Here is a 70,732-nt window from a genome sequence, read left to right as displayed (position 1 = left end):
CCCTTATACACTGTCTTTCTCCGGAGAGGGGACCGGCCCTCTTACCCCGCCCCGCCCATGGACTCATCTACCACTTTCCCCTCGAGCTTTGCTCCTGGGAAGGGCGTGCCGATCCTCGAACTGGACAGGCAGGTCGAAGCAGAGGTTTGAGTGACCTCTGGGGATGGGCGTCGATATTCACCCGGGACTCAGTGACCCCATAATCCTGCAGTAGGAGAGCAGGATGGGGGCGGTGCGAAGAGAACCTTCGAGAGCCGGGAAAAGATATGCTCACATCAACTGACCCTTTCCTGGGCACTCGTTCTGGGACCTCGAGGTTTTTCCGTGGGTTCAAGCTGAATGCTCGGTCTCTCCTAGGCTCATCGGGGCTGAGAGAGAACACCTCCCTACAGGACCCGAGGGACACTCGCTAGAGCGCTCGGCAGGGCATAGGCGTCGGAACCCGATCCCCAGGCTCGCACCACCAAGCTGAGCTCCCGGAGGGGTTCACACGCTCTCCGTCTCCTCCGGTCCTGAGGCAGGAGAGGTGAGGTCGCTGGGGAGCCAGCCCTGGCACCCTGGAAGTCATGACTAAAACCAGAGCATCATTTTCCCAGTAGGTTGGGAGAAGAGTTGTCACGCTGAGACCAGCCTTTGAGGGCAACATGGGGCTCACGCTGGGCACAGGACGGGGATGGCGCGCCCTTCTGTGCTTCTCCCCGAAAACTGGACCGCCTTTTTTCACGCCCTTAACTCAGGAAAGGCTTGATCCAACTGGAAGCTGGGGGTCTGGGCCCCGAGGAAAGAGGGGAAGGGGAAATTCAGGCTTCAGGAGTGCAGCGGGGAGGGTGGGGAAGTCGAGGAGGTGCGCTGCTGGCTTCCCTTCCCCCATTCCTGAGGCCGCGGCTACTGCCTCCTCAAAAGCTGCACAGCCGGCAAACAACAGGGTTCGGGCAAGCCCCCGGGTGAGATCGTGCAGGCTGGGAGAGAGTCGGCGAGAATTATACTAGGCCTGTACCCGTGCTCATTCCCTCCAGACCGGGCGAGACCCAGATAACCCCGTGCGGACTCCGCCGCGGCCTCCAAAAAGGGCAGCTGAGAGCGGGAGTGGAGAGGACGGGAGGGGGCCGCCAGGGCCCGGGTTTGGCGGGCGCGTCAATGGGCGGCAGGGGCCGGAGCAGCGGCCTAATGGATTCAGGCCTGCCCGGCTGAGGCACACCCGCCCGCCCGCCCGCCCTGAGCTCTCAATAGCGGACAATGGAGTCCCGGGGTGACCTGAACAAAGAATTTGGAAGTAGTTAAACTGCAGAACACGTTCTGGGCCTGGGTGCCTCCTTTCAAAAAGAGCACAGGGAGAAGAAAAGAAAGCACTGGGGGGTGGAGGGGGTGAGAAAATGCCCAGGGGAAAAGTTGGTAGGTCGCCCTAGTTGCCGCCAGCCACCAGACGCCAGGAATTCAATGGGAAATGGGGGGAGGGGGGGAGAGTGGCCCAAGTCGGCCGGACCGCAGGGAGAGGCTGAGAAAGTTCTCCCAGAGATGGCTAGGGTTCCCCAGCAGGGCCGAGTCTTTGCTCAGGGCAGGAATCCGGACCCCAGGCTTCCACTCTGGGCCAGGCTCAGGAGCTGGGCTGCCCAGGGAGTCTAGAAGAAGCTTCTCTTGGGCTTTGGATGCTAGAATGGAGGCCAAAGGGGGGGAGGGGGGAGGGGGAGGGAGTGACTGGGCCTTGCCCTTGTTCTCCGGTGGAGATTCTAAATGCACTCTCTCTCTCTCTCTTCTGGGTCCCCGTGTCTAGCCCTCCACCTCACTGGGTCTCTCCGAAACTCCTCTAGCAGGATCTCTCTGGACAGGTCTCCCTCTCTGATCCTTTCCTCAGGGCTTGTTTTTGTTTTTCTTTCTCCATCCATTTCAGGAAGGCTAGGTGCCCTCCCCACCTTGGCTCACGCCACACAACCAGCAATCGAGATTCTTCCAATGAGAATATTCTCTCTCTCTTTTTCTTTTAAAGTCAGGCCTCTGGGTGTAGAAATTAAGGCCAATTATTATTTTTATCTCATATTTTTCTGATCTTTCTCAATTTTTCCACAATGAACTGTCACAAAGCAGAAGAAGGGGAAGTCAATTAGAAAAGCAGTCAGTTTCACTGTTGTCAAAGTAATTTAGAAGAGGAGAAACAGGAAAGGTTACAGAGAACAAATAAAATGACAGGAAAAAAATGGTCAAGAAATGCGTTGGGGGTGGTGGGGTGAAGAGACAAATCATCTTTCCCTCTTCTAGACCTTTCCTCAAGTTGTTCAGGAAAGAGAGAAGTAGGAAAGAAGAAAGGCGCTGTGGCGGCCACAGCTTTTAGGAGGCAATGCCTCTAGAATCGGAGAGAGCGCGCCCCAGCCAGGCGGCTCCCTCCTATGGGAGGCGCTCAGTTTGCAAGGGGTTAACAGCATTGCTCGTGAACTTGGCCTGTCTGTCTGGCTCGTGATGGATGGTGAAACCCGCTGACAAGTTCAGCCGGAGGGACCTCCCCTGCTGTGGCTGTGGGAGAAACACACAAGCAGAGGGGACCCGGGACGAGCGGCCAGGGCGCGCGGGGGAAGACGGTGGTTAGGCGACAAGGCAGGGCGACCGACAAGGCGCGCTGCTCTTCCTGCCCTCTCGGCTCCCGCCTCTCCTTGACCACTCGCCTCCCTCCCCGAAGCTTTCCGACATCACCGTGGAGCACCAAAGTTTCCCGGGGTTCCGCGCTGGGTGTCCCAGAACCCCCTGCCGGCCCCTGTGAGCAAGGCTGGGAGAAGGGAGCGGGGCGTCGGGAGCCAGCCACTCAGGAGGCCGAGTTCAGCATTTGGACAGCGGCTCCGGGGCGCCGTCGGCCAAGAGCGTGCAGTTTGCAGGTACACAGCTCAGGACAGGGCGGGGAGAGAGGAGGCGGAGGCATTGGGCTTTGGAGAGGCAGGACCCAGACTGGAGGGCACCCTCCGCTCCGCACGGGACACGTTTCCCCGAGCTAAAATATCCCTTCTGAGCACACACTGGGGCTCCGGGACCAGCCAATCCAGCGTGGATACCCTCAGCCTAACCAACGCTTGCGTAGGGGAAAAGGTCAAACGTCCCCTTTCAGCCCAGAGAGTAGACGCCCCCATCCTCCCAGCTCTCCATTCTCCCCAAAGCATTCTCCCCGGATCCCTTAGCTCAGAGCTGCCAGCGAGGCTTCCAACCCGCTGCTCCCAGGTTGTTGTTAGCTCTGGACGAGTCTGGCGACGCAAGGGGAATGGAGGGCTCGAATGGCGCCGCGACTCCCCGGGAAAAGCTGGGAGGCAAGCGGGGCGAGGGAAGGAAGCGCCGGGGCGCGGGGATGGGAGCCCCTAGCAGCTTGCCTCCGCCCCCTCCATTCCGCACTGGTCGGGGTGAGGGGAGGGGGGGCGGGGGGAGCCGCGCTGACGTCACTGCGGGCCGTGCCCGCCCGAGAAGGCGGCGCTGAGAGCTGCTCAGAGCCCGGAGAAGCCGCGTACCGCCAAGAGCCCCCGAACCACCGCTGCCTTGCTCGCCTCCCGCGGCTCTCGGCCGTGCGTCCGCCGGGGCAGGGGCGCCTGGAGAGCGGTCGGAGCCGGGCCTGAGCCCGGGAACGCGCCAGATCAGTGGCCGCGGAGCCGCTGTCCCCGCAGCCGCCCCACCCCCGCCGCTGCCTCGCTGGCCCCCGGCCCCCTTCCCGGTCCGTAAGTGCCGCTGTCTGCTGTGTCTCAGTGAGGCTGGGGAGAAGGGGCTAGGGTAACAGGGCGGTAGTCTCTCCTAGGGCAGCATCAGGGAGCTGGTCTGGACTGGGAGAGGGGGCTGGGGCATCCCTGCTCAGCCCCCTTGGGCAGCACGGGCGGCTCTGGGCTTCCCGTTGCCGCCGGGCAGGGTGCGGGGTGCGCTCTGACTGCGGGTGGAAGGTGGGATCAGCTTCTGGATCCTGACCCATCATCCCCAACAAATCATCAAGGCCAAGGTCAAGGGTCGTGGGGCAGTGGGAAGCGCCCAGCGGTGAGGACTTTGGGTGTGCAGAGAGGGGAGGGCGCAGGGCCGATGGAAGTTGTGGGATGGCAGACAGGTTTAGTAGAAAGGAGGGAATGTTTCCGAAGTGAGGTTTCCTGGGGTCCTCCGATCTCCCCCTTCCTCCCCTCTGCCCCTAACTCTCCTCTTCCTTCGTATCCCCTCCCCCACAAAAACAACCCTGAAAGTGACTGCCTGAAAAAATATTTTAAGAAATAATGCAACACATAGTACCCCACTCTAGACAAGATTTATGGCACGCTTTCCCCTTCTGTATTGGGAAGTTGTTGGAAAATGCTTTCTGCTCTACTCCCCTCTCCATGCCCCAGAACAGGCCTCTTGGATCTGTCTGAGGGTGTCTCTTCTGCCTCCTCCATCCCAGGCTCCAGTGAGCTTGGAAAGAATGAGGGTGGCAGTGGAGGTTGAGGCTTTGGTGAGGGGCTTCTCTGGAAGAAGTCTGAGGTGGGGGGTGTCCAGGCTGGCCCACAGCAAGGCAGGGAGGTAGCAGAAGCTGGGAGTGGCTCCAGGTCAGATCGTGGTGGCTGTGCATGCACCCAGAAATACACAGTCTGATTCTTTGTAACTGAAGAGAAATAGAGATGCTGGGGCTGAAAGGGAGCCCCTTTTTGAGCCCCTCATACCCTGAAAAAGGTGGTTTCTCCAGCTATATATATATAGAGAATGGAGTTTGATGGTCTGGCTTTCAATCAAGGAAAAGAGGCCAGAAGGTAGGATAGGTGGGCATGGAGGTAGGGGTATCATGCAAAGCTCCACCGCAGGAGCCTCTATCAGCAATGCTAGCTGCTGGGGACCCCAGCGGGGGGAGTGCTGCTCTGCCCATGCCTTTTCAGGAGAGGTGTTTCCCAGTTCCTGCCCAGCCTGGGTCTCCCCAGAGCCCACACCCTGAATGCCTAAGCCTTAGCTTCTGAGGAAAGGGAGGCTAGATGTGGGAGCCATAGAGGGCACCACAGCCCAGCTGACCAGGTGTACATGAAGGTGGATGTGGAGGCCCCTGGGGCCCTGGGTGCAGGAAGCTGGGTCCATCTGAGTTAGTCCAGTGCTGGACTTTCAGACTCCAGACAATAGGAAGATCAGCTTTATCAAAGCTTGAGCCTGACGAAGGAGCAAGGGAGGGAGGGAGCAGTGCGGAAATGGCACTGTGGACTTGGCCTAGGTTGTGACCTGAGATACTGTCTCCTAATTAAGGCCCAGAGGGGCCCAGGAAAGGAAGGCTAGATACAGGCTGAATGTCAGGTCCCATGGCTGATGGAGCTTGGGGAGCTCCATCGGTCTCAGGCTCTCAGTCTCTGGATAAAGGCAAGTCTGGTAGCAGGATAATGGGTCCCTGCACAGGGCTGTTGGCTAGGGTCAGAACTGCCTACTCTCCTTCCATTTAACCTGTTAACTCACTGTGTCCTAAAATAGGCGGGGGGCGGGGGAAGTGCACCCTCCTGCGGGTAGTTAGGGCCCTCGCACTGAGTTGTGTAACCACCAAGAGGAAACAGGAACTTGGGCCAAAGCCATCTCAGAGCCCAAGCAGCTGAGGTTGCCAATGGGTATGAGAGCACTTGTGTACACGTGTGCCTGCACGGGCAAGGTATCTGCCACCTGCCTTAGGCAGGCTGCTAGATGGGTGTTTGGGCCAAGTGTGGGAGGAGGGATTTTCAGGTTGTGTGAAGCTGAAGGGGTACAGGGCACATAAGTGACTGCAGGAAGAATGGGCATTTCTGTAGATACAGGAGTGGGGGGCCCAGGAGCCCCTCTGTCCTTTGGTGGAGATTCAAGGATGAAAAATGAAGTCTCTGGCCCTCGGTGGAGGTGCCTAGGAGGGAAGCCTCCTCATGAGGGGCCACCTGCCAACGGGACTCTCTCTTTAGCTGTCATTCTTTTCTTCTGGTAGCTGCTGGCACCCCTGGAGCTTGGTTTGGGACTGTGGGGAGGAAGCCAAGGATGATCGGGGCAAAGGGAGTGGTGGCAAGAGAGGTCCAGCGGGCAGCTCTCAGCACCATGGCCAGGGCTCAGCCACCACCGCTGGTGCTTTAGTGTCAACACCCAGCACTCAGGCAGCCCCAGTGCCTGCTTTCCCATCACCTTAGGGCCTGTGCTGGGCCCACGGGCCAAGGCCAGGGGATTGGCGTGGGACAAAGCGCACAGATCCCAGACCCAGTCCAGTGTGCAGACAAGAGAGTGATCGGGGCCAGGGATGATCAGGTTCTCCCCACTCAGGCTTGGAATCAGCCTGCTCGACAGCCTGACACCTCAGCTGGCGGTGCCAGGCCCACACAATGCACCTCCACTTGGCATCAACCTGGGCCATTTCCTGGGCCCCTGTCTAATCTGTGCATGGAGGCCAGCCACCAGACCAAGGAGACTACGGTCAGCCCTGACCCACCAGAGCAGCCTCCTCCCCGATGCCTATGCCCTCAAGGTCGGATTTTTCTGTGGCCTCCTTCCTGGGAGTAGTGCTACAATGGCCAGGTGCTGGAGGGGGAGAGGGAGGGGGAGAGGGAGGGGGAGAGGGAGAGGGAGGGGTTGCTCATCTGGGACAGTCCCACTCAAGCAGGGCATGGGTGGGCCCTTTGCTGGCTGGCCTCACCTGCTCCCCGCCAAGGGACTCAGTTTCCCATAAAGGGTAGCAGAAATGTGGCCCTGATAACAATGGCCTCTCGCATCTGGACTCAGTCCAAATCAGGCTTTTAATTCTTCCTCCCAGAGCCCCCACCCGCCCTCAGCTTGCCAGTCGGGCCTCCGGCGCCGTTGTGTTACCGTGAGCCTCGCTGAGGAGCCATTTTGTGCAGCATCCTGCTTAAATCACACTCCGAGGGGCTTCTTCCTCGCTTTCCCTTCCCCCACGCTCCCTCTCTCCCCTTCCTCTCTCGCAGGTGAGCAGTGCTTCTCCGCCTCTTCCAGCCTCCGCAGCCCCACCCTTCCCACCCGGGGTGGCCCAGAAGGACTAGGGCTCTGGAGGCCACCCACACACACACCAAGAAGGGGAGACAGTGCAGGTTCCTAGAGCTGCAGGAGGAGGGGAAGTAAGGGGCGCCTCCCAATTATGGTAATCCTTTGGAATTAACTGTCTCGGGCCCAAATTCGGGTGGTTCCTTCCCCAGGGCTGCTGTCAGCCTCTCTCTGTTCCTCCACTGTTGTGGCTCTCCCTAGTTCTTGTTCGCCTTCTGGAAAAAGGGATGTGTGTGCAAAATGGGATTTGGAGGGAGATATGTAAATGCTAGGTCTGGTCTGGCATAAGCTGACTAGGGTGGGAGTGGGATGCAGGCTGCCTTGGATTTAGGGTCAGGATGAAAATAGAACAAACCTGAGACAAGCAGTAGGGCTACAGGCACTTGACAAAATTGAGACCTTGGCAAAATGGAGATGTGTCATTTTTAGGGGAGAATAGGAGAGAAAAGCGTATTTAGAAAAATCATGAAATCCTTTCCAAGCCACCTTCTTTTGCCCACTTGTTTGGAACACATCCTGCGGAGATTTGCCTGGCTGTGAGTGGCTCAGTGCCCCAGGGCCCAATAAAATGGATCCTCAAGGGTACCTCTGCCCAACCTCTCAGGTGCTCTGTGCAGCAGAGTCTCTGATCTGAAAAAACTGGTGTGTTGACTGCTGGAAGTTGAGAATCCACCTGCCTGTCCCGCTGCCGATTCTCTCCCTAGCTCTTGGACTAAATTTTTTTTCCCCTGGGGGCATCTGGGAGCAAAGAGATCACATTTTTCATATTTAATCTTTTGCCTCCCAGGGATGGCTGGCGTGAGAAGGTGAATCTCAGCACCTAAGGCTGGAGGGTAGCCACACATCAAGGAGGAAAGGGGTAATGGTTGGGGTGAGCAAGAAGGGGCGCCCATGGACCATTCACCTCTGGGAGGCTGCAATGGGGCCTCCAGGTCTGTGTCAGGCTTACTTGGGGGTGATTCTGGTAGGTCCTGGGTGGCAGCCCCTTCCCCTTGTTGAGCTACTTGCAGTGAGTAGGCCAGGTGTGTGCTAAGAGCCCTAGAAGGAGGGCCAAGGCAAGGGTTTGTGCTTTCATTTTCCGGTGGAACACGAATTTAACCAGCATCGCAGTTAGGGCCTAGGACATCTCCAAGGGGCCGGCCACAGTCGGCTGTACCCTCCTTGACTTGCAGAGAGAGGAGGGACCCAGCAGGCTGGTACTGAGCGCCAGGGCCTGGACCGAGTGTAGCATGGCTTGGGAGCTTCTGCGTGCCAGGCACGCACTAATGGGTGGGAAATCGACCCACGCGCACCAGGACATTTAATTCCTCCTTCTCTTCTCACTCAGTCTCGGCGCGTGGGTTGGGTCGACTGCAAGGTGCTGGGCGTGAGAGAGGGAAAGGGAAGTTAAAGGTTAAACAGCTCCTACTCTTCTGCTCTCGGCCTCCCAAGTGCGCATTTGGCCGCTCTAGAGAGACCTTCACCACGCCCCACCAGCGCGTCCCCAAACCTTGTCACCGTAGCTCCCTAACTCTGATGGTCCGCGGTGGCTGCCAGGTTCCCAGGGTCTTGGGGGAAGGCAAAGGAGTTGGGGGAAAGGCCAGACGGTGCGCACCCTGGCGCGCAGCCCTAATGCTTTCGAGAGCAGCGGGGGCGCTCCCTGCCCTCCCAGAGGGGAAGCTGTGAATGCCGAGGCCATTGTAAGGCTGGGTGGTGCGGAGCGCGGGAAGGGGGCTGGGATTTGAATGAGAGCCTGTGATTGGCCGATCCCTAGACTGACGTCACTTCCCCGCGGGGCGATTAGCCTGAGAGAGAAGGGCTGGCAGTCCAGTGCGCTGGGGGCGGCCGGGGCGCCCTAGGCTGCCGAAGCGCACCGCGCGGGTGTCCTCAGTGCGCCCCGGGACGCCGTCGGAGCGGGCAGCCGGCGCCGGTGTCCGGACGCACAGAACGGGTAGCCGGGGAGGAACGCGATAGGAGGGCGGAGGATGGAGGGATGGAGGGAACTGGGCGGGGGCTGCCGGCCTTGGTTGTGGAAGTCTGTGTATCTGTGTGTCTGTCGGACCCCTTTGGCTCTCCGCGTGCGCCCGGGGTTCCGAGAGCGGCGCCCGCTCCGGTTTCCGCGCCCGGTGGGCAGCGGCACGTGGGGCCAACGGCGCGGCAGAGGCGGTGGCGAAGGGAGGCCCGTTTCTCTCTTTGGTTATCTAGCTGTATGAGTGCCACAGAGCCGTCATAAAGCTAGATAACCGAAAGTAGAAATGACTCTCACAACTTCTGCGTGCGAGCGCCCGTCCCGCCGGCCGCCCTGGCCCACAGGAGCCTGAGGAACCCAGAGGAGCCCAGTGCCGGCCCAGCGGACTCCAGCCCGGCGGAGCGGCCGCGCCCGGACCAGGTACCTGACCTCGTTTCTCTCTCCGGGGACACTTTCCGAACCCTGGAAGAACTTACCAGCTTTCCCCCTACTCCTCTTTCCCCGCCCCCACCCATCCTCCGGCGCCGAAGTAGGAACCCCGAAGTGGAGGGGCCCGGGGGAAGGGAGGGGGATGGGGTTGCAGAGGGGTCGCTGGCGGGGAAGGCGCCAGCCTTCGCCTTCACCCCATAAATCAGGCTGGAACAATCCTCTCCCGGAGCTGCGGACGGGGATTTTGGGATGCAAATGTGGTCGGAGTGAGACAGCGGCCGGTAGGGGGGTGGGAGTGGGGGTAACTGAAAGGGTGGGCAGGGGTCTGCCCTGCCGCTAACAATGCACCCTTTATCGAATTATTCGACGAGTCAGCCCCTGAGCGTCATTAGCATACGGCTTGGGGGTTGCCGGAGCCTCGCCCCTCGGTGAGGTCAAGTTCTTGATAATTTGATCACTTTTCACGGGCTCTGGCAGCTGCCTTTGTGTGCAGTTGGGGGGTCTGTGTGCAGCGTGAAGCGGAGCAGAACTGGCGAGGAGTGCGCTCAATGGCTAGGGGCCGGGGCGGGAGGCCTCCCTCCCCGACGGGCCGGCCCTGCCCTGCATACAAACCGAGCGCCAGCGAGCGATTGGGCGGGCGGGACCGAGCTCAACCCCGCCAACCTCTGCACCAGCCTTGGCTCGGCCATTCCCGCCCGCGCCTCCCCAACTTCCCGGAGTGGTTAGGGTGCAAGCAGGCTCCCGGCGCCTTCCCACTACTCTCCTGCACCCCGCCTCTCTGCTTGCAACATAAGATGTATTACAATGTCTAGCAAATAAAAAAGCAATTGGGGGAAATCTGCATTCCGTTCCCATGGCAACCCAATGCAGCACACCCGGCCACTCAAGCTCCCAGCCCCTCTTAGCTGGGCGTCGGGCTATGGGACGCGCCCCTGCTCACTGCATGGGCATCAGGATCCCACAGCGCACACAGCGTTGGGGTCCCTCTTGAGGTCCTTGTCTGCCTCCAGGTCACTTTCCTCCCTGATACCTTGACTCGTCCTGAAGCTCAGGGCTCCCTGGAAGCTTGGGGAACCTCCTGGGCTCCCAGGGATGAGTGGCTGTAGACCCAGCCCTGGACCCCGCCATGCCTCAGGGAAGAAAGGAGCCAATGTAGGTTCAGACCCCCTGATGGTTTGGGGGGCTTTATAGGAATGTAGGTGTATGAGTGCTATGACAGGCAGGCTGGAATGAACTTGAGCCACCATTCAGACACGAACCTCCATCCCATTTCCCTTTTATACACGAGGAAACAAATCAGGAGGCCTAAAGTGATTCCTCCGGGCTCTCACAGCTCAGAAGTGCAGAGCTGGGCCCAGGTCTTATTCCCATCTCTGCCCACTTCATTCTCCAGAGCCTCTCCCTCACTTTTTTATATGGCCCATCATTCGCATCCTCTTACCCAGAACCTGCCCACTCCCCTTTTAATAATGGAAATCTTTTCCCATTTTTCATTCCTCCGAGGCTTTTTTTTTTTGCCTTTGCTTAACAAAAATTTTTTTGAAAATAGGTTTTATGTGTAAGAAGCAAAAACTGAAACAGTACAAAAGGGAAATCCATTGGCCCTAGGGAGGGGAACTGTGAGGCTGAGGTGGATGGTGGAGGGAGACTTTTTACTGTATCACCTTTTGAATTTTGAACCACTTGAATGTGTTAGCTATTCAAAATAAAATTAAAATAAGAAGAAAACAAAAGTCCAGGCAGGGAAATTCAGCTGTCCTCCCTCTGTCCCCAGTTATCCCTACAGATAATCCCCAGGTAGAGAATTTTCATGCATCCTGTGTGACACCCCCTTCCCCATTTTTAAAGGCCAGTCTCCCTTTTTCCTGGCAAGAGGCGGGCACAGGGTGGCTATCTTGTTTCAGGATCCTGGAGGCCACAGGTAGCATCCCCTGGGCCGCCCCTCCCTTCTCAGCACACCTGGGAGCCTGTGCACTGATCGTGACCCCATTTCGGAAGAAACCAGAGCAGCTCTTCCTGCCTCCTCACCTTGTGCTCCCTGCTTTCTTTCCCAGCCAGCTGGCCCTGGGTCCTGGGCTTCCATCTTCCCTTCCCACCATCTCTATCCTTTGCTATTTTGCAAGAACTAGTCCTTCTAGTAACCTGGTGGCTTTGCACCCTCACAGCTGTGTCTATATAATTCCAATGTTTTTTTTTTAATTAACAAAAGAATTTTTTAGAACCAGGGTTCCAACCCATCTCGTCAGTCCTGAAATCTGGGTTGGGGGAGGAGGAGTCTGAGCAGGGGAGCATGCGGTTTTCTTTCTGCTTTTTACGAAAATTCGTTGATGCAAACCTCCGGGTCAGGGAAAGGATCGCGGTGGGGCTTCGAGGGACAGAGAGCGCCTGAACCCTAACCTCCCGGACCCCACCCCACACCCACCAGCAGTGGCCCTCGGAGAGAGGTCAACCCGCCGGATTTGGGCCTCCGGGTATGAACGCCCACCCCTGACATAGCCATGTTCGAATCCCCTCTGGACACTTGAAGCCTGAGGCACAGACTTAAAACCGGTGCCTCACCCCATCAAATCTCATCTGGCTTGCCCAGGCCTGGGGGAGCCGCCTGGGCCTTGGCCCTTCTCGCCTCTTCTTCTCATGCCCCACGGAGGTCTTCTTCCAAGTCTCCTCTGGCCACTAGGCTCCCCATGGTTGGGCTACATTTTTGCCGCACGTTTCCGCTACCCCCACCCCACTCAAAAAGGCTTTAGGGAGCCTGAGAACGCAATTGAAGCTGCAGCTTGGAAGCCTGGATTGGTTGGGATCTCAAAGATGCTCTTCACCTAACCCCTTTCATTTAACATCTAGAAATAGCGAGCTTAGTAAGGCCCGGTGGCTCGCCAAAGGTCGTAGACCAAGCCCCTCATGGGGCACGAATCAGGGCAGCCACCGTGGTGAGTGAGGCATCAAGGGCTTCCTTCTCACTCGTCCACTAACTCCCAACCGTGAACGACCGTAGGACGACGAGGCGGGCCTCTGCTCGGCGAATGAAAAGCTGGCATCACTGTGGGCGCCGCCGAAAATCAGGCTTCGGCGCGGCCAGAGGCCTGATCTAGGCCGGTCAGGGAGCTCTCCACGGCCGCCGGCCGACCTCCCGGGAAATGGGACCAGAGCGCGGAGGGAGCGAGGCCAGAAGGCCTCTCAGGGCCCAGCCGCGACGCTGAAAAGCATGAAGGGTCGGAATTAGGCGCTCATTTAGCGAGCGTTACTAATCCGAAGTTACAGCGCTAATTCCCTGATCCGGCCGCTCCCACACGCAGCGCTGGGATTAGAGGCGCGGTCGCCTAGTCGCCCCGCCCTCACACCCCCAAATGCGCCCGCCCCGCGCCCTCGGGTCTGCGGGCTCAGGGCTAATCCGCCGCGCTCGCCCGGCCCGACCGTGCCGCGCGCAGGGCGGGTCCAGCCAGCTGGGGTGTGCAGTCCTGTACGCCTAGGTCGGGGAAAAGCAGGGAGGGGTCGGCCCTGGGCCCCGCGGCAGCCCCAGCGGGATTTATGCGCCCTCCAGGACCCAAGCGACGCGGCGCGGTCAAGAAAACGGCCCGGATTTTTCCAACCCGTGTATATGCGCACCCACAGCAGAGGCCCCGTGGAGGCCGCGGCGCCATTTTAATAGTCTTCATTTCCCCCTTGGCATCTCTTTCTCGCGTGTGTGTCGGGGTGTCTCGGTCCCCCATCCCACCTGTACTTTAGACCCCCTCCATCAGCCTGGATAGAGTGACCAATCGGCTCTGGCCTAGGGTGGGATGTGCGTCACCATGGTGACAGCCAGGGCGCCCTGGCAGTGCCGCCCATCACAGAGGGCGAATCTTCACTCCGCCTGGACAGGAAGGTGGTGACTGGTGGGGGGCTGGAGGAAGGCTGTGGCAACTCATCCCGCCTCCAACCCTATTCTCCCTGGGGTCAGTTCAACTTGGGTCAGGCAGGGGAGAATGGATGATGTGGGCACGGCCTTGGTAGAGACCTGAGCTTGTGCTGGGAGTTGTGTTCAGGAATCTTCCCTTCCCCCAGGTGGTGTTCCCCTCTTCTTCCTCATCTTGGTCCAAAGCTCCATCTTGGTCAATCTCTCACCGTCTTCTGTGTCTCTCTTCCTACGAGAGTGGTGTTCAGGGGCTCTCAGAGGTCCCCCAATATTGCCTTGCTCTTAAGGGTTGTTATTTTGGGCAAGTCACTTCCCCTGAGCCTTAGTTTTATCATCCACAAGACGGGCTGGTGTGCATGCTGCTGATGGAAAGCATTGAGTGCACAGTGGGTGCTCTATCAATGTCAGGGCGCCTTCTCCCTTAGCAGGGAGGGCAAGATAATTGGGGACGGAACCACAACGTAGGGATTTCCTTTCTGTCTGGGGAAGCCAAGTTTGGGTGTCTCATGGCTTCCTAGAGCCAGCTTTTCATTGCTCCTCCAGACAGCTGGGAATCGGAGAGGAAGAGAGGGTTTTTCAAAATAGAGGCAGGGCGGGGGCTGTGGCTGGAACAAAACCTTGGTCAGTGGCTCTGAGAATGGGCCGCTGCAGCTCCTATGCTGGCTCGTCCCTTCCAGGCCGGTCCGGCTTAAGCACCACTTTAAGTGGTCCCGGCATTCACTGGCCAGCCCCCTCACCGCAATTGAGCCGCAGGGGTTTGAAAAGAGGGCCAGGGCCTCAATGACAGGACCTTGGGCCAGGCTAATTGGTTTTGGTTCAAGGGGATACTGGAGTTGTGAAAAGCTCCAAACTGCCTTTCCCACGCCAGAGCCAGGCCACGGTTTTAAGGAGACGGGTTGGAGGAGCTCGGGGGCCAGGCAAGAAAGCTGGGAGCTAGGTGTCTCCGGCTGATGATCTTGCTCTAACTAACAGCCAAAACATTCCTCCGCTTGGAGGGTGGGAAGTTGTTATAAGGCATTTCATGGGTGCAGGCAGGTTCTACTTGCCCTCTCTCACACACATGGCTATGCCAAGAAAGGCGTCTTTGAGCCTTTGGCACACCTTAGTTGGCAAAAGCAGCCTCGCTTCTTCCCACTGGAATCATCCAGTAAGAGAAACAAGCCATTGCCCAGTTTTAGTTCTTGCCCACAGAACTGGACCAAATCTAGCCTGTAGACTCTGGGAGAATCCTGCACTCTATCCTGAGGCAGGCGGTGCAGTTGGTCTCATGATAACCCACTTCCGTCTCTTGAAATGTCCCTAAACCACCCTGGGTATGAGCAAACAAGGCAGAGATGGGAAACAGGGAAACTTGAGGTCCTTTTTTTTTTTTTAACTATTATATTTAAATAAAGGGTCAACTATTTCTTTACATTCAAAATTAAGCATTAATTATATTATGACAACTCTATCATTATTGTAGATAATAATGTAAATGCTTTGGAGCTTATGTCTTGAGGTGTACCAGATATCTATGTGTTTGGACCAAATGATTGCACATTCATATGTATAGTATACCCATTCTTATATATATGTGGTTTATATACCGAATCGTACACTTATATGACGATCAGTTATGTTAAGGATGGCGGCAGGGTTAAGGAAGAGCTATAAAAAGGTCACTCCCATTTAAAATGTTGCATTGATTGAGACCTGTTTTTCATGGTTCACTGTGTGTTGGAGGGAGCATTCTGAAGTCATCGCCAGTGAAAGAAAGCCCCTACCCTTCTTATTATCTTCCACATTTTGCACCATGTTTGCCCACTTGAGGCATATGATAAGTAGGAAAAAGGTACTTCGAAGAGACATAGAACTGTGTATCACATTTTCCATTTTTATTTCAATTTTTAATTGCCCAGGGCCTAATTTCTTTGGGACTCTGCTGATCTGCACATTTGAGATTCATGTGTAAATATGCATGTGGCATGTGTGCACGCCTGGGCTTCCTTATCACAGAGTGTGCTCTCTCGGTGTTTAAATACACACAATCCACACCACACACGATTATGGGCTTGCATATTTGCCTCTTCTCTAGAATCGGGTTAATTTTCCCTTCGTTAATCCTCAAACCCATTAAGTTCCCCCCCCACCCCCCACCCCCACAAAAAACTGCACACCCTACCACAGACCAGTGGTTTCGCCCCACTTCTCCAGCAGGCAGCTATCCAGGCAGGGTGCTGGAGTGAAAGTTCCTATTAGGCAGACTTCATTAATGTTACCAAATATACCCCAGCACATTTACTCGTCTGCTATGAAGTATTATCATAAATGATTAAAATTAAACTGTACTTGTCAAAATAAATGAACAAGGTACAGTTGGTGATGTCTTTGCCTTGATTTGCTTATTCACTAATTTGAAGAAAAGAAGGAAGGGAAAGGGAGAGAAGGGAGGAAAGGAAGGACAGACTGCCATGGGAAGGGGAGAGGAGATGTTGAGAAAAAGCAGAGGGAGAGAAAGAGAGAGGAAACCCCCTCAGTCATCTGCCCTTGGGTTTCCAGTCATTAGGGCACTCTGGGAGGCTGGAATGCAGTCTCTAACGTCAGCTCATAATGAATATTGAGGTGTGGATGTGGAAGGAGGGATTTCTTTGTTTACTGAGGAATGGCCATGGGAATGGGGGAGAGGATTGCCTTTGGGGATTAAGGAGTGGGCTTTGGTTTTATGAAGGGCCTTACTTCTTTTCTGAAGTTTTCTGCAGCTAATTGATTCAATTCAGACATTCCTCCTCCCTACCAGGCCAGCCAAGGCCGCGTGTCTGTGAGATGTGCACAGCCCCATTTCCCCATCTGCTCTGGCCCCTTTCTCTACTGTGACCCTTGAAAACGGTGTGAACCTTCACATCAATGGAGAAATCAGTCAGCGGCTGAGACCTTTGCATGCATGTGTGTGATACACTGCCACATACTTATACACCTACATGTATATTATTAGAAGTATAATTTACATATAGAAACAGATCATAGGTGTACAATGCATTTACATCCATGTAACCAACACTCAAGATAGCATTTCCCTCACTCCAGAAACTTCCCTCCTGCCTCTTCCCAGTCAATCCCTCCCCAACCCCCTTCAGATATCTCTTACCATGGATCTGTTTGACCTATCTAGAGTGTCAAATACATAGAATGTATGCCAGGACTTCTTAGGAGATTTTGTGTTTGTGGTCACGTCAGACTCGCGTTAAACACTTTCTCCTCGGATGGGCCCAGAAGTCAGGCCTGTAATTAGATTTTCTTGGTGGGGCAGCTGGTTTGAGGTGGTCTTCCTTCAGGACAGCCCTGGTCTCACCCGAGGTCTGTTAATGATCAAGGGACAGGTGAAGCTCACACATTGCAACTTGTCTCCCATCAGTGGCATCCAGGAGCTGATGGAGAGCTATTAATGGAAGGTGCCAGCTTTGTGCTAATTAGAACTTCCTTTCAGCTTCCATCTGCACAGGCACTGGAGCCCCTCACCGGTCAGCCTCACCTCCCCCCACATCAGCTTGCAACCTAGTTTTTGTTCCCTCCATGAATTAGGAGGTGCTATGAGTGGAGCTGTTCTCCTCTGCCTCTGGCCAAGCCTGGGTTCTTTGTGTGTTGCAGGAATGTGCAGGGAGTGGCATTTCTTGAGCCTTCTCTGTCTTGTTAGGATGGAGATGGACTGCAAATTGGAAAGGGAGGTGTGTACCACAGCCACTCCCCCAGGTTAGGCTGGTCTCACACTCCTCGACTTGGGTTTATTTTGAAAAGGACCTTTCTCCTCTGCCCTCTGGCGAGTGTGGCTTCAGATCCTTGTTCCCTCCATTACCCAGATTCCTGGTGTCTCTCAAGTCTGGTTGTACCCACCCCATCTCAACCTTCAGCTGCCATCTCTGCTGTGTCAGGCAGCCTGGGGGATGTCTCCCTGATCTTCTTCTGAAAAAGCCCAAACTTTTTTTTTTCATTTTTCTTTCACTGGTCCAATGGACATAATTTTTTAAGTGGAGGTTGTTTTTTTATAGAGATTTCATTAAAAAAGAAAAGAAAAGAAAAGAAACATTAACGTCACATTAACGTCATTTAAAGAAAAAGCACCTCTCAGCTTGGAGGTTGGGGGAGTTACAGCTTCCTGTGTGATTATCAATTGGGATAAAATCTCTTGAGGGAACCAGAGACAGGGGCATTTCCTAGTAATACTCCTCTTTTTAGCTCCTGAATCCCCCCAGGTCTCCATTGGGGTTGTGTGTAAAAATATCATGCCCTTCCTGCCCCTTCATCTCATTTTCTCCTGCCTGAATTATCTTGATCATAATACAGGTCACCCACTTCTTTGACTGTGTAGACTGGGATTTTAAAAATCAGGAGTGGATTATTAGCCAGCATGAGGCTTTACCAGGTTCCCTCAAGGTTCTGGACCCAGGCTAAAGAGGGTGGAAATGCCTCCGGGGTGCCCAGAGGGCTGCAGAAATTCCCCATCACAGGTCATGGGGAGAGCAGGACGATGGGCTCTCCTCTGTGGCCTTTTCTGCCCCTAAGGGTGACAATCCTGAGTGGAGGCACTAGAATGGAGAACTCAGGACTATCCTGGACTGGGTTAATAATCCAGCAGTCCAAATTTCAGAAGGGCAGCAGCTGCGGGGGGGTGGGTGGGTGGGAAGGGATGCCCACGCCTGTGAGGCAGGATTTGAGGGCATGCTTTCAACATTACAACTCAGTGTATCCTTCACAAGTCATATCACCTCTCTGGGCTTCTGTTTCCCCATCTGTGAAATGGGAATAATAGTACCCACACCTCCAGGGGTCATGTGAGAATTAAGTAAAATATACAAATAAAGTCCTGGCATACAGTAGGTGCTGAGTAAATGATAGCTTTTTTCAGGGTCAGACAGGGGGTGCACATGAATGTCTGGATCTGAAATTCAAACCTCCACCTGCTGGAGACAGAATTGAAAGCACCGATGGATGTCCAAGAATCCCTTGGAAGAACTGACCAGTGCCTGCCATGCCCACTGGGCCCCTGAATTGAGAGGCAAAACAGGACTCCAAGGAGCACCCAGTTGTGGAAGGGGAGGGGCGGCGTTGGAATGGGTATAAAGGTCCAAGCTTGGCTGGCTGAGGAGGACACACAAATGTCTACAGCCTTGAAGGGAACAGATTAGGAATTGACTTTTGAGGCCAAGAGGGCGTCTCCAGCAGGTCCTTGTTAGTTCAGCGGTTGGGGATTTCTAATAGCTGGCGCCTGGGATTCCAGCTCCGGCAGGTTCTGGGTCTCAGGACTCATGAACATCGCTGTCGGGGCTCGGGGTGGGGGGGGGCGGTTAGTCAGGATCGTTTCGGGGCGCTGGCTGGCAGGCTCTGCGCGGTGTGCTGGGCCCTAGGTGCACCCAGATGCCCCATCTCACGGTTCTCCATTTCTGGAGCTCCAGCTCCCAACGAGCAGGGTTTCGCTCCGGAGGGCGGGCCTCCAGCGGCATACTTGCGGGTGGCTAAATGCCTGGCCCGCTGGCCGGTAAGGAGAGCCGGGCGAGAATCCACCTTAGCCAGTACCCCACCGGGCTTCCCTTCTGCGTTCTAGGCGGGCGAGACTGAGGCGCAGAGAGCTGGGCTGTGGACATGACCTGGAGGATGCATGTGTCCCCACCCCACCTTCGAGTGGACGCGGGCGCGCTTCTGGGCAGGCATTGGGGGGGGTGCCTGATGTCTCCGCTCTGTTTTACAGCTACTCCCCTGCAAGCGCTTCCCCCTTCGGCGCCGTTCCGCCCGCGCTCAGCGCCCTCTTCGCGAGCACGAACTAGCTGTGGGCACCGGCTCTCTCGTAGGAGGGCGCGCCGGGGGCAAGGTGAGTGGCCAGAGCCAGGGAATGGGAGGAGGAGCTGTCTGCCTGCACCCCAACTCTGCCCTGGATGTCTCCAAGAGCGGGCTCGCCGGCCTGCAGCCCGGAGGTTGGGCGATTCCAAGATCAGGACGGTGGAGCGGCTGTGTTTTAACCTGGGTCACCAGAAAGGCCCTAACCCTCCTCCCTAAGCCCAGATCCAATGTGAAACACACACGCGCAACGCCCTGTGAAATGGCATTAACAATACACTTACTGGCTTGTGATGCTTTGTGATACAATTCGGCAGAGCTGGCGCAGAGCGCGATGTATAGCACACAGTAGGCCCCAAGTAAATGGCGGCTGTGACGGTTCCGGTCTCCGACGCGGCTTTTTGGACACCCGGGCACCCCCCCGTCGGCTTTCCGCGGGAATCGGAGGCGCGCAGTAACCAGCGCCTTGCCCCTCCGCCTGGGGATGCGCAGCCGGCCCCGGAAGGTCTGGGGCCTGTGCCCGCGCCCCTAGTCTCTGGGCTAAAGAAAAGGGAGTCACCGGCACAGACTTGAGTGCCGCAGTGGGGCACGAGCCCAAGCAAAGCAAGAATCCATTTTAAGCATTCACACTTCGTGTACACCCGGGCACTGCCTGGGCCAACGCCCTTCGTAACCAGGAGCGCCCCCAGGCCCCGCGGCGCGGGCGCGGCGGGGGGAGGGCGCAAACAGGACGCCCGGGGCTGGCCGAGGTCGGCGAGAAAGATGGCAGGAGGCCCGCGGCCGTGACCCCTGGTCTGCGCTGAGACTCGAGTGGGGCGCGTTGCGAGGCCGGGAGGCCATTTTGAGAGCTCGAGGAGGGGCGGCAAGATGGCTGCGTGGGCACGAGGTAGGTCGCGGCGCCGCGGCCCTGCCGACCCCCTCCTCGCCCTCGCCCTGCCGCGGGCCCACAGAGGCGGAACGCGCGTCGAGCGCGCCCGGCCCCGCAGTGTCTCGGCCGCCGTCCGTCCCGGGCAGGCCCTCAGGGTATTAATTACCCCCGGGGGGGGGTGCCTTGCGAGAGAACGGCCGCAGTCTTCCTTCCCACCTCCCTACCGGACCCTCCGTCGCGGCTGCCCGCGCACCCCCCAGGCCGCCAAGTGAGCTCCTGGCCGGAGACGAGGAGCCCCGCGGTGCGCGTCGCGGCGGCGGAAAAAGAGGCTTCCGGTCCGAGCCCTCCTCACTTACCTGCCTGAGGCAGGGGCGGAGACGGCTTTCCTTTCGGCCCGAGGGGGTGCAGCCGGTCTTGAGCGGGCCGGGCTGAAGAATGTCGTTATTTTGGAGCCCGGAACCGCAGGCGCTTTGCACTCTTTCCTTATTTCCGGGGAATGTCAGGCGCATGGTTAATGCCCGCTTCTTCTTGAAACCGCGAGGCCCGAGTGGCGAGCAGACCGAAGCCACCCTTCCCGGGACTGTGTGTTCCGGAGCGCAGTGATAGCGGGGGCCGAGGACCAGAGAGGCCCGCTGATGGGGGCGGCGGTCTAGCGAGGGCCTCCGCGTTGCCGCTGTGGTTGGGGGCAGGCCTAGAGGCTCCGTTCGCATCCTTTTAGGCTGCTTCGGGTCCATTGCTTCCTCCGCTGGCCCTGTGGAGCAATTTTGAGTTCGCCCCCTCCAGGCCCCCGCCCAAAGGTCAGAGCTGTGTCTGTTCTGTGGCCTCCGCCCCGCCCCCTCCACCAGGTTGAATAATTTAAGCTCAGTCGCTGTTGTTGTAATTAACCCAGTTGACCCACCGCTACCCTAAAGCAGGTTCCACGCGTGTGCATTTGTACAGACCGACCAAGGAGCTCCAGTAACGTTAGTTGTGTTTGAGTCCTGCTTTGTGCCAGGCCCGCTGCTAAGCACTTCATGTGCATTAGGGCCTCAGCTTGATAAGTAGGGTGATGATTCCCTCTTTGTGATTTTGGCCATAGCTAGGATGCGACAGAGCCGGGGCCAAGATGTAGATTCAGAGCTGTCTAACCCAAAGCCTGAGTTCTTATCCACAGGCTCAGCACTTGCATACATACAACAGACACATGGATTCATCTGTTGTGTCTCATCTCTCAAACAAGCACCAAGCCTGTCCTGAATCCAAGCCCCCATCCCCACATCACATATGAGGGCTCACATATGAGGACTCTCCTGTCACCTCATCCCCAACCTCCTAGCCTAAAGCTCTAGCCTAAAATAGATGTTCTGATTTAATACTGTGGTTTTTCTGAGCCTCCCGGCAGCCAAGACAAGAAAGTATGATGGTTTATAACCTTGTTCCAAAAAGGAAGCTCATCAGGATTTTTAGAGATATGAACATTTTTTCCCTCCATAAGATTTATAGAAAATTTAAAGCTTGGTGATTATGTAGGTCAACTGCTCATGTCATAGATGAGGAACCAGCCCAGAGAGATTAAGTAATTTTCCCCAAGGTCATGAAGTTATCTAGCAGAGCAAGGAATGGGACCCAGGGCTCCTGATTCCCAGTCCAGTTTCCAACCTCTCAGGAGCGGGCTTTAGTGGGCTTCTCAACAATGGTTTAGTTGTTTTTAGTGACCCCTCAATTCCCCACCATAAACTCCTCAGACCTGTGTGCTGTCTTCTTCTTTCCTTTGCCCCAGTTCCTAATGCTAGGCTGGGCTCACCATTGTGGGTGTCTGTAAATATCTGGTAAATGAGTGAGTGGATCTCTCTTAAAGACTAAAGCTCTGTGCTGCGGAGATAGGGGTGGTGGTGGAGAGATGTTCTGGTTTCAGTCCTCTGGAGGGACTTTGTTTTTTGAATGTTACATTCCTGAGCCCATGAATTCCCTAGACCTCTCTCTTTGGGCAAATGGTGTGAACTGGGTAGTGTATTTCCCCTTTTGGCAGTCGTCCAGCTCCTGACTGTGCTATCACGTTGTTGGACCTAGGGAAAGGGTTATTTTTCTCTTATTTTTATTTATTTGTTTTATTTTATTTTTTGTTTTGGCCGTGCTGCGTGGCACGTGAGATCTTAGTCCCCTGACCAGGGATCGAACCCATGCCCCCTGCAGTGGAAGCACGGAGTCCTAACCACTGGACCACCAGGGAATTCCCTGGGTCATTTCTTTCTTGAAGGGACATGTTGTCAGTGAGACCTACAAGTCCCTTTATGTGAACTAAGGAGGGTTTCCCGATGGCCTCAGCACAGCTGCTGTGAGGCCTGGTAGATCCATTCTTTTGTCCTCTTTGGGTAGAGAGCCCCCCTTTCTGTGCCTTCCCAGGTTTAGTTCCTGTGGCTTAAGTACAAGTCATAGAATGTGGCTCATCAGATCCCCAGAACTTATACAGATTAGCAGATTTTCATGCTTCCCAAAAGGTAGGCTTGGAACCCCTGGCATGATAACTGTCAGTGCTGAATAAATTTGGTGAGCCTGCCATAGACCAGATTCTCTGGAAATTTATACTGGAAACTTGTCACCCCTGGTGTGTGGGGAGGAGGTCTGCTTCTTGGTGAGCAGCCCCTATTGACAGAAATGCTGCAACAGATCCTAGCCAAATCCTGACCATCGTCTTTGGGCAGGCTCTGCCCAGGCAAAACAGGGTGGAGAGCTGAGGCCAGTTTACAGCTAAAGCCCCAGCTCTGGAAGAAAAACAGGGTTCAGCTCCCCAGGTTAGTTACTGTCTACAAGGATTAAAGGCCCCAAATAATGGCTGGCCTCTCCCCTCCTCCGTGCCAAGGGAAGACATGTAAATACAGCCGCACGCCAGCTTAGGCAGTAGATGTGTATAAATCGAATTTAGCAAATCAGATCATGGTTTAAATGCACTATTTAAAGCAGTCCTGCAGTGAAGCCTTTTACAAAGGGAATAATCATTTTGTGATGCTAATCATCAGCCTCCAATCTATCTCCTTTGTAAGTTCAGATGTTGGTGCACTGGGTGTTCTGAAATTGGGGCACTCTTGTGTAGGGCCCGGGTGATGGCTGTCTGCCTTCTTTTTCTGACCTCTCATTTTAAATGGGTGCATGTCCTTGTTCTCACTGGGGGCCTCAGGATGCTTGTCACTTCGTCTGATAGTTCTCGTCCATCCCACTCATCTTTTTATAATCGGATAGAGCCCACCATTCAGCTGCTCCTGGCTCCTTTTCTGAGATTTTCACCCTTCCTGGGGGGAGATATAAGCCCTGCTGTTCTCAGGGTATTAGAACCAACTCCCTCTCTGAACTGAACCTTCTTTTGTTTCCCTGAGCTTCTGGTATCTCTGGTGCTGATCATAAAGAAGATCTTAGAGTGGACGGGACACACACCGGCCTCTGAATTTAGTAGGTGAATTAAATGCAGGCACCCACTTGCTGAATAGACACTGTCCAAAATATTCTCCCCATTCACAGCGAAATAACTGAGGCCTAGATGTTAAAGTGACTTTTCCCACAAGTTAAAATCGGGACTCAAAGGAGAACCTGTCTCCTAATTGCTATAAAAGTGTTTTATACACTGAGCCATAGTGCCTTTCTTTGCAGAGAAAATATAATCAGAGACCATCTGGGTGGGAGAGGAAGAGAATGAAGGGAAAGAGATGGATCAGAGTGGAATAAAGGAAGTGGGCAGGAAGCTGGGGGCCGCAAGGAGCCTGACCTTGCTTAGCTCACAGGCCCTGATATAGTGTCTTTGTCAATGCTGCCACTATTGGCGCGTTCCTCGGTAATTATGACTGTGTGTTGGCATGGCGACTCGGAGTAAGAAGACTAGAAGCACTGGGTAAATGCACGACTTGTTCTTGCCTTCTAAAGCAGAGAGGAGCTTTTGTGGGTAGTTCCTCCAGGGAGCCGTGGTAGAAAAATCACCAGACCCAGTGCTGGAGTGTGGGTATTTACAACCCTCAGGAGCCAGGGGGCCCGGCTCAGGGGTGGCACACACAGAGGTCTTCATCGAGACTGGCCTCCCGTGCAGAGACCTCCCAGAACCTCCCTTCTGTTCCTTTCTGTTGGTCTTTGTTCCGGAGCTTGTGATTTCAAGTATATCAGTTTCTATTCCTCTCCAGGTTGTCTATTTCAACTAGGTTTAAGTTGCAGTCCCCCTGAATTTGATTTATCATAAAATGATCTATTTCGTAGGCCATGAGTATTTATCAGGAGGCTGAAAGGAAAGGCTGATGGGCCCAGCTGTTGGGATGGAGTTTGGGGCCTCTGTTTCTACACTGGAGCCCTCTCCTTAGATACTTGGGTCACATCCTCATCCAAAAATGGGGGACGTTGCTGGAGTCAAGAGTTGGCGTTGTCCAGTATGCTAACCACCGTTGGTCTCGTGAGCTGTAGTCAGTGCAACATGCTGAAATGATAATCCTGGGTTAAAATATATTATTAAAATTAGTTTTACCTCTTCTTACTTTTTGGTGTGGCTTCTAGAAAATTTTAAAGTGATATATGTCGCTCATATTTTCATTGAGCTAAACTAGAGAATCGAGACCTCTTCCAGCCCCAATGTTCAGTAACTAATCCTGATCTACCCCTGGAAGGTCTCTGGCCACAGAGAGTTCTGTGCATGGAAAAGCCAGGCTGGAGGCTAGTACAGCCTCTTAAATGGGGGTTACCCCTCAGTCCTTTGAGGCAGAAGGCCTGAATCCACAGGCAGCATCAAGTTTTTCAGCTTTTAGGGTGGGAGGAAGAAAGCCAGTGGGTAGCCCCCAGAAGAGTCTTTGCTTGGAGGATTAGTAGTGCCCTGTGGAGTTTGTATGGGCACAGATGTAGATGACAGGAGGGTTGTCCCAGGGGTGGAACATGTCCCCGTAGTTCCTGACCTCAAAGTGATTTCATCATCTCCCAGATGTGTGGAAACCACAGGGCATGAGAAGGCAGCCGTGCATCCCAGGTTCGTGCCAAACCCACCTAAAGCAGGTTTCCTTTGGCCCGAGGGCTCCTCATTGCCCCTCTCCTGGCTGCCCCTCTTCCCCTGAGTCTCTGCTGCTCTCTGTGAGCTGAAGCTTCTGGGATGCGCCTTGGCTCAGAGCCAGCGTCTTCTTGGAGAAGCCTCCTGCCCTGGCTCCTTGCCAAGCCTCGGGTCTTCAGAGAGATTTTCTGGGGAGGTGCTGGGCTCATCCTGCTGTCAGAGGGCAGAGAGGCCTTCTCACCTCGGAGGACTCCTGGCTGTGGGTCCAGCCTTGCTCACAATCACCTCCCCGTCTCAGAACTTGAGTTCCCTACCCTGGAATGGGTTAAGGGCCTCTGAGCTCCAGTAACCCTTGAGGTTATGAAAAGAAGGCTCCTCACATGAGCCGGGGAGGTGAGAAATTGGCAGACAGGAAATCATAATGAGTCATGATAATGGTGACAGGAACCATTTATTGAGCACTTATGTGTGCCAAGTTCAGCGCTAACGCTTTGCATACTTTACCTCCTTTAAGGCCTGTCTCTTGGGGAGCAGAAAGAGTAATAAAAGTAATCTAGGGTCTGCCCTTCTTTTCTAAGCCAGATGCCATTGGGGTGATTGCATGGGGTATGTTTCAGAAGCTACAGCCCTTGGGTAGGTAGCATCTGAGTCCCCTGTGAGTCCTCATCTCCTAAGGAGTCAGCCTGGGCTTTGGGAAGCAGCAGGAGCTCATTTGGGTTGCTAGAGGATGGCTCTCTAGTGTCTCCTGCTTCAGACTGGCAATATACTTGGATGATCCGGGTAGGAAGGCTGAGTGCTAGGCCCCTGGGAGCCTTGGTGAGATGCTCAGAGGAGTGAGAAGCATCCCACCCACTCCTAGCTTTCTCCTAATTGTCAGCGTGGTCCATAGCCTGGCTGTGCTTCAGTCTGTAAAGTCAGGGGTTGATTCAAGCCCACCAGTCTGCCCATGGTGCCAAGGGATTGCACCTGCCTGGGACGAGGTTGAACCTCCGCCTTCTGCAATGTTACATCCCCTGAGGTAGCATTCTGTCTTCCGGAGAAGGCAAAGGTCTCCAAGTCCTCTGTCTAATCTCATCTGGTCCTTAAACAGAGAACATTAGACCTTCTTCCTGATTCGCCCAGTTTGGTAGCACAGGACAGGAGAGGTGGTGCGTGCCTCTGAGGGCGTGTCATTTCCTTGGGGAGTGCTGGGAGGCTGGGAGTAGAAAGAGGGAGGCCTCCAGTTTACAGCCACCCTCCCTTTGTGCCTGCAGCTTCCTTTAAGCCATGTTTAGTTGTTTCTAGTTCGCTCTTCTCTCTTCTGCTGTTGGATCTTAGGCTTCAGGATCATGGTGGAAATCAACTATACTAAGGGCAAAAAAAGAAAAGATCATAGCGGTGTGAGGAAGTGCGTGTGGCTCAGTGGATGTCGGGGTCTGTGTGACCTAGTTCAGACCCCTGGGGCACACTATTTCACCTCTCTCTCTGAGCCCGTTTTCTCATCTGCAGACTTGGGGGTAGTAATACTTACCTTGTGGCACTCAAGAAATGTCAGTTTGCATCCCCCACCTGCCGCCTTGGAGTGGGTATGTGTGTGTTGGGGGTAGGCGGGGGCTGAGCACGAGTGAGCCAGCACGAGTGAGCCAGCACGAGTGAGCCAGCACGGCTCTGCCGTGGGGGACCATCTCACTGGTGGGCCACACGTCTGTAATGAATGAAGGCACAGGGGAGGCGGCGATCGGGCTCAGCTCTCTGTCAGGCACTCTACAATAAGTCATGGTGTTTACTGACTGCTTCGGCTCCGAGGTCCAGAGAGAGCCCCAGAAGAAGCCCTGACCTGTTCCTTGACCGCTTGGAGCAGAAACCAGCCTAAGAAGGCACACATTTGAGGTGTGCAAAGCTTGACTCAGGCCATGGGAGTTAAGAGAGCAGGACTTTGTGTGGGGTGGAATCGTCAGAGCAGCCTCATTGTACCCCCAAAGGTCTTCTAGGCTGAGGAGGGGGGAGGACTCCCTGAACAGAGATTCAAAGGTGGGCATGAGTCCTACAGGACTGAGTTAGAGATTTAGGTATGAAGAGCAGGTCGGATGGTGGCGGCCAAGAACAGTGGTAATGGAGGGCAGGCTAGGGGAACTGGTCCTGTTACCATGTGCAAGATGGGTGTGGGTTGCTGCCAGGCCAGCCTGAGTCGAGTAGACACATCACATCCACCGTGGGCCTCTCACCGCTGTTGGCTCTTGGCCTGGATTTCAATACCTCCAGGGCTGTGCCGTGGAACCATCCCAGTTTGTAAGGGAACCGTGGAGCTCAGAAATTGGAAGTCTTCCCATACCAGATTGTATTTTTTCTACTGCATTCATTTATTCATTCAGCTTTCATTGAGCACTATGTGTCAGGCTCTGGGCAATGCCTTGGGGGTACAAGGAAGAAAACCACCACGTCCCTTGCCCAGCACTTTAAAGCTTGTATAATACAGAATTTCATCTATCTATTCAGAACGGGAAGGCTAGGCCCCTGGTGGGGGGTGTTGGATTAGCGGACACTGGGGGTATGACATTTCTCACCCATTTGCGGCTTCCTGGCTTTCCTGCCTCTCTACATACCCCAAGAGCCTGGTAGAGCTGGGTCAGAGGCCATTTCATGCTTTGCCCTTGGTGACCTTAAGCTGCCATTTAGCCCGGGCTAGAACGTCTTTTTTTTTTTTGGCTGCGTTGGATCTTCCTTGCTGCCCGCGGGCTTTCTCTAGTTGCAGCAAGCGGGGGCTACTCTTCGTTGTGGTGTGTGGGCTTCTCATTACGGTGGCTTATTGTTGCGGAGCACAGGCTCTAGGCACACGGGCTTCAGTAGTTGTGGCACCCGGACTTAGTTGCTCTGTGGCATGTGGGATCTTCCCGGACCAGGGCTCGAACCCATGTCCCCTGCATTGGCAGGTGGATTCTTAACCACTGCGCCACCAGGGAAGCCCGGGCTAGAACTTTAGTTTTCCAGATTCCATTGGTTCTTTATAGAACTGTGACCTCTCAATTGCCTTCTCTTCATTTAAGAAACAACTTTGGGGCTTCCCTGGTGGCACAGTGGTTGAGAGTCCGCCTGCCGATGCAGGGGACATGGGTTCCTGCTCCGGTCCGGGAAGATCCCACATGCCGCGGAGCGGCTGGGCCCGTGAGCCATGGCCGCTGATTTGCATTTGAGTGGTAAGGAACGTCTTAAATGCAATCAAATGATAAATTACCTCTGGGTGAATTCATATACAGTAGGTTTCTCCTCAGAAGAAATCCAACACTGTTTGGGGCCTCAAGGCCAGAATTCTCTCCTGGTTCTGCTCAGACTGGTTGGGAGGTGAGCCTGCATGTAAGTTAGCAACAGTGGGCGCCCAGATGCCTTCTCTCAACACATCTGGCATTTGAAAGAGTCATCCATTTAGCCACTAGGTTGGAGCCCACCCTGTAAATGCATCCACCAGCTCTAAAGCCCAAACTACAGGATCTCATTCTCTCACTTGCCTCCCAGGAGGGGAAAGGCCAAACAGGTTTCATCTTATTGTTGTTATTACTGTTCTGGTGATTTTCTTGTTGAGGTCAATGCGTGTATGTGTTTAGAAAGATAAAACGCTAGGAGTTACATGGCATTTGTGGTCAAAGTACTTGTCAGAGATGTAGGAGGGACCATGCCACTTCCCGCTGCATGGAAGGTGGTTCCAGATCTTTGAATGGAGTCCCAGGTCAGTTGGAGACTCTCGGGGAAGTATCCTCCCCCCAGCTTCTGTATGGACAGGCCAACTGTTGCTGGTGGGCAAGATGAGCATATGTGAGACAGGCTTTGCTCTGTGGACAAGTAAGAGGCAGGTAGTGGGATGCAGAGCAGTGCTGGACTCCGCTTCTGAAACCTTCCATCTTCCCTTCCCTGAGAAACTCCAGAGAGGTTGGTGAGAGTGATTTCTCGGGAAGATGCAGTATGTTCTGCCTTTTATGAGGGACAGGACAGTGGATGTCCAACTGCTGACAAGGAGTAGGCCTTCCCCACACTGGGTGGCCTCTCGCCCTTCTAGCTTCCTGTGCATGGCTCTCTTAGAGGCAGTTTGAATGAGTCTCATATGCACAGAGACTGGCCTTGGGTTTAAATTTGGTAGCCAGTTGACAGCACACACTTTAGCCTCGAAGCCACATGGTTGATGTTTCCTCCAGGACAAAGTACACGCACAGACACCCCCATGCTAATCCCTGATGCCTCTCCAGAGAAGAAGCCAGGAGCACAGCTGTCCCATTTCCCATTCTCTTCTAGTCTTATGTTCCTTCTGTCCTCTCCAGGACGTGCTCCAAAGTCAGAAGACAGGGAAAGGAGAAGCAGGAGCCCTGGTGGGAGAGTCTGAAGGTGGGTCCTGGCCTGATACAAGCCACAGGCCGTGTGTGTGTGTGTGTGTGTGTGTTCACAGGTCATTCCAGCGGCTACTTTGACCTGTCTACACAATGAGCTCTCCAGTTTGGACAGGAAATTTAAAAAGGGAAAGTACACCCAATAGTTCTTGGAGCCAGTTGCCTATTAGGTTGGCTCATATGAAATTTCTTTTTTATAGATCAAAAACAGTCAAATATTGGTGATTTTGTATGGTTCAACCTAATACATTTTCACTGCTCTGGGCCAGTGGAGAGGGAGCCATTCATTCTCCTTTAGTCTCAGAAGCACATTTTAAAGAGTCTCTGAGATTTTTACCATTTGTATTCCTCTTCATCCTGCATACCCTTCTCAAAATTATTTTAACTGCAGGAAGAAATCACCCCGACCTGTGGATTCTACTGTAAGAGAAAACTACCCCAGCAAGGCTCCACTTTGCCCCAGCTTCAAGACATGTCTCAAAGTGCAGGACAATCGAGATGACTTTCAAACACCTTTTCTTTCTGTATCAAAAAAATCCTTCAGGGCAGCTCAGATAACCCTGACTAAGGGCTAAGACCAGTTCCAAACCTTTCTGTCTCGGGAGGCATTTGCTTCCATCTGGACGCCTGGAATGGTGTTGTACTTTACCTCCCGCATAGCTGATAGCTGTCCTGGGAGAGAGCGGGGGAGGAGGTTGTTGGAGAGCTGGCGTGCAGCCTCTCCATAACCTTTCAGCCACCCTGGTGCTGGGCGACCAGCGGCGTGGGCTTTTGACTGAATGCACTCGCAGTCCTGCATTCATTATGCCATTGTCAGCGTGTGTGTCTGGGGCTGCCTCTGGGTGTGTGTGTTTCTTTTTGTGTCTGCGTGTCAGTGTCAGGCTGTGCGTGTCTGTTTACGTCGGCCTGTCTAGGCGGGCTCAGTGCGACAAGGAGCTGGGGGCTGTTGGTAGGAGGGAGGGCATTTCAAAGCCCCAGGTCTCCCCCTCAGGAATCTCGGGGGATTTATATATTGTATATATATTTACATGTGTGTTATAGATAGACAGATGATAGGTAGATAGATATAGATGTCTATCTATCTGTATATCTAGGGTTTTTGTGTGTGCTGCTCATTGTGTGGGGCTACATGCGAGTGTCTGACCAGGTGTGGTATAAGCAGCTAAGGGCCGGGTGAGCCCCATCTGCCAAGAGCTTACAGACTTGCCTTCCCACCTGCCCACCCGCCGTCCATGGGGAGCCTGTCCCTTCGAAGCTCACGGTCTCCTCTCTAATTTATTAGCTAGGAAGGAGGAGAAAATGAAATGTTGCCTGAAGACAATGGCCGAGACAGCAGGTCCCACCCTGCACAGCCGCCAGCACCTCTCTCCTCGTCCCTGTCTCCTCCTCTGCAGTCAGGAACTGTACATTACATTGCTCAGTCGGCAGTAAGAGGAGAAAGAACCCCCAAACCAAGCTATAAAAAACACATTGGCCATGGACATGCAGGGGTAGCTATAGGCTGTTGAAGGTAGGAGAGGGCAATAAGGCGAAGATTTGAGCTGGACTTTGTATCTGCTGGCCCAGTGGATACAAGGCCCCTCATCCACTCTGGGGTCCCCCACCTCTGAGTCCCGGGACTTCTCCCCGCTGCCAGACAGTCAAGGGAGGGGAGAGGGGCCCAAGGCAGCTGCAGGGACTGTGTTAGTAAACACTTTGCTGGGTTCCCATTTTCTTCATCACCCCACCCTTCTCCACTCCTGATGCCCCATTACACACACTGCCCCCCCCCACCAGCATCCCTTTTTCTGTGGCCTGCACAATGAGCTCATTGTCCTGGGTGTGATTTGAATAAGGGATCGGCAGGCCTGTTCCCAGCATTGTCCGAGGGGCTGGGAAAAACCCCAGCGCAGGCAGGAGGACCAGACCAGACAGAGACAGATGCCTAAATTAGCAACAAAGCTTTGTGCACGTCCCCCGGACAAGGGCTCGCCTTGTTTGCGTGGACTCGAGGGTGTGGAGCTGGCCGGCTGCTCGCATGTCTCCCCATGTTAATTAGTTTTGCATGCATGTCTGAGAAGGTGCCAGGGGAGATGTGTTTGCCTTTCCCCGGGAGGGAGACCTGTTTGTGGCTGTGGAGCTGAGCTGGGTTGGGCCTACCTGGGGAGCCAGGCTCTGAGCCTGGGTGGGAATCTTGGCTCCCCCATCCTGCTCTTCTCTCTGTCGTTTTAGGGGGGCTTGGCTTTGCTCCCCATGCCTTCTCTACTGCTACCCCACCACGTCTGCAAGTTGGTTAGCTCTGACTACAGGGAACTCACTGGCTTCCACCCAGACCCGGGCCAGTGCCTGTCCATCTGGCAGTCTGTCTCCCACGACACAGGGCCCCCCGGGACCAGGCAGCAGAAGCGGCCAGTCTGGGCTCTCCTCCGTCCCCAAGCCAGATGGCCAGTCTGCTTATCGAATTACGGCCTCCCCTGGCCCCAGACCCCCGCCGCCCACAGTTGGGCCAGGATCTTGTTTGGGATATGACGGAGAAGCCCTCTTTTAGGCCCTGAGCAGGAAAGGGGTCTGGTAGACAGGGCATGAGCACGTCCTTGTCACTGGCTTGCTGCCTGACCTCAGGGAGGCCAGTTCATCAAACACCCGAGTCTCAATGTTCTCACTGGCAAAACAAGTGAGTGGCACTTCAGGAATCTCCTGGTTCCTTCCAACTCGAAAAGTCTGTGATGGTTGTGGTCATTTTAAACCTGTGTTGGTTTAGCACTCACTGATTGAGCATAACGACGGGAATGGGACCAGTGAATTCTGGCCAGGGGTGGAGCAGGGGTTAGAGGAAGGATCTTATCGCTGTTGGTACTGGAGTGTGGGCCTCTGTTTTCGGAGCCGGTAGAGGATTAGGAGCTGGCAGAGCCCCTCTTCCCAGGTCCTCACAGAACCCAGCCCCAGTGGCCCAAGCCCTTCTCCTCCTGCCCCTACCCTGCAATGGTGGGAGGCAGGCCCTGGCTCGGCAGAAGGGAGCTTGGCAGTGGCGGCAAATGGGAAGCTGGAGTGAGAGCAGCTGCTGGCCAAGGCCCTGGGTGTGTCCCGGTCGCCCCCTGCAGGCCCTGGCATGGGGGACAGGGCTGGGAAGGGGCTGGATGCCTGCCGAACTGGGCCTCCGGATAGCTTTCTGGGTCGTGCCTTCAGAGTTTCCAGCTCTGTACAGCCCCTCACAGTAATGCGGGAAGGCCAGGGAGCAAGGGTGTGGAGCATGGCTCCTCCTGTTCAGGTACAGGAGTCTTAGGATCCAGCGACCAGAGGGTCTGGCTTCATGGCCCTTCCCTAGCCTTTCCCCCACCCTGCCCCACTGGCCCTGCCCTCTCATTACAGCTTCTTAGTAATTGAAGGTCTAAGCCTGGGACACTCACAGTCCAAAAAGCCCTGTGCCAAAGCCTCCAGTTCCTTCCCGTTGGATCTTTATGGACCTATTCATATCATTTCTTACAGACCTGGTGAGTCTATGCAGACAGAAGGGAACTTCTTTTCCTGTGTTTGTGTTTTAAATATTTTGGGATGGCTTTGGTTCAGGAAGTGCCGGGGTTTTAGGGAAGAGCTCTGAACACCCAAATTCCTTCTCTTGTCCCTTCTTTGCCAGCCTCCCCCATCCCTGGTGCTCCCTCCTGCTCTCTCTTATGTTGTGTGGGATGCATCTTGCTCTGGAGTCGGGCAGCTGATTGGAGGGACCCACAGAGAGCCTCTGGGATTACCCTCAGCAGGCGCTCAGTCCTGGCAGGGGAGGCCCTGGGCTCCAGCCCGTCCCCACCCCCAGTGCACTCAGTCACTTCCTACCCCTCTCCCTGTCTCCTAGGCTGCTCCATCTGGGCATCTGGAGGGGAAGTCAGAAGCTAAATGAGGAAGAGTATAGAGGTTAGAACTCATGGTGGGAACAGAGAGCAGGGTCCACAGTACCGGTGGGGGGAGAGAAGCAAGGCAGGCAGGGCCTTGGGAGAGCTGCCCACTGCCCTCCCTGCCCCTCCCCATCCTCCCTCCTGGATTTTAGCCGCCTCAGCTGTAGCCCTGAGCTCCTTAATCTGGTGAGCAGTGTGGTGCTCCGGGGAGGGCTGGCAGAGGCTTTAGGAGGTGACAGGGGATCTTGGGAGTCGCACTCTGCTAACCAAGCATCGCACAAAGCCAGGGAATCACATTCCAAGCATGGCTCCCCATTCCAAGGCTGGACCAGCATGGGTGGTACCCAGTGGAGGGCTGGGGCATGGGCCCTGTGTGCAGCTGGAGTGACCTTTTTCTTTGTTCCTCAGGAGGAAAGCTCCCAAGATTTAGGCTCTCTAGCCCTATCTGCATGGTGAAGGTTTTATTGTTTAGTAGCTGTCCCCACCCTTACCCCAGCCCCCAAATCCTCTGGCTTCCTATCCCAGTTAGGAGAAGCCATGTATACATTGCAGGTATTCCTTCCCCTGGTTAGCCAGGAAAATGCTGTCAGGGCTGGTCAGGGGGTAGGGAATTTGTTCTAGAACTAATCAAATGTGCTGGGCAGTATGCCTCCCCTGCTTACACTGAGCCCTGAGAGAACCCTGGGGAGGTAAGAAAATGAGGTGGGGATGCTAGGCACAAGCCCAGGTGCTTCAGAGCCTTCCAGCCCACTGGGATGGGGATGTCCCAGACCTGGGACCTTGGCTGGAGAGGAGGGACAAGGCAGAGGCCCAGATCGGAGTTCTGCTTCTGACCACCATACAACAGACCCCTGAATATCTGAGAGCCTTTTAACCCTCATCTGTAAAATGGGAACAATAATCCCTACCTCCCCATGGAGTTGCTAAACACTAAATAGGGTTCATTTTCCTTCCCCTTTTCCCTTAGGTATGGGGCAGGTATGAAGGAGTTGAGCTTCTCAAGGTTGGTTGATATAGCTATGATTTGGAGGATGAGGACAGCAGTGACATGCAGAATATTTAACCATGAGCACCGGCCAGTCAAATGGCAGCTGGCCGAAATCAGCAGCCCAGGGAGGAGGGCACAGCTGGGCTGAAAGGAGTTCATTTGTCTTTGTGTCTTTCTGTTCCATCACGTGTCTGTTCATCAGCGATCACACAGACTTCCCTCGAGGGCAGTTCCTGACGAGGTTGCAGGACGCAGGATCCCTGATCTCCTTTGCATTTTGAGCAAGTCAGGTCTGCCTGGCATGGGGCACCCTGCTCCACCTGGCAGAGGACCCAGCAGCAAAGGGCAGTGAGCCGAAGTCCTTCCTAGCTCCAGGCCCTGCCCTGGCTACAGCTGTGCCATCAGGCTCTGTGGGGACAAGCTTCGCCTGGGGGCTTTCACCCTCCTTACACCCATACAAGCTGCTCTTCCTCCCTGGCCCTTCTTAAAAGCACTGGGGGTGAGGACTAGGGACCTGTCCATGTTCTGATCCATCTCCTCATGCCTCTGTTTCCTCATCAGCCAGGGGAGGTTCGTAGTCCCTACTGTCTGGCTGTGGAGGATTGGGAGTGTGGTGGTGGCATTGGTGTGGAGCCCCGTTCTGTCATCAAGGAAGGCTTCTGGCCCCATGGCAGCGTCTGCCCCAGCCCCAGGCTTCCCGAAGCCACCGCTTGACACATGGTGTGCTCTGCCAACAGTAGCTTCTTCTACCTGATCCTTCTGTGTGCCTCGCTGGGTGAAATCCCTGCCTTTGAGGGCTCAGAATAGCCCGGTAGAGTGACAAATTGCATAGGAAGACACAGCCCTACCTAGCTGGAAGTCAGAGACTTGGACTTCCTTCTGGTCTTGAGTGAACCCCCTCCCTTTCTGGACCTGGAAAAGGAGCATTGGCTCGGATGGCACCTAAGGTCCCTTTTAGCTGTGACATTTTATAATCTGGAAGTTTTTCCTGCTTTTTCTCTTCTGCTACCTACCAGTAACCCGCACCCCCAGCCCTCTGGCTCACAGGAAACCCAACCAGCATGGTCTCCTTCAAGTTGCCCTGGGATGCAGGGAGGCATTTCTGCACCCAGAGGCTACAGAAATGAAAACCCAGCTCACTGCTGGCAAGTGACTGTGAGGCTGGGACGTGACCTGGCCTGGGGCAAGACTTTGGCGAGAGAGCCCAAGCCTTAGCTGAGTTTGTTCCTGGCTTCTGATCTGGAGCCTTCTCTTCCGTTTCCATGTGCTCTGGCTAGTCTTTGTCCTGTGGCTCGGTTTGCCACCAGGTGACCGTCACGATGGGTTTGCATTGTTCGCCTTGGGACTTGCCCTCTCCTACCTCCCTTGGCCAGGCTCTTCGAACTCAGAAGATCCAGGTCCCGAGAAGCAATCCGTAGGGAAAATGCTACTTCTCAGTGCCTAGCCCCCCTCCCCAGGACCCCCAGCCAGGTGACTCTGCCACCAGTACAGCTGACACAAGTGCAGACCACAGAATCAGGTGGACATGGGCTCAGGTCCTTGTTTAACCAGAGCTAGCCCTTAACCTCTCCGAGCCTCTGTTTTCCCATTTCTAAAATGAGGATTCCTCATATTCATATATTTCTCATGAAGTTGCAGCAAGACCTAGCAATGATATAGGTAAAGTTCCTTGAAAATGTAAGGTTGGTCTATCTTACCTTCTCATCCAAGCTGAGCCTTCAAAGGCCACAGACATAAACCATTGTCTTTCCTCGCCTCTTGCCTTTGAGTTTCAGCCTGCTCTGCTGAGGAGGTTCGGAGACAACCTCAAGCAAGCTCCTCCCCCCTAGCCCCAGGGAGCAGAAATACCTACTTTCCGCCCTAATAATACCTGAATGAGATTTATAGGACATCTCCCTCCCCAGAGTGCAGAACTCCCTCTCACATATTATTTCTCTTATCTTTAGATTGTCCTGTGAAGTGTGATGGGACAGCCTCTTTTCACCTTCTCTGAAAATGGAGACAGGAGGAACTGTGGGTCTTGCCAAGGTCACAGGATTGGAATACAGAGCCATGCCGCTCCAGGACACTCAAGATCATCAGAAGGGGAAGAGCCAGGCAGAAAGGGAAGACACAGCAGACACTAACCTGAGGCTGCAGCAGTCAGGGGCCAGGACGGAGGAGGAGGGCTGGGGCAGAGGGCACGGTGCAGGCTCCACTCCCATTCCTGCTCCTGTGGGACTTGGCAGGGGACCTGGGGAAACACGCCCCAACCCGTCCTGCAGAGGTCTTTGCCTTTGACCTGTTGGCCGCCATTTTGGGCCTTGTCACATCGTGTTCCCGTTCCGTCCAAGCTGCTCTAACCTGGCTTCCAGCAAACAGAAGCTCTTCGCCATCCACATCCCCACCCCAGAGGACCGAGGGCTGCACGCTGGGAGACTGCCAAAGCAAGGGGCTCCAGCCTCCCAGGAGTTAAGGACTTGCTCTCTGCAGCTGTCCTCCCCTTGGTGCTCCTCCTTCTCCCTCCTCCTGCTCGCGGCAGGCAGGGCCCGGACCTGGGAGCCGTGCCGCTGTGCTGTTGCCAGGGGAGCCGGGAGCCAGATCTGAGCTATGCAGGGAAAAGGCCCGGCCTGTCAAACTGTCTGAGATGAACCGCCGCCGTCCCCATGCAGCTGGGCTCAGACGTGTCTCAGCTCTTGTTCTGTGCCTGAGAATGGCGAAGCCCAGTGAGGTTCAAGGGCAAACTCACTATTCATTAGTCAGGGGTTCTTGACGTCCGTCTCTCCCAGGGATGGGTTCCCCCCACCCCGCCGCCTCCCTTTTTCTCTCCCTCCTGTAATACATTCCTGGGTGCCTTTGGTGAGGACTGCACACCCTCCTGCTCCTGCCCCACTCTTCTCCAAAAGCCCCTGAATAAACTCCCCCCAAGGGGACAGGCAGGGCAGAGACAATGGCCGCAGGAAACCATTCAGGCAGGACTCCAGCCATGCTGGCCCGCCCTCCACTCCCAGTGCCCCTGTGGGCCCCACTCCCCTCTGACTCAGGGCACCCCTGGACTACTAGCCCACATAGGCCTGGATAGGACAGAGCCACTGGGCACTGCCCTCAGGACTACAGGTCAGTCCGGTGCTACTCGCTGGGCTCCTTGGATGCCTCCATGGCCTGTATCTCACATCTTGGCTATCTTGGTGCCTTTCTCTACCATCATGTATCTATTCTAAGACACTCTCAAACACTGTTGGTTGGAAAGTGTGAAGTGTAAAGGACACATATACTTGGTTACAAACAAATTACACTGCTAGAAATTTACTATATAGTTAACATGCAAAAGTTCCCAAAGAAGAATGTACAAGAATGTTCATCAGAGCATTTCTTTTTTAAGAATGTAAAGAAATTGAAATGAACCTATGGTCCATTCATACTGTGAAATACCATGCAGCTACAAAAATTAATGTGGTAGGTCTCTATATATTAGCTGATATGGAAGGCTGGCCAGTATATATTGTTGGGTGAATAGAATAAATCGCAGAACAGGCAATAGAATATGATCTTATTTGTGTGTATTTAAAAGTCGTAAGTATGCTTATATATGAAGAGATTCTGGAAGTATGTATTAAAAGGCTACCTCTGGGAAGTGGGAAGGGATGAATGCACTCTTCCATTTTTTTCCACTTTTATTGAGAAATGTAAAGAGGCTGTTTAATATAGTAGGCTTAACTTCTGTTAACCAACTTGGCGTAGGAGCTCCAAGAGAATGGTGGTGAAGTTGTAAGAAAAAACATCCCAGAAACTACGCCATTGGCCATTTTCAGGCCAAACAATCACATGTCATCGTCATGGCTGTTATTGTTGTTAATTAAAAGCCTACCAAGTGCCAGGCTTAGTACTTTGGGGTCTGGCTTAGGTGGGTATCATTATTCCAGTTTCCCCATGCTAAAGAGTAGTTGACTGGCTTGTCCAAGTTCCTCAGCAGGGATTGGGTTGTTAGAGGGGATCCTAGTTCCACTGAGGGTAGACACGTTGCCCCTTCGCTTTCAAGAGCTGCCTGTTTAGGGTGGGGGCCTTGGAAGCCCCAGTCATGCGGACCCCCGACACCCACCTGGTCATGTGGTGGAGGGGGGGCATTGCCCCCTTCTGCCACTTCCCAATAGAGGTCTCATTGTGTTGGGGGCCATTGGGCTTGGGCCAGCAGGAGGAGTGGGCAGGGCTGTGAAATGCCTTATTTCCATAAGCAGCATGTGTCCTGAGAGAGAGATCACCACACGTAGAGCGCTTTGCCTTCCCTGTTTACTTCACCCCAGAAAAAAAAAATGGCCTAGCAAGTGTCTCTGAGGAACAACACGAGGCACTAGGAGTGGGAGGCATGGGTCTGGCTACCCAGGAGGCAGGCCAGGACCTTGCCACTGCCACCGGTGGAGCTCTCCATTGAGCCCCTGATGGGCCTGGCTGGGGTGGGGGGAAAAGATGCCATGGATCTGGATCAAGCAACCACCCAGAGGGCCCTGGGAAATCCGTGGGATAGCAGGATGGTCCCTGGGGCCTGAGCGGCACCTACAGTCGACCCAAATCAGCTGTGGAGCCTGCAGAGAGAGCAGGAAGGAATTAAAAGTGGACCACATGCAGAGGGCTGCAGTGACTCCTCATAACTTTATAGGCTGTCGATATTATCGTTATATCCATTTTACAGATGACACTGAGGGCCAGAAAAGTTAAGTTATAGGTCCCAAGTCACACAGCTAGTAAGTGCCAGAACTGAGATTCAAAACCACGTCTCTTGGACCTCAAGTCTGTTACTCCAGATGCCAAAGAGATCTTGTTTGGCTTGGCCACTTAGAGGAGGTCCCTAAAGCTGCAACCCCTCCTTGCCTACCCCATACATAGAGTTATTAACCCCTCCTCTGCAAGGTCACCTCCTCAAATGTTTCCTTGCCTGGGGTCCTCCCCCAATTTTACCTAATGCCATCTATCTCCTGCAGTATGCCTGGCCCTGGACTGGGCAGTGGAGTGGTGGAAAGGAAGATTGTAGAGACTTTGGTTAGTATAGCCTCTCCTCGGAGTTGTCCAGGGTCAGTATGGTGGTCCAGATGGACTTCCTGGGGGTGGTGGCCTTGAGGCAAAGATATAGCCCAGCTGGTCAAGACAAGCATGAGTGAGCATTGGAGAGTGGGGGCTGGGGACTGGGGAAGGCCCAGGGCTTCCACCTGGAGGGAAATGGGAAGTGGGAGTGGGTGGGGTCAGCGGGTCTAAATGCTGCAGCTTCCCAGTCCCCGGGCTGCAGGTCACCTACAGTTCTGCAGATTCTGCTTCTCCCCTGACCTGAAGGGGCCTTACAGGAAGATGAGGGCACTCCTGGGCTTGCCCCAGTGCTTCCCAGAGTCTGGCCTGATGAGGACCTCAGGGAAAGCTGAAGCTGCAGAAGCAGAAGTGGGAGAGCAGAGATCTCACTCAGGCAGCTGGAATCATTGGGACTTTTCCAAGGCCAGTGGGTGCCCCTGGATGGTCCTGTGGGAGGACTAGGGCAAGTTCTGAGAGAGAGGCCTCTTCCCATCCTGTTAGCCTCACCTCCCTGTTCCCAGCCCACAACAAATAAAGTTTCTTTGTAAAGCCTTCCATGTCTCTGGTCAGTTTTCTGGGAGGAGGACATGGGTGAGGAAAGCAAGATTTATCCACTAGCAAAGACAATTCATGGTGTGTCAGGTGTGGTGGATCCCTGGTATGGATGGGAAGAGTGGAACAAGAAGCCTCCCAAGGCCTTGGAAAGTCTGTCTCCCTGATCTGGGCTAGGGTCCTTTGGGATGAAGGCCATTGGCTGGTCCAAGGCCTACCTCTAGCCTTGAGGATGGCAATTTTAGGTGTACTGCCCTCAGAAGAGGGGCTCTGGAGGTTCTGGATTTTGAGACAGCTCCCAAGCTCCTCCTGAACCTCCATCAGTGTCTTCTCATTTAATCCTCACAATGACACACACCGTGCCCCCACCATAAGACTTAATCCCATTTTACAGACTAGGAAACAGAGGTTTCAGAGAGGCTAAGAAATATGCAAAGACACGCAGCTAGGAAGCAATGGAGCTGAGCTCCAGATCTCATTTCTGTAACCAGAATGGGATGCAAGGTTTTGTAAATCTGAAAGCCCTTGACAAGGTTCTCCATGTATGTGCAAAATCACAGCATTCCTTTTCACAAGGCCCTTGGACTTTCTTGTGCCAGGCACTGTTCTAAGTGCTTGTTCATGTCCTCAATCATGGTTTAATCCCCAGACATCCCTATGCAAAACTGGGCATTACCTTAATTCCTATTTAACCAATGGGGAGAGTGAGGCAGAGGTAGCTGGTGGGTGTGGGTGTGGGTGTAGCCAGGATGCCGGCACAACCACACCTGTCCAGATGCCAGGCACTCACCCACTGCCCACGCTGCCTCCCTAAAGGCCTGGTGCCCCACCAGCCTCGCCCTGCCGCACAACCCCAGTGAAACGTCTCTCATCCCCGCACCACAGCGGCTGGGGCTGCGTACGGCCCCTGGCGGCGCGGCGGGGTCTGCATCGCCGTCCGGCAGGCGGCGCTGCCTGGGGCGCCCGGCTCCCCCCGCGGGCCGCGCTCCGCCGGGCAGCAGGCTCTGGCCCCAGGGCCCCGGGAGGAGCCAGGACCCCGGGCGGGAGGGAGAAGACTGAGGGCCGCGCGGCACAAAGAGCTTTTTATTTAAATTTGTTTAGAGTTTCGCGAATTTGCATGAAAAATGTGTGAGAAAAGCCAGCTCCGGTGACCTCATCCGCACCTGCCATTAACGTTCAATTAGCTGCTGAATAGCGGCCGCCGACGCGACGTGCAGAGAATCCGGCCGGCCCCGCGCAGCTACGGCTACGGGCCGGGTCCAGGATGGGGTGGGAGTGGAGGGCGGGGGCGCCGTACTCCTGCGGGCGGGAGACCCACGGCCTAGTTCGCGCCCCTCCTCTCTGAGGGGACGCGGGGACCCCACAACCCTTGAGTCCGAGGCCGTTTGGGACGCACCTGGGCCCAAGGGCACCTGGAGATGCCAAGCTCCCTCCCGGCGCCGAGGAGGGCGGGCTCGCCACCTCCCCAGAACGAGAGGTGGACGGATGAGCCCCCGTCCGAGCTCAGATGGGTTCCCTCGCCACCTTCCGGACAAAGTGTCAAGTACAAGTTCAAGTTCAGGGCCGGGGCCGGGGGGCGCCAAGCCTTCCCCGGTCGCCTTTGTTCTTCAAGATAATCGCTCCCAAGTCCCCTCCGGGCGGGACCCGGCAGACGCCCCCGCCCCGCCCCACCGGGCCCCGCAGGAGCCGCCTCCTCCCGCCCGCGCGGCGCCTGTCCCCTGGTCTCGGCGCCCCCGCTCGGGGCCACCGAAGGGTCTGGGGGCTCGGGGAGGGGGGAGGCGCGATCCGAGTCCGTGGGAGCCTCCCCAGCCCCGCAGTCCCAGCAGCACACCGAGCTTGGTCGGACGGATGCTCGCGCTGAGGTAAGAAGCCTTGGCGGGGTTCGCCTGCATCCCTTGTGCCCCGCCCCCGCCCCGGACTCTGCGACCCACAGGAACAGGGCAGGGCAGCCCCGCCGGGCCTCGGGGGTGGGGGCGCTGCCCCTCCAGGGTTCTGAGGGGTACCAGGCCTGGGGCGGGGGGCACAGAGGGCAAGGGCGCCCTGTGTCTGCCCGGTGAAGTCGCCGGCCTTTCCCAAGGGCGTCTAGCTTATCCATCTCTCATCGGGTTAGCCTCTTGGTCTCCACTTCTGCGCGGCTAGTTCTGGCTCTGGCTCTTCTTTGCTTTCTCTCAGATTCTGCTGGAGGGGCCCCCAGTTAGAGTCTAGTTCCCCAGGCCCTGAAGCTCGGTCTGGAGAGCTGGAGGGGTGTGTGTGTGTGTGTGTAGCTCAGCTCTAGAGAGAATCAGCTGTGGACATTCCCTCCCCCATCTCTAGCACCTAAATTAAGGTCCTGGGCCAAATGGTGGTAGCTGGGGTGGGGTGGAGTGGGCTGTGACTTAGTGGCAGTGCAGGGGCCATAAGGTATCCTCCTTGTTGCAGGTAGAACCTCTTGCTGTTCCTGCTGTGCCTGGTTCCTGGATTCTGTGTGGGGACAGGTATTAGCTTGTACCTCACCCCACCAGCACACTGCCAGGCTGAAAGGGTACAGAAGGCTTCTTCTGAGTGGCCCAAACCTTGCCCCCCATTCCTGCCTTTCACTGTCAGATAGATGCTCACTCTGAGGTTGTTTACGTACTCGTGCTTTACACACAGTTCTAACGTCCATGATACTTGGTTTCTAAATTCACAGCATCTTAGAAGTAGCAAAATACAAAGGGGGAGATGGGCTTTTTCCTGAAGCAACACTGCTCCCCTTCTGTGTTCCTTCCCTTCTTCTTCTGTGTACTCCCCAGAGTTCTTACTTCTGGAATTTTAGTCATGATGAAGTTTCTGCCTCTGAGTACACTCCTTCCCATCTTCACCTGGCCAAACTTTAGCAAGTGTTTCCTCCTCTAGGAGATCTGCCCAGATTTCCCCCACATCTCCCCCTCTCTTAACATCTTCAGCTGCACTGCCAAATGCTTAGTACATGATAAGTGAAATAGTTTCTGGATGGATTAATAAAAAATCCATCCATTAATCTGGATGGATTAATAAAAAAATCAAATACACATAAATTTAGAAAGCATTGAGGATTGAGGGTCTTTTTTTGTTTTCTTTTTAATAAACATTGGTTCAAACTGAGATATCTCCCAGGGACTCCTTCCCTCTGTTCTATTACATACAAGGTCTCATTCACAAGCAAGAATTAGCAGGAAAAGGCTAGGTCCATGTACTCTGTTAAAAAGAAAGGAGAAAAATTCTACGCAAATTGCTTTAAAATGTAAAAAAGAAGAAATACCAGAAGGGAGCCCCTCAGCCTCTGTAAGGCTTTCCCTCTCCATCTGACTGGGTCCTCTGAGGGCCTGGAGGGGCTGAGGTTTCATGTGCTCCATCAAATCCCCGGCCTTCCTGCAAGGCCTCAGCGGGGCCACCAGGAAGTTGACTAAAAATGGAGACTGTGACCTACCTAGTGCATGTCTTTATGCACCCGATGATTCATCACTGGCATGGCTCCTAGAGGAGCCTAGGAAGATGTTTACATCTTTTTAAAAAGGGAAATGGAAACGTTTTTCCTGCAAAACCATCTGTAAAGGCTGCTCTAGACCCTTCCTCTTCCTCATGAGAACTTCTGACCTGAATCTAGTCTGATTCTCCTTGGGTTATTGTGACATCTTGGATAAACCTTTTTTTTTTTTGTCCCAGTAGCCAAGATTCCCAACTCATGGTTGTGTAGAATGAGGAACTTTAAGGCAGAAGTTTGCAAAGGGCAGTGTAAATACTATTCTGATATAGAGGGAGAAAATAATAATTTATAATATATATATATGACCTCATTTAGTCCTCCTAACTAAAGGAGATGGGTCTTGTTATAAGCCCCTTTTATATAAGAGGAAACTGAGGTGTAAAGTAAACTGTCTTCAGTGTCACATCTAGAAAGCAGTCCAGGTGGGCTTAGAACTTAGGCAGGCTGTTTTAGATTCACTGTGCTTGACTACCAACATTTGAGCTTTATTTCTGAGCTAGTCACTGAAAATGCCTCCCAAATCACATTTCACATGGATTCTCTTGCTTTCCCTATCACACAGAGACAGAAAGTAGGTCTTACAGGGTGGGGATGAACAGCTCAACCTTTGGAATCTTGTGTTCAAACCCTGGCTCTCTCTCTTACAAATTATTGATATGTGACTTTTGCCAGTTCTCCATTTCCTCATCCGTAAAATGGGCTTGTAAATCGATCTCAAGGGCTTGTTGTAAGGATAAAATAAGATGTTGTGCTTAGTCCAGTGCCTGAGACGTTATAAATGTATCCAAGAGTGAAAGCCATGATTATTTTAACAGCAGTCATCTTTAGTGAAAATGTTACCGTCACTTTGCATTTTCGAAAAACAACACTCGCGCCCCTCAGAAAACACTGTCAACAATTGGTCTCCACGTGCTTTAACCAAACATCTGAGGAGGTGCCCGGAGTGTGGTAGGACAGCTGCTCCATTCTGTACGAGATAACCCAGACCCCCAGATGGTCACATGGATTCCTGCTGTCTTTGAAGGTAATGAAGTAAACACAGACCCTTACAATCTTGTCCCTCCTGGAGCCTAACCCCTTACAGGGATGTGTGTGTGCGTGTGTGTGTGTGTGTGTGTGTGTGTGTGTGTGTGTGTGTCGGGGGTGTTGGAAGAAGGACCTTGTAGATAATTGAGAGAATTAAAGGCTAAGACAGAAGACTACTAAGGAGAGAAATCTGAGATGAACAGTTCTGTTTTTTCTTTCTTAACTTTAAAATCTGGCCATTGGCTCTCCATGAGGAAAATAAGACTAGACCCTGCTACAGAAGCTGATCTGATCAGTGGGACACTTCTTCCTCTTTTCATTGAGTTAATAGTTATTTATTGAGTGCTTGTTCTGCACCAGGCATTGTTTTTAGGCACTAGGGATACAGAACAAAACAGAATAACCCCTGCCCTAGGGGAGCTGACGTGTGTGTGTATGTGTGTGTGTGTGTGTGTGCGTGTGTGTATGTAGAGAGAGAGAAAGAGAGGGAGAAAATGTCAATAGTTTTGTGCAGTACAGCCCTGATTGCCTCTGAGCAGGATCCCTCTTGGTGGGGATAGATCAACTAGGCCTCCCACCCTCACTCACCCTTTAAAGCCAAGGGCACGTTTTCACACAGCTGTTTCTGCCTATGGGTGGAACTGAGGATAGAGAAAGGGAGAGAGAGATGACTCAACTTCCATATCAGAAAATGAGTAACAGACGGAGGCAGAGACTGAGGCACTTTTCCTCGGGAAAAGTGCTCATCAAGCAGGCAATACACAGGTGTTCTGCCCTCCTCCATCCCACTCCTGGGCTTCTGGGACCCAGGGAATGCTAAGATCCTGACAGTGGTGCAGGGACAGAAATGGTGACAATCAGTGGTGGAAACCAAGAGGACTGGGAAGGTGTGAGGCTGCATCCAGGGTCTGGGCAGATCATATTAACAGCTTGCCCGTGCCAGCATGCTTCTGAATGCATTACATATATGAAGATTAGCTCAGTTACCCTTCACCAGGAGCCTGTGAGATAGGTATCATTATTAATCTCTGTTTCAGAGATGAGGATATTGAGGCACAGAGAGACTAAGTAAAGTGTCCCAAGGCCACATAGCTGGTAAATAGCAGATCTGTGTCAGATTTAAACCCAGGCAGCTTGGATCCACCAACTCCACTACCAAATTGTTTTTGTTTTTTTTGGTAGGAATGTAAATTGGAATACTTTTTCCCCATTTTAGTTAATTAATTTATTTATTTTAATTAATTTTTACTGGAGTATAGTTGCTTTACAATGTTGTGTTAGTTTCTACTGTACAGCAAAGTAAACCAGCTATACACATACATATATCTTCTCTTTTTTGGATTTCCTCCCCCTTTAGGTCCACAGTGCATTAAGTAGAGTTCCCTGTGCTATACAGTATGTTCTCATTAGTTATCTATTTTACCAAATTGTTTATCAAAGGACCATGTTTCAGAAAGAAATGTTCATTCCCTTAGGGAGAAACCAAGTGTCCTCAGAAGTCTGCAGGAATTCCTTGTGCTGCCCTCTCTCACATTTCTTGGAGCCTCAGGTTAGAGATGTTAGGAGTCTTCTTTTATAACCCTCCTCTCTTGGCAGATGAGGAAACTGAAGACGCAAAGGGACTTCCCCCAAGGTCATTGTCAAAGTGGACATCAGAACTGTAGTCTCTTGGTACAGCTCGGCCCACTCACTGCCTTGCTGGCGCTGCATGTCAAGGTCTTGGGGTGAAGAGCTGCTTCCCTTACTGCAGCCTCTTCAAGGTCAGAGAAACCTCAGTCCTTTCATCACAAGCCCAGAGAGAGGATGAGAGATGATCAGGAAGGGGTGGGCTTCCCCCACAGCAGGCTCCATCTGGAGTGCTGCCTTGTCCTACTCCACAGTGAGCCTTGCTGCTGTGAGGAGGAAGCTGAGGTAGGGGGTGGGCCCTTGGAAGAGCAAACCAAGGCCAGCAGGTAAAGGAGTCTGTCTTCTAGCCTGAAGCCTTCTGGTCAGAACTTGACATTCAGTAGCCTTCACTTTACATCAGTCACTGGGATGGTGACAAGGAGGATGCCAGGCTACTGAGATATTCCTAGCTTTTCCAGGAGGTAGAGATTGTATGAACAACCAGTCAAAATATGTCATTTGTTTTATTTATTTATGGCTGTGTTGGGTCTTCGTTGCTGTGTGCGGGTTCCTCATTGTGGTGGCTTCTCTTGTTGCGGAGCATCGGCTTCAGTAGTTGTGGCACATGGGCTCAGTAGTTGTGGCTCACGGGCTCTAGAGCGCAGGCTCAGTAGCTGTGGCGCACGGGCTTAGTTGCTCCGCGGCATGTGGGATCTTCCCGGACCAGGGTTCAAACCCGTGTCCCCTGCATTGGCAGGTGGATTCTTAACCACTGCACCACCAGGGAAGAAGCCCCAAGTCATTTGTGTTATAATAGTCGGAGTAACAGAAATCCATAGGAGGTTCCTGCCCCAACTTACTCCACAACTTGATAAAGCTCTTCATGGGTGAAAGGGTTCTGGCGCTGGGGAGGTCTGAGGTCGGACTTAGGGGGCACCCTATCAAGCAACTCTGCCCAGGGCTCCAGCTTAGCATGCCTCATGGCCTAACTCACTAGAGCGCCTAAGAGGAGGCCCCCCGGTCAGTGGGGTTTTGCTAGGGTGAGAGGCACCACGCCCACGTGAACACAGACTGCACTTGCCCAAATGACTTCCTTAGAAAAATAAAACAAACTTTCAGCTGGGGGAAGCGGACCTCGGGAGGCCGGGGCCAACGATTACGTACGGGCTTATCTACTTTTCCGGGAAGCGTATTCATTATATTTTTATGATTTATTCTAAATCTGTAATGCTAAGAAAGTCAATCGTGGGCGTTAGTATTGCTGGCCCTCCTCCTGGTCACACCTGCATCTTTGGGGTGCGCCTTAAAGGTCTTGAGAATAGAAAATATAAAAACTGCTTTGCGATGCGTCACCTTTAGTTTTCACCACCTCCCCGACCCGTTCCAATCTTTCACTCCTGCCTAAATTTGGGGCCCCATGCCGGGGCCGCAGCCATTTTGCGGTGGGGACAGAGGAGGCCGCGCCGCGCTGGGTCCGTCCCAGGCCCATGACGCGGTTTGCCTCCAGCGCCCTGCGGTCGCCGCTCCGCGCCTTTCCGGCGTAAGAAGTGGCGCGGCTCTGCCCGGCGCTCCTCAACTGACCCGTACCTTTTACTCCAGGCCGTCGTGCAACGAGGCTATTTGCATGGCCTTGGAAACGCTGCGACTCTCGGGAGGGGGCCGCATCTGGCGTCTCGGGCTCTCTGCGGCTAGCCGGCTGTCCCGCAATCCCCTCCTGTCTCCTTGGAGCAGGGAACGCAGGCTATAACCGGGGAGAACGCTTCGTCCTCGAACCCTAACTCAGGTCCTGGCAGAAGACGCGAGGGGAAGCCTGGTTTCTCTAGTGATCCCTTTTAACTAACCGCGGCCGCCCGCGCGTCTGGCTCTGGGTCCGGCCCTGCTGGGGGCTGGCTGGTGGCACCGTGCTCCAGTCCCTGGCCAGTGGGCTGGCCTCCGCCCCCCTCCCTGCCTCGCCTCTGGGTTACCACTTCTGGTTTGCTCTCACGCCCCGGATGTCGGATTTCCCTAAGAATCGGGATTATATCTGCAATTTATTCTAACTGCAAGGTTCCAAGAAAAAGCTATAATGAACGTTAATATGTACAATCTCCTGGTCAATCTGCATCAAGCGGGAAAGCCGTCGCGTTCTTCGTGGTGGAAAATGAAAAAACTGTCTTGTGATGGGTCAGGTCAGTTTCCTGCTCGTTATTTATGGTCAAAAGAATTTTCTCCTCACGGGGAAGTCAACTTATTTGAAATAGATTTCTCCTCTCTGATTCTCCGGACTGGAGATAAATTATCTGTTTTCGAAACAATTATTTTTTAGAAAGAGGCAACCGGACAAGCCCGAGGAATCAGTCCGAGAGTGCCCACCCCACGAGCGCCTCAGACCCCTGGACATGGCATATACGAAGCACCCTAGCTGCCTGGGGTAGGGTGGGGTAAGGGGGGTGCAGGAGGATGAGAGACACTGGTTGCCCCGCAGGGCTCCAAAGGAAACACTCGGCCACTCCACGGCCAAACACGCAGAGGACCGGGCTCTCGGTCCCCCACGGCCCGCGCACCAGCTGTGCTCTCTCCCCGCGCACTAAGGCCGCCGATCGTGGGCAAAAGCTGGAGGTTCTTAGGGATTCCGGAGCCACTCTGAGGGCAAGATCGTGTCTGTCCCACGACCTTGGCGCCAGGAAGCTGTGGAAAGAGACAGACCCCAATTTTCTCCCCTTGGAGTTGAAACAAAACCTGAAAGCCCAAGGTTACTCGCACGGCCAGAGGTGGCGCCTCGGCGGCGGGGGCGGCTAGAACCGTGTGTCCGTGCTGTTCCCATGCCTGGGTTCTGTTGCTTTCCTAGCTGTTGAGTTATTTAGCTGGTTAGCTAATAGCCAGTTTACAGGCAGCATTTTCGCAAATGTCCAGCCTGGTCTCACGCTGAGTCTCCGCGTCCGCCAGACCGAGAGTTGCCGGCTGGGCTCCGGGAGGAGGGACGAAGGGGGAATTCTTGGTAATTAGAGGGGAGGTTTTCCCGGGACGCCCCTCGGTGAAGTGTCCTTGGCTTCGGATGAGGAACAAAGGGCTAAGGTGCCTGCGCGCTGCGCGCCCTCGGGGCCCGGCGCGGCCCTCATTCACGCCCCTCCCTACGTCTCTGCGTCCGCGGGCTTTGTGCGCTCGGGCCGCGCGCAGCGCTGCACCTGCCCGGCTTTAAGTACCTTGGTTAAGCAGCGCGGGCGGCTGTTCTAATAGCCATCTTCAAAGTACCTGCTCATGAATAAACACCAGCCCCATTTATCAGGTACTTAGCGCTCATTGTGAAGGGGAAATTGGCCCTTTTCTGAAAGTGTCTATCCTCAACCCATCTGCACAGTCGTGGCTGCAGAACTTCCCCCACCCTTTAGTCACACACACACACACACACACACACACACACACACACACACACACTTGCAACACGAGGCTCCTCCAGGCTAAGATAAACTCGCTTTTCTTCCGGTAAGTGCGTGATTGAGCTGCAACAATGGATGGAAAGGAGGAGGCCGCTAGGTCAATAACCTACGTCTCTCCCATTGATAGGAAAAGTCAGCCCGCGGAACGCACGGTCTTCGGAAAGGCTAGTCCTGTGTTCTGGCTACAGGGGCCTATGGACACACTTGAACAAAGTCCCCTGAGTTCCTAAACGTTGGGCAAAATATTGGAAACGGTGGCCCAAGGTGTCCGTGGTGCCTGTCAACCTTGGCTGGGTGGGCCCCAGCTGCACCCCCCTTCCCAGCCCTTCCTGTCTTCAACTCCCCTCTCTCTCCAGGAGGGCCCCACACCTGGGTCTGTTAAGGAGTGAGCACGAAAGACAGGATGTAAGGATCTGAACAACCCCAATTTGCAAAACCTCCTGGCCAGTACAAGGAAAAGTGGCTTTTTCTGGACCGGCTGGGCCGAATGGTAGCTTCCGGCAAAGGCAACTAAGGTTTCTGCCCGCTCAAAGGTTGGTCGGCTAGGCCCGCACAACCGTGGCAGCCCCACGGAGGGTATAAAAACAGGGTAAACAGGCATAAAAATGTAGATGCCCACGAAGTCGCACCAGTGAGTTTATAAACGCGTTTCATCCTGGCGGCTCGCTTGTTAGCCACTCATCCATTCCTTCCAGCATGTGTACACGGGCGCGTGTTCCCAGGGCTCTGTTCCCTGGGTGGAATTCGCCAGGAAACACGATCGATTTTCTGGACCTGCGTGCGGCCACAGGCAGCTCTGAAAATGAAAGTGTTTGCTAAGTGTGTAGATTTCGCCAATCGTTTAAAACGGCTTTGTCTTCATTCGGCTCTCTTGATTTCATTCTGTTTAACAAATAAAAGCCCGTAGCCACTGCCGACAGCGCGGCTTTGCCTCCCAGCCCCTGCATGGCTCCTGGCGGTGATCACGCGGGGTTCAGGAATCCGGGATGTTTAGAAAATCGCTGCTTATTGGGGTTTCCTAGCCCGTCCCCTTTACACTGAACGCAGGCGGCCTCTGAAAACCCAGGCTCCAGTCTCTTGCCAAAGATTGGGTAGGACCCTTGGGGTCTTGCTGTCCTGCTGGTGGGTGTGACTGGCTCGGTTCAGGGGAGGCCTGCGGTGGGGACTGGGTTCTCCTCAAAAGGCGGCGGAGAACGCTGGGTCTGAGCACGAGAACCAGAGACTGCAGCGGTGCAAGCTGAGGGGACGCTGGCTTGCAGTTCTCCACAGAAAGAAGCCAGTGGCCCCGAGTCCCTAGCCTTTCCTGGTGCTGGGCCCGCGGAGATCCTTCCCAAGCCTTGGCAGCACCATCACGCCGAAGAAAACAAGCTCGGCCCCGCTGGGATTCACCCAAATACAGCCGCTCATTTTTGGAATATTCTAGACAAAAAAAAAAAAAAAAGATCCCGCGTCTCTTTACGGTTAAAGGGAGGTAATTGATGGGGTGAGCCATTTGCATGAGGGCAGACAAGGGAACGATGAGGGTGATTTCGGGAGATATGCTTTAAACAAGGAATGGCTTGAAATTTCCTTGTCTCCAGTTTCTGGCTACACATTGGACTCTGGTGGCTCCTGTGTTGGGAGAACCCAGGCATTTCTGTGTCTCGGCTTGTGGGCCGCCTCCAGCCCACTCAGGCCCCTTTTGTGGCCGCGGAGTCTGGCAGGCGCCCTCCTCGCCCTGAGAACCAGGGCACCAGGCCGCGGGCCGCGGGGCGCATCCAGGAGGGCCAGGTGGAAGGGATTCCCTCTCGCCCCACAGGGCATCAAACAAACCCCTTCTCCTCCTGCGAGAGACTACCGCACCTCACGTTCTAGAGGCTGAATGTAGCCTCCTGAAGTTTTATTTTATTTGGAGAAGATTCTGGAATTCGAATTCGTTGTTCCCGTAGGTTTGCGTTGAATAAACTACACGGCGTGCTACATGGTGTGGCTGTGTGCGCTTCCGCAGGGATCTATGGATTTCCGGGAGGCTGACTGTGGCGAAGGGCTTCGGGGACCGGGAGGAGAGGACGATACTGGGACTGATTACCAAGGCGCGGCTGAAGCATGGTTGGGGCAATAAGGGCTTCAGTCCTCTCCTGTCGGCGCCCGCATTTTCAGCCTTCTCAGCCACGCCCTTGGTTCAATACCAGCTGTCCCTCTGGGCTCTGACCCGGCTTCCCCAAGAGACCAGGGAGGAGCGGAGTCGAACGGGATCAGGGCCCGGCGGGTCTCGAGCTGGTTCTCTTACCCGCAGGCGCAGCCAGGCCCGAGGCCTGGGCAGCCGTTTGGGAAACGCTGGGGTCCCAAGAGAGGCCCTCCAGGTTAGACTCTGGCCTCGGCGAAGGTGGAGAGCCAGGTCCTCTCCAAACAGCGTGGTTTGTCCTCAAACAGCCTCTCCAACTCCCCACCACCACCACCACCCCCGCCGCATTTCATTTTGGCTCTTCTGGACGAGTGGCCCCGCGGGAGTTCCTCTGTCCCTAAGATAGGAGTGCGCGGGGCCACCTGGCCTGGGGCTGGGAAGCCTGGAGAAGGCTTGTGGCGTTCGGCCTAGATAAATCCCCAGAGCAGAGCTCTGGCTTACCGTACTTGGGGAGGGAGCCGTGCAAATGCGTAGGGCCGAGAACAGAGTGCTGAGGTCGCCCGAAGCCTGTTATTTGACCTAACAACTAGGCTTAGCAGACCCTTGCGTTGTAATTTCACCTCGGAGGTACGTGTGGCCCCTGAAAATTTCATGCTGCAGATATCGTGGACCCCATGGAGGGGATGGGGAGGGATCTGCGGTCCCTGTACCGTCTGGTTTTCTGAAACCCCTCGGTTCATTGAAACAATCCTGCCCCTATCTTAAACCCGCGCCTCTTTGGTCCCCCAGCCCCCTGCTCTACCCCATTGATGCCCGGCCACCACGTAGCGCGTCTGGGCGCCCAAGCCTGGAGGATCTCGTTTGCACTCCCTGCCCCCACTGCAGCCAGGGGTCGTGCCCCTATTGTCATCCACTAGCCTTGGCGCCGCCCTCCAGGGAGGAGGGGCGACAGGGGCCCCAGCTGACCCCCGGAGGTGGGGGGCGAGGGTAGTCTTCTGAGGGTTCGGGGTCCCCGCCTTCTCTTCGTGGGGTGGATGGGAGGGAAATTCTTTCCGTTTCTGGGGCTTCTTCCTAGCTTCTTTGACTGCCCAGAGCCCTCCCTTGCCCACAGCTCAGGTGGAAACGCTGAGGCCGATTGGTTCAGGTTGGCCAGCAGCCGGCGGCGGACCCTGGGTGTGCCCGCCCACCCTGGCCCTTGCCCCTCCGCTCGCTCGTACCCGCGGGCTCATTGCGAGGCGCTGAAAGGAGAGGGGTGTTCCTAGAGACCGCGAGAGGAAAGGGGAGGCGAGGCCTTGCGGTTGCCACGCTCCCGCTGCGGAGTTTATTTTCGCAGTCTCCGTTCCAGTCTGGCCAGCGCTTCCTTGGCTTAGCTCAGCTGAGCGGAGTATTGGGGGGAGTAGGTTTCAGGGCGCTGACTGTTCGGGTCAGCCTGATGGTCACGTGCCTTCGTACGGCCTCCTCCGGGCGCGCCTGTTCCAGATCCGCCGGCAGAGGGCGTCCTGGGCCGGGGAGGAACGCGTTTGGATGCCTCTCCTGGGTTCCGGGCGCCACACTGTGGGGCTCTGTGGTTCAGATCCACACCTGACTCCCCCCGCGTCCCAAACCGGCAAAGTCGCACGGACGGAGCCACAGACAGGCGCGGCTGAAGGTAGGAAGGTAGGTAGGTAGGTGGGTGGGCGGGGCGGCAGCGCCACCTGCAGCGGGACTTGCGCGGACGCAGGCCACTGGACTCGCAGGCCTCCCTCTAGTCTGTAATCCTGGGAAACCGAGAAAATCGTTATTACGTGCATTGTGGAGTGTGTGTGTTTGCACACATAAATGCAGAGATAGGGAAGGAGCAGGAGGAGTAACCCCTAACACCTGGCCCCTCCTAGCCAATTTCTAGGCTGGGGTTTTCTAGAACATTTAGTCCAAGCACCTCCTTTTAATAGTAGGAAACTGAGGCCCAGGTAGGGAATAGACCAACCCAAGATCCTGAAGCAGTTAGATAGGGTGACACAGGTGGCGCAGTCCCTTGGCTGTGTTCTAAGCCTCAGTTTCTTCTGCTGTAAGCATTGAAATTATACTAAGTCTGTGGTTTGAGGGGCATATCTGGAGGGATATGTTCATGTCTAGGAAAGAGCATTTGGCCACCGAGGAGGAGTGTGTGTCCATGCATGGGTGCCTGTGAAAGTATGTTGGGGCCTGTGTATATTCACCCATGAAGGGATACATGTGTCTGCAAATTGTATGGAGTTGTATGTGTGCCTACAGAAGTGTGTGTGTGAAGGGGTGTGTTTGGAGAAGTGAAGGGGTATTTGTGTCTGTTCATGGCATGTGGATGTGGAAAGGGATGATTGTGAATAATTGCACCCTCAAAAGGAGGGAGTGTGAGTGTGTGTGCACACTCATGCACATGCACACTGGCACTACCCTCCCACAGACACACACACGCACATCATGCTCTGATCCACTGCCAGGCCCTGAGCCTGCCCTACAGGAAAAAGGAGTGAGGGGTGAGAAGGCCAAGGGGCCCAGGTTCCAGGGTGTGGCCCTGCCCCAATGCCCAGCACCTCTAAGGGGCTGCAATTAGGCAACGCTTCTCCTGGGCTTGGGAGGAGGAGGAGGATTATGGCAAATTCATTTCTATTTTCCAGCCCACTAAGCCTGTAGTGTGTCCCTGGTGTTAGCATGAGAATGGGCCCGGGCTCTGTGAACCCCTCCCGACCTACTGACCCCTCTCCCCCAAGTGAATAGCAGGACTCGAAGCCTCCCCAGCCTCTCCAACCAGCTCCTGCAAAGCCACAACTCCTAATCAGGGTAATTTAATATATTTTAAGCCCCCGGCGGCTTTATTTTCCCTCCTTTTCGAGTTTGTTTTAGGCATTCACAGCTCTCACCCTGTCATTAGACAGCCTTATTTGACGGATGGAAGGAGCTGCTATGAGACCACAGCCCTTTGTGTCCCCCACATAAGCTAGGCTTCCCTGTAATTAGAATGGTATTCCCAGCCATTGAGGCCTTTCATGAGACGGAACAAAAACCATCCCGAGATGAATATCCCCCAACTCTCAGCCTCCTGGCCTGGAAAGGGGCTGCAAGTTAAAGGGACTCCTTGGGGAAGGCAGTCTGAGAGCAAGGACAGCCTAGGTTCTGCCAAGGTGAGGAATTTAGAGGTCATGGGGAGTGGGCATCAGACAAAGGCTCGGCGAGGTTGCCCGTAAACACATCACCCATACATACTCCCCTACATGCTCAGCCAGCCTGGGGACCTACCTGGGCTCAGACTCTGTAGTCAGAGCACCCACATGTGTCCATGGGATTGGGGACTATGCATGCTGGGGTGTGCAGGAAAAGCACACACACAAACAGAGTCATCCAGACTCTGACTCAGATTTGGCTTCACATCTAAACACACACACACACCTATACGTCATTCACGTATAGTCTTGGAATTACATTGTAGACACACATATGCACAGGCATACGTACATGCTCAGCTACAAGATCACAATGTCACAGAACCAGGTTAGAAATGCTTGTAAATATACACGCATACCACATGCACTGTCACCCAGACGTAGAACCGGTTTGTTTGTTTGTTTTTATAAATTTATTTATTTTTATTTTTGGCTGCATTGGGTCTTCGTTGCTGCGCGCGGCCTTGCTCTAGTTGCACCGAGTGGGGGCTACTCTTGGTTGCAGTGCACGGGCTTCTCATTGTGGTGGCTTCTCTTGTTGCGGAGCATGTGCTCTAGGCATGCGGGCTTCAGTAGTTGTGACACGTGGACTCAGTAGTTGTGGCTCATGGGCTCTAGAGCACAGGCTCAGTAGTTGTGGTGCATGGGCTTAGTTGCTCTGCAACATGTGGGATCTTCCCGGACCGGGGCTCGAACCCATGTCTCCTTCATTGGCAGGTGGATTCTTAACCACTGCACCAACAGGGAAGACCACAACCAGTTTATTTTTGTCTTTGTGCGTACACACTCACACAAACCACCCAGACTGGGGTTTGTTTGTGAACACACACATACTCATATATACATACGTATACACCCCTAGGGTTATCCAGACCCCATTTCTTCTGTGGCTCTAGGACATTCACCAGCTTGTGCACAGTGTGGTGATGCCACACCCCTCTCCCTCCCCAGGATATAGGCTTGCTCTGGTCATGTTCTTCGATCCATGCCTAGCCTGTGTTCAGATACAGAGACTGTCATGCACACTCATGCATGGACACATGCACATCTGATAACTCACACTAACATGTGAAAACTCAGGAAAGTACTCTGGAACCGAAATGCCATTACAGTGTTTTAGCATTTCCTGGCCAGCCTCTCCCAGACACTCATGGCCAGACATGCACGGGAGTTTCCAGAGTAAACCTCCAACCAACTACACACTGTGTATGGATTCAACCTCCAGATGGGCTGGATTCTCCGTTGGGGCTCAGGTGGGTCTCCTCATGCCCTTTGGGAAGAGAAATCTCCCTTTTCCACTTTTCCCCTTCCAACTGGGCTCCAAAGACAGAAGGCTCTCTGGTAAAATCTGTAGCTTTTCCTAGGTCTCAGGAAAGGCTCAGTGGGTGCTACTAGGTCTGGGAGGCTACAGAAGGAAGAACCCAACCAACCAACTGACTCACAGGGGAAGCCGTCCAATGAAGAAGTAGTGAATGCCCCATTTCTGGGAGGATTCAAATAGGGGCAAGATGATCACCAGTCAGGGATGCTTTGGGGGAATTTGTTTAGTTCAGCCCCTCCTGTGCTCCTGTGTCAGATCCTGTGCTCAGAGCTTAGAATACAATGAAGAATAACATATAAACCTGTCTTCAAAAAACTTAGTCTTAAAAGGGGCAACCACACACAATATATGGGCCCGGGGCAGGGAACAGTGATGACGCTGGGGCTGAGTGGAAAGTAATGAAATGAGTTTCTAGTTTCCACATTGGAATATTGGAATCAGGGACTGGAGTGGCCCATTTAATGTTCTGTGCCTGAGATACAGTTGTGGAACCTTGGAAGTCCCCGTGTTGTATAAATGATAGATTCGCTGGTATTCAAGGCCTCTTTCTACTCTAAGATTCTTGGACTCCCATCTGGGTCCATGGCTGTCTCACTGTGACACTCTTTCCAGGGTGAATGGTTGTTCCCTAACTCACTCTGCACAGTGTAATTTTATCATAGCACGTATCACCTCGCACCAAAGCTGTCCCCAGGCCCATGGTGAGGGCAGGGCTGGGGCCCACTCCAAGTCCCCAGGAACAAAGGAGAGGCTCAGAAAGAGTGTGATGGATCCACTTTGAGGTGGTGATGGTTCCTGGGGTTCCTTCATGTTTCCTGGCTTCTTAGACTTCTTTATTAAGCCTCATTCTCTTCCCTCCTGGAAGGAAAGGAGGTGGGGATCTCAAACTTTTAGTGATTTGCATGTTTTTAATTTTTTTAACCTTACCTCTCCTTTGAAATGTGGGGAAACCATCTTATTCTGGTGCCACAAGGAAATGCATACCCAGGAAGTGACCAGGAAAACCCTTACATCTCTCTCTAGATGAAACATTCATCTGTATCTCTTTCTAGGAGAAATTCCCCAGGGAAATTAGAGAACAAGAGATCCTTTGAAGCCAATTCCTCTTTCTTTCTTTCTCTTTTTAACCACAGTGTTCCAGGGTGTAATGTAGTGGTTGGTGGCCTGGGCACTGGGGACAGCCCAGGTTCAAAGCCACTTACCAGCTATGTGTGACCTTGGACACAGCTCTTGGAGCCTGAGTGTCTTCAATTATAAAGTGGAGATAATAACAGTACCACCCTGCTAGGGTTGTTGTGAGGGTTTAATGAACTAAATTTATGTAGAAGAGCCCAACAATGTCTTGCATGCAGTACTTGCTCTGTTAGTGTTAGCCAAGGTGATTTTTTTAAAAAATTATTTATTTTAATTTATATATTTTTGGCTGTGTTGGGTCTTCGTTGCTCTGCGTGGACTTTCTCTAGTTGTTGGCGAGCGGGGGTTACTCTTCGTTGTGGTGTGTGGAGTTCTCATTGCGGTGGCTTCTCTTGTTGTGGAGCATGGGCTCTAGGCGCGCGGGCTCTAGAGCGTAGGCTCAGTAGTTGTGGCGCACGGGCTTAGTTGCTCCGCGGCATGTGGGATCTTCCCGGACCGGGACTGGAACCCATGTCCCCTGCATTGGTAGGCGGATTCTTAACCACTGCACCACCAGGTAAGTCCCAGCAAAAGTGATTAAAATTAGAGTGCCCTGAACATATTTGTTGGTAGATGAGTGCATTTTTCATTTTGTTTGCATTTAGAATAAAGTTATAGGAACATAAGATCTTCCAGGAATCTTCTCGCGTGTAACTTTGGCGGGAGGAGGGGTTGGGGTCGGGGTTGGCAGACAGTGGTGGTTAGAGGGTCCCCTATAGCTTAAAAAAAATAAGCTTTCCAGTTTTCGCAGCTGGTCCGGGCTCAGGTCGTTACCGAGGACGCCAGCAGGGGGAGCCCGAGTCGCCACAACGTGGCCGGCTCCTTCAAGCCGAGCTAGCGGAAATTACCCTCGACAGAGTACCCACTGTGCGCGGTGCACCCGCCAGTGCCGCACCCGCAGGATAGCTGGAAAGTTGGGGGTTAGGGTGGAGCAGTGAGGTGCCCTGCCTGGAACGAACGCCGTCGTGAAGGCCGACTTCTTGAGCGCGAGGGGCCCCGGTTTGGGTCCTTCACGGGCCTGGGCTAGGGAAGCCCAGTTGGTGGTGACCTGCGCTGGTGGAGGGCCGCGGTGCGTTCCGCTTCTCCGCTGCGCCCTCAGCACCCAGCTCAGAGTAGGCACCCAGTACTTCTCGCTTAGAGTCGCTGGGAAACTTTGTGGCATGGAGGCGTAGGCGCAAGGGCCTCCTTCACGGCAGTTTGGAAGTGAAAACCGTATCCTTCCCCCAGCCCTTCACGCCACCCCTGCGGAGACCTGGGAAGAGGTAAAACCTGAGCCCCTTTGGCACAAGGTGGAGGTGCCACGTGGGATCTGGCCTTGACCGTGACATGCTTGATTCCACTTCCTGCCGCGCTGTTTTCTCCGCCACTACCCTGCGGTGGTGGGTCCGAAGCTGAGAGAAGAGCTAATTTGGGAGCCCTGGTATGTATATATGTATATGTATGTACGTAATAGTTGTTCACAGATATTTTAAAATATCAGAGCTGCTGACAATCCATCATCGTGGCTAATTAAAAAACAGTTTGAGTCTTGGCTTGAAAATGCAGGCATCAGAAAGACATTGAGAAACGGAATGACCTAAGATGGTTTTCTCCTCGCCCCACCGCAGGAGGGTTCCTCACCTCCAGCACCCCCCGCCCCGAGGGTGAGGATGAGGTCTGGCGGTGGGATGTGGAGAGTGGTGGGGGAGTGAGGGGACCTGCCTGGGATGCGTCTGCTCAGCTCCTTACCCGCCCAAAGGGCCCAAAGGACCGGTTGGAGCCAGCGACTCTAGCACAGCTGCGGACAGGCTTGTTGGCCCTGCCAGTGCCTCGCCCACACCTTTTGCCGCAGCAGACTTGTCTGGAGCCTGGCTCCTGCTCTCTCAGGCGCTCCGAGAGAACTTGGGTTGGAGTCATGGAGCTACACGTTTCCATCTGTGTGACCCTGGTCGGGTCAGTTAACCCCTATGAACCATCTGGAGCCAAAATACTAGCCCCTTAGGGGGATGTGGGCTCCTCTGGGGAGACTGTAAATCCCCCACTCAGGACTGAGCGCTGGATATACTGCTGAATTTTTATCTTATTTCATCCTCATGCTCATCTGAGGAGTCTTATTCTCCTCATTTAAAGATGAAGGAGCAGCCATTGTTCCCAAGGCCCCTTTAGAAGTTCCTGAAATGGGGTGCTGAAGCCCCTGGGAGGGAGGAGAGACACTTAAGGTAACTCTGGCTGAGGGTAGATGTCGCCTTCACCTGGAGTCTTGGTCAGAGGAACCAAAGTGGGACCCTGGACACAGTAGGTCACCTCCAGGTCCTCACTTTTCCCATCTGTACAGTGAGTGTGAACATGTCTGCCCAGTCCTCAGTGGAGGTCATAGAGGTCTAGAGAGATAGCAGGAAATGAACTAGTTGGGATGGGGGAAGTCTCCCTTAATTCTGAGAATCTCCTTGGGCACTTCCCTTCCTGGAGGGCACCCACATTTTAATGAGTCATTGGGGCTATAGTAAGAGGTTTACTTTTATCTCAGTGACTCCTGATAGCAGCCCCCTGGGAGGAACTACGTTCATCCCATTTCACAGTTGAAGAAACTGAGGCTGAGAGCAGTAAAATGAAAAGGGACTTGCCCAAGGTCACCAAGTGAGTGAGGAAAAAGAGAAGGAGCTGGGGTTTGAATGAGATCTGGGTCTGGCCACCTTTTCACACCAAGAAACCTACTTCCGGCCACCTCCCCACTTCTGTATCCACCTCATTATCCGTTGGGGGCAGGGTGATTCTGAGGTTGGGGCACCTGAGCCCTAGTCCTTTTGGAGACTGGCAGGCCTAAAGACCGAGCCCTGGGCTTCCCTGGTGGCGCACTGGTTAAGAATCCACCTGCCAGTGCTGGAGACAAGGGTTCAAGCCCTGGTCTGGGAAGTGCCCACATGCTGCAGAGTAACGAAGCTCATGAGCCACAACTACTGAGCCTGCGCTCTAGAGCCTGTGAGCCACAACTACTGAGCCCATGTGCCACAACTACTGAGCCCATGCCCCACAACTACTGAGCCTGTGCTCTAGAGCCCGTGAGCCACAACTACTGAGCCCATGTGCCACAACTACTGAGCTCTTGCCCCACAACTACTGAGCCCATGTGTCACAACTACTGAGCCCATGCGCCACAACTACTGAGCCTGCGCTCTAGAGCCTGTAAGCCACAACTACGGAAGCCTGCACACCTAGAGCCCGTGCTCCGCAACAAGAGAAGCCAACGCAATGAGAAACCCACGCACCGCAACGAAGAGTAGCCCCCACTCGCCGCAACTAGAGAAAGCACGCACGCAACAAGGAAGACCCAATGCCAAAATCAAATGAATAATTTTTAAAAATAAATAAATAGGGCTTCCCTGGTGGTGCAGTGGTTGAGAGTCCGCCTGCCGATGCAGGGGACGCGGGTTCGTGCCCCGGTCTGGGAAGATCCCACATGCCACGGAGTGGCTGGGCCCGTGAACCATGGCCGCTGAGCCTGCATGTCCGGAGCCTGTGCTCCGCAATGGGAGAGGCCACAACAGTGAGAGGCCCGCGTACCGCAAAAATAAATAAATAAATAAAAGACCGAGCCCCCCTCACAGTGTGGGAAGGCTCCCAGAGGACTCCTGGGCCTCCAGTCTGGAGGGAAGGGAAGGAGAGAGGGCCAAATGGCCGGCCGGATGACTGTGTGGACTTGGGCAGTTGCAGAGAGTGCTGGAGAGCCAGACTGATGCAGGGTTTAGCAGTGGGGCCATTCCAGATGCCCAGGTTGGCTCCTGCTCTGGTTTGCCAGTATCCCTAAGGCCAGAGTCTGACTCTCCACTCCCTTTCCCTCAGGGAAGCTGAAAGGAAGCTCCTCTCTGGGGACCTAAAACCCAGAAGTCATTTCAGACAGAGAAAGCTCCTGGTCCCTCCTGGCTTCCCTGACGTAGCAAGACTGCGTCTTTGAGAGCCTGAGTTGGCATATCAAGATCCTTCCGTCTGCTGTTCCCAAGTGGTACTCCCCAACTCCGAGAAAAGGAATCCTGCCAATCTCCAAACAAGAAAAGCAAACCAGTTCAACATATCAAGAGGAAACTAGATTTGGTTAGGGCCCAGCGACGGGAAGGGCAGGAATGGAGTCCTGGCTCTCGCCATTCCATCCTGGAGAAAACTCTGCTGTTGGAGGGAGAAAATCTGCACTGTCTGGAACAGTTCAGACTGATTGTCCAGCTCTCGGAGAAGTAGCTTAGTTCTCCAGAGCTTTGTCAACAGCGACTCCATGCACAGTGGTGCAGGAGAACAGGGGCAAGGGCTGCGCGGGAGGCACCCCAGATTAGGTTTCGAACAGCTCCTTCCCCAAACCCGCTGAAGACTCGGCTTCATTTTAAATTCTCCAGAGTCGGGGAAATGAACTCTGGGGTCTGTAGGGAAACTTTTTTTTTTGCTGCGCCCCGCAGCATATGGCACCTTAGTTCCCCGACCAGGGATCGAACCAGCGTTCCCTGAATTGGAAGCGCAGAATCTTAACCACTGGACGGAAGTCCCGGACACTTTTAAGAGGTCTTGCTCTCAGGGAGCCCCATCCACTGGTGTTCCCAAAGTCCTTGGGTAGCTGGCTCGTCGGCGCTTGCAGCGGCTTTGTGAGGCAGAGCGACGGCGTTATTGACTCCATTTTAGAGTGTGGCAAACGGAGGTTTCCAAAGGAAAGGTGTTCGCCTAAGTCCAGGGCAGGGCCGCTTCCCCTGGCCGCCGGCTTCCAGCGAGGGCACTGGGCGCGGGCTGAACGACGAGGCTCCCAATTCTGAAAAGGGGCGGGAGCTGTCCACCTAGTGGTGCTGAAACGCGGACCGCCTCTGCTGGTGTTACCGACAGAGCGAGCTGATTCAGCCACACCCCGGGCCCGCCTTCCAGCCTCTGAGACGGGCTCCTCTGATGGAACTGAGGTGGGGGATTCTTCACGGAAGGAAAATAATGCACATCATCATCATCCTGCCTCCAAACCTCAATAGCTACCTAACAGGCCTCACTACTTCCAGCCTTGCCCCCTCAATTCATTCCCCACTCAGCACCCAGGGTAGTTCCTTCAAGAGAGAAATCTCATCATATTTAAAGTTTTCCAATGGTCTCCCATATAATTCAGAGTGAAACTTAAGTGTTCTCGCCACAGCCAAGACACCTTCTCTCCCCCTTCAATGATCTAGCCCCTGCCTACTTCTCCCACCTTAAACACCTATCAGGATAGTAGTGATAGGGTGGGAACCAGCTTATTTCTCATATATTTTGAAGGGAAAACTGTTATGATTTGCTGAGGGGCTGGAGGTAGGGTGTGGGAGAAATAGTGGAATCAAGGATGATTACAGGGGTTTGATTTGAGTTTCTGGAAGGATGAAGTTTCTATTTCCTGAACTGACAAGATAGAAATAAGAGCAGAATTTTGGGATTGAGGATATCAGCTTGGGAATTCCCTGGTGGTCCAGTGGTTAGGACCTCTGCGCTTTCACTGCCGAGGGCCTGGGGTTCGATTCCTGGTCAGGGAACTAAGATCCCACAACCCCAAGTGGCGTGGCCAAAAAAAAGATAGCTTGGCTCTAGACATGTTAAGTTTGAGAGGCCTATCAGAAAGCTGGGTGTGGGGGAGGTCCCATAGGCAACTGGACTTATAGGCCTGGCATTCAGGGGAGAGGTCCAGGTTGGAGTTTTAAACCTAGGAGTTGTTACATTATAGGTCTTATTTAAAACCATGAGGCAAGTGAGATTACTAGGAGTAAGTGTAGAAAGAAAAAAAATGTTTCTAAGGGCTGAACACTGGGGTAATTTGATTTTGAGGGGAGGAAGATGAGAATCAGTAAAGGAGGCCCGAGAGAGAGTTTTTGAGTAGGAGAACAAAGAAAGTGTTATCTTTGAGGCCAGGGGGAAAATGTCTTAAGAAGGAAGGAGAAATCAAAAGTGTCCAATATACTGGGCTTCCCCGGTGGCGCAGTGGTTGAGAGTCCGCCTGCCGATGCAGGGGACATGGGTTTGTGCCCCGGTCCGGGAAGATCCCACATGCCTCAGAGCGGCTGGGCCCGTGAGCCATGGCCACTGAGCCTGCACATCCGGAGCCTGTGCTCTGCAACGGGAGAGGTCACAACAGTGAGAGGCCCGCGTACCGCACACACACAAAAAAGTGTCCAATATACTGACAGGCCAAGTAAGATGAGGACTGAGAACTGACCCTTGGATATATTCTCAAAGAGGACCTCTTTGAGAAATGGGAGTCTGGGTTGGGTTGATTAGAGGGAAGACCAAGAGAGAGTAAGAGGAAATGGTAGCTGGCATTGACATAGCCTGGCAGGCTAAGAAAGAGAAAAATGGACTGGGAGCTGGCAGGGAGGCCAAAGGGAAGGAACCCCATGAGGTGGGAAAGCCCTGAGCTAAACATTTTCAGCCAGGTAAATGCCCCATTGGCAGACCATACCCTCAACCTTCCACATGCTTCTAAAATCAGCTCAGAACCTATCTGAGCCTTAATAAGACATTCAGGGCACACATGTGTAGCAGAGTTTTCGTTTTCCTCTTCTTTTTCATTTGAACTCAAGATCCCAGCTGATGAAATGGTTTGACATTCACCCTTGGGAGATCAGAGCTTTGCAGCCCCTTAACCTCACAGGGACCAGATTGCGCTGGGCAATCTGGGAGCATCAGGACACATTCTTGCTTCCCACCAACCAGTGAATCTGGGTGGCCTTGGACCACATACCCTTTGGCAGGCCCCATGCCCAGGCTTGAACTCTCCAGAGCCACCTCCCTTGCTCAGCCTCCCTTCAGGAGTGCAGTAGATATCTCTTTTTGCCTTATTTTTCAAGTTGGGAAAGATTCAACGCTCCCAAATGTAGTCTGACTCTACTTGGCCTGTCATTTAGGCAGATGGTAGCAGGTTTTTCTCTCAGGGACCCTGGGCTCAGTGAGAGTCCCCAGACCTCAGGATCACAGTGATCCCCGAGCAGCCTTGATGAGCAGCCCTGAGAAGCAGAGGTGGGCTCTCTCACTCAGTGCCCACCTGTGGAACAATGGCTGTGAGTTCACTGTCTAGTGGGGGAGCATGAAGCGCCCAGTCTCAATTACCAAGGGTGGAGACAAGGACCAACCTTGTGCTCTCAGGTGCCGAGGCTGCAGAAGTGGAGCAGGTGGATTCAAGTGGGTTCCCTTGGATGCTCCTTGACCTCGGTCACCTCTCTTTAGCTGCTCTGCATCCCCTCCTGAAGTCATGGGAGAACTGCAGAGCCAGGCCACGTGCAGCTCCCAGGCCCCATGGGTGTGTGTGTGTTTTCCTGGGGCTGCAAAGGTTGCTGCTGAGAGACTAGGCCTCTGGGTACCCCCTGCCCATCCTGCTCCTTCATGAACCACACCTCCTGGCATGATGCTTCCAGGACTGACCCTTGTCCCATAAAATATCCATATACAGGCTAAACCTAGTAATGCAAGTGTGGTGTGAGCCCCAGTGGGGGACCAAGAGTCCCTACTCTGCCTCTGTGTGACCTTGGGAAAGTTACTGCCTGTCTCCAGGTCTCAGTTTTCCCATCTGTCAAATGGGGGTTGAGGAACAAATTGGAACCCATCATCCTTTTCCCATCTCAAAGACTCAAGGGTAGCCCCCAGCTTGCCTCCTGCTGGCACATGTAAGGCTGCTGCATCTACAAGCTCAGGCCTCTCTTTAGCCCTGGACAGCAGAATGGCCTCCTCCTTCCCCAGCCCAAGTCTGAATGCATACCCTTTCCTGGTCACCTCTTTCTCCCTGACCCTGGGAAGACTCTAGGAGGAGATAATATCCTAACTAAATGGAGAAGAGAGAAAAATGGCATTCCAAGCATGGGCAAAGGCATAGAGTCATGGAAGCATGGCTGATTTAGAGAAGGCCAGTGGCCCAGAGTGGCTAGAATTAAGGGTAAGTGGCAAGCAATGGGGGCAGATCCTTCAGGGCTTTATAATCCATGCTCATACATTTGGAGCTCATGCTGAAGGCAGTGGGGAGACATTGAAGGATTTAGACATGGTCAGAAGTTTCAGTTTAGAAATATTACTCAGGGGTGGTGTGGAGAAGAACTTGAAGGTTTGTGGCAAAGCCTGGATTGTCTCCCTTTCCCCATGCATGCCCAAAAGGAAGACTGCATTTCCAGCCTCTCTTGGAGTTAGGTATGGACCTGTGACTAAGTTCTGGCCAACTGGATGTAAGCAGAAGTATCTTGTGCACCTTCCAGGGAGTGTCCCTTGTGGGAAGGAAAGTGCCTATGCCTTCTGGCTGGAATGTACCTTGATGGCTGTCGCCTGGTCCTCCTGATCTGATCTGGTTAGGCTGATGCAAGCATGTTCAATGGGCAAGGCCAGGGAGAGATGGTGGCTACCATCTTTGGTCCACAGCTATACTCTGCTCTTCCAGTGTATTCTCCCACAGCTGCCTGAGCCTTTTACTCACCTATCCTAAAACTGGTGGCAACTGGGCCATCTCCACTGCTTCCTTTTCCCCATGTTCCCAACTGTTAGCCCCATTCTGGAGGAGGTATTTCTCAGGGCCATCTCCACATTTGGACAGCTGAGGACAATTTAAATCCACTTAGTGAAAATAATAACAGCTAATATTCACTGAACACTTACTATGGGCAGGCGCTGTGCTCAGGGCTTTGCATGGATGATCATATATATTATCTCTTAACCTTCATGCCATCTTGCTTCTGAAACCACACCAGGGTGAAGAGAACAGGAAGGTTCTGATGGAGTCAGGAGTCATTATTGAATAGAACAGATGAGGCTCTTCAGGCCCCAACCCCTGACCCACTTTAATCACCCTTCCTGCTCTAGGTGAGGAACCAGGCTCAGAGATGTGAACCAAGTGGCCCAAGGTCACACAGCTGGAAAGTAGGAGACAAGAAACTCCAGGTATTTACTGTGCTCAAGAGAAGCAGGTGACCCTGTGAACTTCACCTCCAGTGGAGGGATTACAAGGGTGGCTCTGGAGCCTATGTTTAAATACCAGCTCTGCCACTTACTGGCTTAGTCTCTCTGTGCCTCAGTTTCCTCATCTGAAAAAAGGTGGGTAGCAGTAGTGCAACCCACATAGGATTACTGTGAAGATTAAAAGAGATAAGGGCAAATAAAGCGTTTTTGCATAGTAGCTATTATTATTTCTATTATTAGTAGTATGATCATGGGTCTGAACCCCTCCCCTGACCTGCCATGGAGAATCAGGAGATAGAAAGGAAGGCTGGGGCTGAGAATTTTCTGCCCCATCACCTGTGCCGGAGGCCAAGGACAGAGGAGGAGCCGCGTGACTGTCTGAGCTGGAGGGCAATTTACTGGAGGAGTTCATTTGGTAACTCTGACTCCGAGTTAATTAAGGATGGCCGCTAGGGGTCATTGCCATGGCGACAATTAGGCCGGGAAGGAGCCTCATTAAGGTGAGGTTTTAACAAGGCCTGTTGGTTTTAACTGGAGATCCCATGAAAGAGGTATTCTTCAGGCTGCTTCCTTTCTCCCTTCCTGTGTTTTGGATCCATTTCCAGAGTCTCTGAGGAAGAACAAGACAGAATTCTTGGGATCAGTCCCACTAGAAAATCAACAGGGTTTCTCTCCCCAGTGCTGCTCTGCACCTGCAAGGAGGTCTGGGTGGCAGAGGTTTAAGGAGGGAGGGGAGGGTAGAGGCAATGAGGGCAGAGCAGAAGGTGAAGAAGGAGGATTTTATTTTAAAATGGAACCGGAAAGCCTTTCCTGGAACTTAGAAAAGTTGTTGGTGGGGGGATGGTGTAGATGGAAATGGTGGTGGAAGAGCACCAAGCCTGTTTCTTCAGAGTTGAGGGAGGAAGGGAAGAAAGGAAGGAAGAGAGGAGAAAGGCTTCTCTTAATTCCAAGCACTTTTAAAAAGTATGTATTTTTTTTTCTTATTTCCATAGTAATATATGCTTATTGAGAAAAATTAGAAATTTCAGAAAAGTACAGAAAAGAAAATATCCCTGCATTCCTCCACTCCAACTTAATGACTATTAATGTTTTTGGTAAGATAAGCTGAGCAGAGGCTACAGGAAGCTGAAACTGAGGGAAGCAATAGGAGAATGTATATTTTTATGTTTATAACCCTTTTCTACTGTTTGAATTTTCATCAGGAGAATGTCAAAACTAAGTTAAAATAGCAGAGACTTCCCTGGTGGTGCAGTGGTTAAGAATCCGCCTGCCAATGGAGGGGACACGGGTTCGATCCCTGGCCTGGGAAAATCCCACATGCCACGGAGCAACTAAGCCCGTGTGCCACAACTACTGAGCCTGCGCTCTAGAACCCACGAGGCACAACTACTGAGCTCATGTGCCAAAACTACTGACACCCATGCAACTAGAGCCATGCTCCGCAAACAAGGGAAGCCACTGCAATGAGAAGCCCACACACCACAACGAAGAGTAGCCCCCACTCACTGCAACTAGAGAAAGCCTGCACACAGCAACGAAGACCAACACAGCCAAAAATAAATAAATAAATAACTTTATTAAAATAGCACACAATGCAACACTTCTATACATTGAGATGCAGTGTACATTTTTCTCTAGAAAAATAGTGATCATATTGTATCTACGACTTTGAAATCTAAATTTATCACTTCAAGATGACAAGATATCTTGAATGCTTTACCAGGATGTTATGTTTTCTTCCTGACTTTTTTTTTTTTAAAGCACATTGTAAAATATGCCATCTGTACAAAGGGTAGACAGAAAAGGTGAGTTTCCTACCTGGTTCCCCACTCCAGAGGCAACCACTGATACCAGTTTCTTCTGTATCTGTCCAGAGACATTCTATGTCCATTTTTTCCATGTATCTGTTTTGTTTAACAATGTTAGCACACTATGCACTCTGTTTTGCACCTTACTTTTTTCCCTTTCAAGTGTGTCTTGGAGATAGTCCCATAGCAGCATGCACAGAACAGTCTCATTCTTTTTTAACAGCTGCATTCGATACAATTCTGGACTCCAGTGCATCTCACCAGTACCCTTTTGGTGGACGCTCAGGTTATTGCCACAGATAAGGCTGCCCCGCTATATCTGAGGTTGGAGTTCTAAAGGAGACTTACTAATTCAGAGTATTACCCCATTATTTTTAATGGTTTTGTAATATTCCAGAACATAAATGGCCATGACACATTTAACAGTTCCTTATGGTTGAACATTTAAATTGTTGCCATTTTTCACAATGGGCTACCCACGATAGTCCTTGAGGAGCCCACAGTCTGCTGGGGGAGATAGACAAGTGAACAAGCCCGTGTAATAACAATTCATTGCATAGCTGCTGTGATGGTGGAGTGTCCAGGAATGGCACAGCACAGCTTGCAGAAGTCAGGGAGGAACCAGGCTGCAAGTGAGAGGAGGGAGGATGTCAGGGCTTTAGGCAGAGGTCCTGAGCTGTGAAGCACTTGGCTGGCTGCTGGAGCTGGGAGTCATTAGGTATGAACAAGAGGTAGTCCTGCCCCTTATGGGACTCATAGAGGGGTCTTGGATACACTTTCATACCCAGCATTTAGCATAGTGGTCAGTACTTGGTGAATGTTTATGGACAAATGAATAAGTAGAGGATAAAAGGAGAGGAGCTGGCAAAGTGGGCAGAGGCCATGGCTTTGATGACCAGGCTGAAGGTTAAACTTTGTCTGGTCAGGGATGGGGTCCCCCTGAAAGCCCTCATATGGGAATGGGAAGAGTCAGATCTGCTCTCATAGAAAGGTTCCTCTGGGAGCCCAGGTGGAATCAGGGTGGCCACATAGACTGCAAACCAGGTGTGGGAGACAGTAGTACTGTTCCCCCCATATTCAGTGTCCCTCCCTTCACCGACCCTCCCTGCAGGAGGATTATACGTCCCAACCCTGGTGAACACAGGCATGGCCATGTGACTTGTTCTGGCCAGTGAAACATGAATGGAAGAGATTTTTCAGGAGCAGCTTTAAGGGATGGTTAGTTTGGGGTCTGCCATGTTCTCATTTCTCTCCCTTGGCAATTGTGGAAGTACTGGCTGATATGGAGTTCCCTTCAGTCTGCATACCTGAGTGACTATAATGAGTACCTGCAATAGGTATTTAAACATGAGTGAGAAATAAGTGATCTGGCTTCAAGCTACTAAGATTTGGGGGGTTGTTTGTTACTGTAGCATAACAATGCTTATTCTGACTGATACAGAAGGGAACTGGATGGGGTAATTCCCAAGTCCCCTCCAGATGTGCATAACAGGCTGTGATTCTGCCGTGCTGGCTTTTCTGTGGCTTGGGCCTGTGAGTCTACTTTTGGCTTACCCAGTGATACTCAACCTCAAGTTCTTTTAAATACCTAGACTCATGGCCTTTCTGCTAGACCCACTTTGAACCCCACAAACATTTCTCAGGTGGAGAGAAACTTAGGGCAGAAGTTTGCAGCGGCTGCTGTCCCTTCTGAGATATGGCTCCTGGGGGTCTTTAAGGGTCAGAAATATCAACAGCCATGTTGGGATCAATAGTAAGAGGAGGGTGTATCCTTATTCACTAGGATTCTCTCTTTCTGAAGGGGAAACTGAGGCCGTAGTGCTACTTTAACCCAAACCCCTCATGCCATTGTAACCAGAAGCTGCCTTCCCAATAGAGACACATCTCACAGAGCTGAAGGTCCAGAAGAAGGATGTCCATGGACATTGTAGCATCAGGGCTCATTGAGCTCCCCAAGGATTCAGGTCCTCCATCTCCATCCTTCATGTTGGCTTTATCCTCAGGAACATTCCCTCTTCCTAATTACAAGGTGGCTGTTGGTAGTCATCAGGGACATGGGATTGCTTTCTTGCAAGTGAGAAGATGAGGGAAAACGCTCTACCCAATCCATGGACCTGTACTCCTCACCAGGGCAGATGGCACTGACTGGCTCAGACCAGCTGTTCCCAATCCCATCAGGTCTAGTGCCCCCTTTCCATAACAAATATTACTATCCTAATGAAATCTGTAGAAAATAGAACCCACTAACAAATATAATTGCAAAAATATCAATGCAATGCCCTAACTGTAAAGGAAAAACAAAAGGAAATGTATAATGAAATGATATGTATTTCAAGATATATCCTCAGTATTTATCAGGGTTTTTTTTAATTAATTAATTTATTTATTTTTGGCTGTGTTGGGTCTTCGTTTCTGTGCAAGGGCTTTCTCTAGTTGCGGCGAGCGGAGGCCACTCTTCTTCACGGTGTGCGGGCCTCTCACTGTCGTGGCCTCTCTTGTTGCGGAGCACAAGCTCCAGACGCGCAGGCTCAGTAGTTGTGGCTCACGGGCCTAGTTGCTCCGCGGCATGTGGGATCTTCCTAGACCAGGGCTTGAACCCGTATCCCCTGCATTGGCAGGCAGGTTCTCAACCACTGCGCCACCAGGGAAGCCCCAGGTATTCTTGATTCTAGAGTATTCTAGAAGACATGATGAAACAATCAGGTGCCTTCACCTGCACAGACCTCCATGAGTATGGCAGTGATGTATGCAGACAGATACAGATGGATTGTTTTGGTGACTAAAATGCCACTGCTATGCGACTGTGTTGAAATGGTAACTCTTGGAAGATTCTAAACAACACAGAACATAAGCTTCCTCAATGTACACAGTGGTGGTTGTGCTATGGTGTATATTCGATATATATATATTAAAGCTGTGCCAAAAAAACTTTCTGTTAACATGTAAAGTGAGATTAGATCCTAGGCTCAGATTTTTCACCTATGTCTCTGTCCCATGGGACATTTGAAAGTCATGTGGGATTCAGGCCAAAGCTTTGTTC

The sequence above is a fragment of the Phocoena sinus genome, chromosome 2 (genome assembly GCF_008692025.1).
Source record: "Phocoena sinus isolate mPhoSin1 chromosome 2, mPhoSin1.pri, whole genome shotgun sequence".
Classification (NCBI taxonomy): Eukaryota; Metazoa; Chordata; class Mammalia; order Artiodactyla; family Phocoenidae; genus Phocoena; species Phocoena sinus.
Note: the sequence above shows the minus strand (reverse complement) of the source record.